Raw genomic sequence first — 72089 nt, forward strand, 5'->3', positions numbered from 1 at the left:
CAAACTTCCTTTCTTGAAATGTACCGTACTCCATCACACTTAACCTATGCTTTCCACACCTCCTGAAGGAGATAATCATATACCTATTGGCTTTGGCATGAAATCAAAGAAATAAGTTTGCAAAGCTGGTCTTTCCTTTGTGCATTAACTTTAATTTCTCCTTTCCACACATACACTGTACCAACATCAGGTAGATCCATTTACTTCCACCCCCTCATCCCACTGCTCCACCTAAAGTGACATATTAATTATAGCTCATTTGAAATTTTCTCTTACAAATGTAGGCTCAGACTTCAACACCTAGATGAATTATATATACACTATGCAGCCTGTTTGTTCTAGGTTTCTTAAAAGGAGAAAATGAATGCAGTGTATTAATCATCAAACTGATGTCCCTGATTGAAAAATAAATTATTTAAATGAGTAACACTCTGGATTTTTTAATATGCTACTCCACAGAAGTTTCTCTCAACATTGCAAGTTGAAAGGCATGAAAAAATATTGCAATACATGACTGAGATGATACAAGGACCAATAAAAGCTGTGTGTAGGCCTCACGATCAGAGTCAATTCAAACTGTCAGGTCTTTGTATCAGTTGGTTCTGCCATTATAGAGTTTACTGGATGGTAATCCCAATTAACTGTTAAGAAGATCTAAATACACAGATTTGCTATTAGAACTGAATAGATTTTATATAGACACACACCCTCCACACACACAAAGTTATTTCACCTCCAATGAAGAAAAATTTTAATTCTTAATTTCTAGTGTATAAATCACCATTCAAAAGGCAAGAGGAGTATTCACAACACATTTTTGTCTAGTTATATCTATCATGTTATAACTTCCCAGAGGGCATGTTCCTGTTTATCATTTTATTTTAAACCATATTACTGGCCGGCACCGCGGCTCACTAGGCTAATCCTCTGCCTAGCGGCGCCGGCATACTGGGTTCTAGTCCTGGTAGGGGCACCGGATTCTGTCCCGGTTGCCCCTCTTCCAGGCCAGCTCTCTGCTGTGGCCATGGAGTGCAGTGGAGGATGGCCCAAGTGCTTGGGCCCTGCACCCCATGGGAGACCAGGAGAAGTACCTGGCTCCTGCCATCGGATCAGCGCGGTGCACCGGCCGCAGAGTGCCAGCCTTGGTGGCCATTGGAGGGTGAACCAACAGCAAAAGGAAGACCTTTCTCTCTGTCTCTCTCTCTCACTGTCCACTCTGCCTGTCAAAAAAAAAAAAAATATTACTAACGTAACATGAATACAAGTAAAATTTACCCAGATAAAACTACCGATAAGATGAAGTACAAGGAAAAAGGAATAGATCTCAAGAAGAGGAAAACCACCTTGAATAGAAAGTAAGTATCTGAGAAGTCACTGAAGCCACCACCTGGAGTGTACACAAATCAATGAAAAATATTAAATACCCAGGGAGAACAATTTATAAAACTCAGCAGGGCAAGAAAGACTGTGATGATTAGTGTTACGTTAGAGAAGGCTAATTGCTTTTCTTTTTTAAAAAATACTGAAAATGAGTAATAAAGCAAATTCAAGAAAGTTGCATTATTTAATAATTGTACTAAGTGGATAAACATGTTTACAGCACACTCCTCCACACAGTCACTCGAAGACCTAGGCTGAAGTCGGCCTTGCCATATTCAACCCATCATCATCACGGAGACTGCCTTCCTCCCAGCTGGTAGTCAAGGGAGAAAACATTGAGAAGCATTTGCCGAGCTTTTTAATGGCAAGAACTGAATATGATGCACCTCTCTTCCATTCACATTGTAATGGTTAGGCCTTGTCACCTGACCCCAACAAAATGTGTGAGAGGCTGGGGGAAACGCAGTTGGGTGAGAATGAAGAACAGGAGATCAGGCATTTTCTTTTTGAACAGCCTGAAGTCTCTGCTTCTATCTGACCTCTGGTCACAAGAGTCATATCCATCTATTTTCCCATACATGGAACATATTCAATAATAATCCAAAAAGAGACAACCCCATTATTGCATTTGAGTTGAAGTCCATAGATCACTGAGTTATTGTATTTCTCTCTATTCAAACTCAAGATGATTCTTGTAGTCCCATCACCTGTGAACTAAGAAGACAAGTTCTTTGTCTCCCTTCTATATAAAATTACAATAATGGAGGAGAAACTTAGTAATTCCAATAAAGACTCCAACTGTAAAAGTAGGAAAATTGTAGAAACATAGCAATTACCAGTGCATACGAATGATGAAACTCTACTGGAAGACTTACTGAAACTCCAAATCATGACAGTTGGGTAAATTCCAAAACCCTTGATTCAACTCTGCACAAGAAGCTACCACGTGCAGCATATACTACCCATGACTACACTCTCTAGGACATTTCTCTTCCCTGTTTGTTGTCTTCCGTGGCCTTATGTGAAGTGAACACTGAAAATTGTACCCCCTTTCAGGGATTGAAATTCTCACTGTGTTCTGCTAATGTAAGTTTGAAGGACTTGTCTAGTAATCACACAGGGTTGTTTTATAATCACACAGTTAGTTCTAAGACTAGAACTGTTTTATAGGCAACGCCTTGAACTAGTAGTTATCCACAAATTTATTTTACCCTATTTAATATTGAGGTCTCTTGCATTAATTTGTCCAATTTCTTAAATGTTTATCATCTCGTTTTGCTTTCCAGTGCTCAGGCCTTTCTCAGAACCCGATGGCATCTACCTTGGGTCATGTAAAGCAACAGACTTAAGTGGGAAGATAATCCATTTCCTGTTCCAGTATAAATTTATCAAGATATAATTCACATATCATAAGATTCACCCAATTAACATGTACAAATTTAATAGTTTTCAATATATTTAGTATATTTTTGCAAACATCAGTATGGTCAATTTTTTTATTATTTAATAAATGTGAATTTACAAAGTGCAACTTTTATATTGTTGTGGCTTCCCCCCCCACCTCCCTCCCTCCCGCGGCCCTCCCCTCTCCCACTCCTTCTCCCATCCCTCCCTTCATTGAGTTTCATTTGCAATTACCTTCATATACAGAAGATCAACTTAGTATATACTAAGCAAGGATTTCAACAGGCTGCCCTCACACAACCGCACAAGGAATAGGGTATTGTTCGACTAGTAGTGTTGTTTTTAAGTTTCATAGTAAAACACATTAAGGACAGAGATCCTACGTGGGGAGCCTGTACCCAGTGACTCCTGTTGTAGATTTAACAATTGGCACTCTTATTTATGGCGTCAGCAATCACCCGAGGCTCTTGCCATGAGCTGTCTAGGCTATGGAAGCCCCTTGAGTTCACCGACTCTGAACTTGTTTACTCAAGGCTGTATCACAGTGGAGGTTCCTTCCTCCCTTCGGAGAAAGGCGCCTCCCTCCTTGATGGGCTGTTTCTTCCGCTGGGGTCTTGTTCACAAGGATCTTTCATTTAGATTGTTTTTGCCACCATGTCGTGGATTTCCATGCCTGTGAGACTCTCATGGGCCTTTTAGCCAGATCCGAATGCCCCAAGGGTTGATTCTGAGGCCAGAGTGCTGTTTTGGGTGTTTGCCATTCTATGAGTCTGCTGTATGTCCTGCCTCCCCCGCAGGATCATTCTCTCCCTTTTAATTCTATCCTTCATTATTTGCTTACACTGGTCTTGTTTGTAAAACCTCTTCGACACTTACCCTATCTTTTTTGATCGGTTGTGTACTTATACTTATCACTTTACCAAGTGCGCTGACATTGGTACATGTCTCCTTGATAAGACTGAGTTGAAGTCCCCTGGCACATTTCTAGTTCCACCATTGGAGGTAAGTGTGAGTGAGCCTGTGCCGAGCTATATATCTCCTCCCTCTCTTATTCCTACTCCTATGTTTAACAGAGATCACTTTTCTGTTAATTTTTAAATGGCTAAGATTGAGTGTGTATTGATTATACCCCATTTTAAAATATTTTTATCACATCACAAAGAAATCTCACATCCATTAGTTATGACATAACTACTTCAATCCTCCTGACTCTATAACACCTACTGCTTTCTGTCTCTATAGATTTTCCTAATCTGTACATTTCATAAAAATGAAATCATACAATATGTGGTCTTTAATTATTGATTTCTTTTATTTGAATTTTGTTTTTGAGGCTCATTCTTGTTAAAGCGTGTATTAGCATTCCCTTTGTTGTTACTCAATAGCATTCTATTGCATAGATATGTCACATTTTTTATTCACTCATTAGTTGATAAAATTTGAGTTGTTTCTACCTTTTAACTGTTATGAATAATGCCACTATAAGCATTCATGTAAAATTTTTCATTTATTCTGTATACATACCTAAAAGTAGAAATACTCTTCTTTGCTTATTCATTAGGAATCATCGGACTGTTTCCCATAGTGGTTGCACTAATTTACATTCCCACCAGCAGTGTATGATAATTCTAATTTCTGCACATCCTCACCAACAACTGTTGCTATCTTTTTGATTATAACCATCCTAGTGGATGTGACAGTGGTGCTCACTGTGGGTTTTTATTTTCACTTCTCCAATGACTGAAGACAGCAAGCAATGTTCATGTGCCTATTGCCCATTTGTGTATATCATCTTTAAAGAATACTCCTCATGTAGGATGTTTGTCCTTAGTGTGCTGTACATTGAGATTTAATGCTATAACTAGTACTCAAACAGTATTTTTCACTTTATGTTTCTGTGTGGGAGCAAACTGTTGAAATCTTTACTTAGTGTATGCTAAACTGATCTTCTGTATATAAAGAGAAACGAAAATGAATCTTGATGTGAATGGAAGGGGAGAGGGAGTGGGAAAGGGGAGGGTTGCGGGTGGGAGGGACGTTATGGGGGGGAAGCCATTGTAATCCATAAGCTGTACTTTGGAAATTTATATTCATTAAATAAAAGTTTGAAAGCAAAAAAAAAAAAATTAAAAAGAAAGAAATGTCTATTCAGTCTCTTTTATCATTTTTCAACTTTGTCTTTTTATTGTATTTTGTGGGTTCTTTACATATTCTAGCTACAAATCCCTTATCAGATACATTATTTCTAAATTTTTTTCCTTTCTGTGGCTTATCATTTCACTTCCTTGAAAGTGAATTTTGATGGAGTCAAGTTTGTATATTACTTTTTTCGTTGCTCATGCTTTGTTGACACATTCAAAATTTAAAGTCAAATACAAAATAATGATCATTTACTACTGTGCTTCTAATAGCTTTAACACTTAAGATGCTTGATCAACTTGCAGTTAGTTTTTAGATAGAGTGTGAAGTGAATGCCCAGTTTCATTGTTTTGCATATGGCTATCCAGTTGTCACAGCACCATTTGTTGAAAAACTATTCTTTCCCAATTTGAATTGTCTTGCCAAACTTGTCAAAATGTGTTTATTTCTAGACTCTTAATGCTACTCTTTATATCTATGCATCTGTCTCAATGCCAATACTACACTGTCTTGGTTACTCTTGCTTTATAGAATGTTTCAGAATTAAGAAGTGTGAGACTCCCACCTTTGACATCCCTTTACCAGATGGTTTGTATTTAATTTGAATCTTTAAAATTCAATGTGAATTTTATGATCAGCTTGTCAGTATCTACAAAGAAGTCAACTGGTATTCAGATAGGAATTGTTTTGAAGCTGTAGATTGATTAGGAGCATACTGATAACGATGTTAAATTTTCTAATGCAATAACATGGGTGTTTTTCTATTTCTGTGAGTTTTTCTTTAATTTCTTTAAGCAACATTTTCTAAGCTTAAGAGTAAAATTTTTACACAACCTTTATAAGTTTATTCCTAAACATTTTATTTCTTTCAATGTTACTATAAATTTAATTGTTTTCCTCATTTCATTTTATAAAGTTTATGGAAGTATATAGAAACACAATTGATTTTTCTTAATTGATTTTGTGTCTTTCAAAGTTGTTGAACACATTTCTTTTTCAAAAAAAAAAAAAGATTTATTCATTTATTTGAAGGACAGAATTATAGAGAGGCAGAGGCAGAGAGAAAAAGAGAGAGGGGGAAAGAGGTCTTCCGGTCTTCCAACCGCTGGTTCACTCCCCAAATAGCTGCAATGGCCAGAGCTGGGTTGATCCAAAGCCAGGAGTTTTTCCAAGTCTCCCACAAGGGCTCAGAGGCCCAAGGACTTAGGCCTTCTTCCACTGCTTTCTCAGGCCATAGCAGAGAGCTGGATTGGAAGTGGAGGAGCCAGGACTTGAACTGGCACCCATATGGAATGCCAGCACTTCAGGCAGCAGCTTTACCCACTATGCAACAGCAATGGCCCATCAACACATTTTTTAGTTCTAATAATTTTCTTGTGAATTCCTCAAGATATTCTACATATGAGATTATATAGTCTGTGAATAGGTTCAGTTTTCCTTCTTTCTTTCCAGTTTGGATATCTTTTATTTCTTTACCAACTGTCCTGACTAGCACCTATTGAATAAAAATAATGAGAGTTTGCATCCTTGTCTTCATCATTAAAAATTATCTCAATGAATTTCTCCTAGAAGCCTTTCATCAGTTCAAGGAAGTTTCACTGTATTCCAAATATATTGAGTGCTTCATCTTGAAAAAGTATTGAACTTATCCAATGGTTTTGGTGAACAGTGGGATGCTTATGTGGAATTTTTTTGTTTTCTGCTCTATTGGTTTTCAGATGTTGGCCTAACCTTATATACCTGGGTTAAGTCTCACTTTGTCATGATATAATTCTTTTATACATTTTTGAATTTAATTTACTAATATTTGTTGATGATTTTCCTATCCATATTCATCATATATATTAGTTTACAGATTTCCCCTTGGGATCTTTCTCTAATTTTAGTATCAGCAATATTGGCCTCAAAGAATGGGTTGGGAAGTGTTTCCTCATTTTTTTTTAAAGAATTTATGAAAATTTGGTATTAACTGTCACGAAAACATTTGATAGAATCTGCCAGTGAAGTTATCTGGTCCTGAGACTTTCTTTATGGGCCAATTTTTGATTACTTACTCAACCTCTCTATTTGTTACAGGTCTATTCACACAGTCTTTTTTCTTGAGTCAGATTAGCAGTTTGTGTTTATATTGGAATATACCCATTTGGTCAAAATTGACTAGTTTGTTGGTATAAAATTGTTCATAATAATATTCATTTATAATTCTTTTTATTTCTCTAAAGTCAGTAGTAATGTCCTCTCTTTTCATTTTTCTGATTACTATTTAAGACTGACAGAGAGTGAGCAAAAGAGAAATCTCCCAATTGCAATCCAAATGCCTAGAGCAGGCTGGGCTGGGCCATGCTGAAACTAGGAACCAGAAACTCAAGTGGAGTCTACCATATGGGTGGAAGTACCAAAACACTTTTTCCATCCCCTGCTGCCTCTGTGGGTGTATAATAGTAGGAAGCTGGAATTAAGAGCTGGAACTGGCACTTGAACTGTAGAACCCTGACATGGAATGTAAGTATTTCAAGTGCAGACCTAATCACTCTATTAAATGCCTTCTCCTGTAATATGACCTGAGTTATGTCTTCCACATTGCTTTTTATCTATAATACTGAAATATTTTTCCTCTTCTATTTATCGTTTACTGATTTTTTTTTTTTTTTTTTTTTTTTGACAGGCAGAGTTAGGCAGTGAGAGAGAGAGAGAGAGAGAGAGGTCTTCCTTTTTCCATTGGTTCACCCCCAAGTGGCCGCTATGGCCAGCGCATTGCCCCGATCCAAAGCCAGGAGCCAGGTGCTTCCTCCTGGTCTCCCATGCGGGTGCAGGGCCCAAGGACCTGGGCCATCCTCCACTGCACTTCCGGGCCACAGCAGAGAGCTGGACTGGAAGAGGAGCAACCTGGACAGAATCTGGCGCCCCAACGGGAACTAGAACCTGGGGTGCCGGCGCCGCCGGTGGAGGATTAGCTTAGTGAGCTGTGGCGCTGGCTGCTGATTTCTTTTGCATTCACTGAATATTTTCTTAGATAGCATTTAAATTTCTTTCATGACTTTTTAGTATGTTTTCTGAATTATTTCCTTCATGGTTGTTACAAGACTTACTATATACTCTTAATTTAAAGAAATAGCTTCATATTTATACTCACTAAATTCCAATGAGACATTGATATGTTAAAGTAGTTCTTTTCCATCTTTTGGAGATATTATTGTCATATATATATATTATATCTATAGATATTATAAATCCAATGATATATTGTATTTTTTACAATTTATGTCCTTTCAAGAATTTTAAAAGATAACAATCATACATTTACCTCTTGATATTATCTTTCTTTTTTTTATTGTTGGTTCTCTTTATTTGTTCTTGTATATTAAAGTTACAATCTGCAGTCAATTTTTTGATCAATTCTGTTTTGCTCCCACTTTGTGCTATTTTTGGTAAATATATTACATGTCTACATGTTATAAGCATAATAATACATTACAGAATAGTACTTTATGTAACTTTTTCAGAATCAGTGAAGATAATAAATATATATTTTACTGTTGGATTTTAATTACATAATTTCTTGTGTCAGTACTTATTTTTCTTTTGTTTGAATTTGAATTGTTCTCTGTTGTTACTTTTAGCTTGAAGAGATACCTTAATATTTCTTATGAATCATATCTTCCAGGAACCAATATTCTCAATTTTTATTTATTGGAAATATCTTTATCTTGCCTTCATTTTTATAAGAAAACTTTGCTGGATACAGGATTCTGTGTTAGTAGTGTTAGTATTTTTGCTTTGTTTGTTTGTTTTGCTCTGATAACTTTTTTCCACTGCCTTTTGACCTTCATTATTCCTAATAAGAAGTAATCTGTAGATCTTACTGGAATTTCCTGTGAATGGTGAATATTTTTTTTGTGGCTTCCAAGATATTTTTCTTGCTTTTTCCTTTTAACCCTTCTACTATGACTTGTCCTCTTATAGATATTTTCATGTTTGTATTAACTGAAATTCTTTCAACTTCCTGAATGTTTAAGTTATTATCAATAAATTTTGGAAAATTTCAACCATTATTTTTTTAATGTTTTTCTACTTCTCTCTGTGTGTGTCTCTATCTCTCTGCCTCTCCTTCTCAATCCTTCTCTCAATCTCTCTTTCCTTTGGTGTTGTTTTCTATGAGGTGCGGTATTGTGTATATCCCCAGGATGACACTGACTTTGGCTGGGTTGTCTTTGATTGTCTTTTCTCTATCCACACCCAGATGTTAAGCTCCATTAATTTCTGTTGCTGTGTTGTTTTCAACCATGTCATGAGATACAGTTGCTTCAAAGAACAACCCAATGAACGTCATATTCCTTTTAAGGGATAATTCATAGGACAGTGTTTGAGGGGTTTGTTGTTATTGTTGTTTTTCTGATTCTCTCTTCCCACTTCTCCTTTCCACCATTCCAGAAAATCAGTTGGCTTACACTTCAGTCTACATTACCAATAATTCTATCATTCTCCTTTCACTACATCTGCTACTCTCTCTGAGAATTCCTATAGCCTTGAATTTCTTGACACTCCATTACAAATAAATTCAGTTACTTTTAAGATAAAGTTGGAGATATCTGTTCTATGACCTGCTTCTCATTTCCTATTTCCACATCTGAAAAAAAGTTCTCTGAACCATTTCTAAAGGAAGCCAAGAGGATGGCCTGTCTCTCTCTGAGTGACATTCCTTAGGAGCTAAGCACTTAGTAAGGAAAGTATCAACCCCAGGTCCCTTCAGCTTACCTTTCCCAGTTTAGAAACCCAACCTCCACATTCACTAAAATATGACCAGATCCATGGTGTTCTCAGCAGTGGCACATCCAAGGTGGCTTCTTATACATATAAGATGGCAGCAGACTCTATTACCCATAATCAGCCAGGATGTAATCTCAATGATAAATCTGGAATAGAAGGGCAAATATTGATATCTTTCCCTTATCAGAAAGATAGCTCAACAATGGGAGGGAAAAGAAGCCCTGAATTCTGGTGGATACCAGTCTACAGTAGAGTTCCTGTTGCACTGAGCTGAGAGAAGGAAGGAGGCTGTGTTTTTTTATCACATATCACAAACACTCTCATTCTTTTTTTTTTTTTTCTTGAATGAATGTTTCTTTATTTTCTGGATAGCTATAGGGTCATTTTCACAGACATTTTTATTTTAGCCAATTTAATTAAGAGATGACTGTAGAACTCCTGAAACACTCATACAAAAAGTGGAACTCCTAACTTTCCAATTTTATCTTTTCTATGATTTTGTCAGTTTATTTAGTTGAGAAGTGTTATTAGAAATTTGACAGTCAAAGTTCTTTTCAGCTTTTTTTGGTACACACATAGGTTACAAAAACAGTAGACTTTACATTCATAGGAAGCAATTTGTACTTATAAATAAGTCTATTCTTTCCTGAGATCATTTCATTCTAGTAGTACCTTGCGAAGTGCAACACATGCACATTCTGGTTCTTTCTCACAGCCAGGTTTGGACTAGCAGGGTCAATACATCTACTTTCCCAGTTGCTGTAGACAGTAGTGTTATGAAATGTTTGTTATTATATAATATAGATCTTCAAAATCTTTTCATTCCCCAATCTTTGTTTCCATGCTTTCTGCTGCCAAATATCTGACTTGGTTTGGTCTGTGTTGTTATAACAAAATATCTGAGGCTGGGTACTTTATAAAGTAAAAGGGTTTATTTAGCTCACAGTTATGGAGGTTAAAGAGCATAGCACCTGATCTGCTCAGCTCTGAGGAGCGTCTCATAGTGGACGGCATCACAAATGGTAGAAGTGTGTGTTAAAGCAGTAATGGCACACAATGGAGAAGAATACAGGGGAGGCTCCAGGCTCCCTTTTAGTACCCATTCTTGGAGGAGCTAATCCACTCCATGAGACTAGACTTAATATCTTCTAAGATTAATCCCTTCCTCTAAACTCCAGTTAAGGTTCCATCACTTGCCATCACCCCATTGGGCACCAATCTACTGGGACATGAACTCTTGAAATACACACTCAGACCATATCCAAGGTAGAAAAATGCCCAATATTCTAAGTTTTCTATATGACAGCCATATACTTCAAGGCATTACTTTTTATTGTAATAAGGTAAGAAATAGTTAAAACCATTTCTGAGGCCAGCATTTTGGATAAGTAGGTAAAGCTGCTGCCTGAAACACCAACATCCCATACGAACTCCTGTTCAAGTTCCCACTGCTCCACTTCTGATCCAGCTCCCTGCTAATGGTCTGGGGAAAGCAGCAGAAGATGGCCCGAGGGAGCCAGTGCTGTGACATAGCGGGTGAAGCTGCCACCTGCAGTGCCAGCACCCCATATGGGTGACGGTTCAAGTCCCGGCTGCTCCACTTCCAATCCAGCTCTCTACTATGTCCTGGGAAAGCAGTAGAAGATGCACCCACATGAAAGGCCTGGAAGAAGTTCCTCTCTCCTGGATTCAGATTGGCCCATCTTGGGCTGTTGCGGCCATTTGGAGAGTAAACCAGCAGATGAAAGGCCTCTCCTTCTCTCTCTGCCTCTCTATCTCTCTCTGTCTCTGCCTCTCTGTAACTCTGCCTTTCAAATCCATTGAAAGGTATTTTTTAAGAAGATTTGCAGGTATGTTGAGAGGGTCATTTATACAACATGCTGATATTAAAAGGGAGATTCATTTCCTGAAGTCCTTTTATTTCAAAAATTTATAGGAGATAAAAATTTGGGAGATAGACAGTGGTTTCTCAGTTCTACTTTCATATAGGGCTGTTTAAGTAAACCAGCAGTTATAGTATCATGGATGAAACTTCTATAATCTAAGTGCATTTTTCTGTAAGGTATGTATTACTTATTCTCTATTTTGCAAATTCTCTCAACATTTAACTCCATGGCATGGAATTCAAGGTAAAAAGCAACATCATTTGCCTATACAGAATAAAAAGGTAATATCACAGGGAACTATCTGCAGGTTCTGACATAGAAATCATCCATCCTCTTAATACATCATGAATCGGCCGGCGCCACAGCTCACTAGGCTAATCCTCCGCCTTGCGGTGCCGGCACACCAGGTTCTAGTCCCAGTCGGGGCGCCAGTTTCTGTCCCGGTTGCCCCTCTTCCAGGCCAGCTCTCTGCTGTGGCCAGGGAGTGCAGTGGTGGATGGCCCAAGTGCTTGGGCCCTGCACCCCATGGGAGACCAGGAGAAGCACCTGGCTCCTGCCATTGGATCAGCGTGGTGCGTGGGCCACAGCGCACCGGCCGCGGCGGCCACTGGAGGGTGAACCAATGGCAAAAAAAGGAAGACCTTTCTCTCTGTCTCTCTCTCTCATTGTCCACTCTGCCTGTAAAAAAAAAAAAAATACATCATGAATCATATTTTTGCATGCAGAACATGCCAACATATTTGGTGAATAATATATGATTATATCTCCTTTCTCCAGAGTAAAGTAAAAATAATATGACACAAGGTGAATTAATCTCTGTGGCCTTCAAAAATAGTACTGAAAATAGTAGGGGACAAGTGGTTCAGATTAGTCTGTTATCAGAATTGAATTGAAGCAGAGTGTGCATGTATCAAAGCAATTACCAGTTTGTTTAAACACTCTAGGAAGAACTGTTCCTTTCTTTTCACAGCTTCAGGGAGTAGCTTCCAATGCAGAATTCAGTCTACTAACTCATAATTTCAGAACTTTTGGTCAAGTGCAAATTCCTCCTCAAATTACTCTCAAATCCTTTATAAGTCAATGACTTGTCTTTTTTTCTTTCTTTCTTTCTTTATTTCTTTCTTCCTTTCTTTTTTTTTTTTTTTTTTTTTTTTGTCATAGTTTCGTTTCAACTAGTCCAACTCGCACAAATCACAAGAGTTTTGATTTTGGATAAACTACTAACTTTCTTAACTAGACTTCCTGGTTTTGATCTCACCCACAATTCTCACCTAGACAGCTTTTTTATATCTGTTCCCTTTATTTTTTGCACTTGAAACACAGAGTTGGGCTGTCATTAGATTTAGCCCATTACTTTCCTTCATATCATCAGTTGTTTACTTTATGTGGAAAATATTGTGTCCACTCTGTATAGCATACAAGGTGAAGCTTTTTAGGTGTGCCCAAGCGATAAACCCCAGGGTGATTCTTATACTCAAATATAAAACCATACAATACCAAGTAATGTCCTTACTTTTCCTCCAAGCATTTTCTAGAAACTTGTACTCCTGTTATTAAATTGGATGGTCTATGGTGAAATAAATATGCTTTAAAAACTTTTATCTTTAACACAAAAGCTGTGTGCAAATATCTATAGCCGTGGTACATAATTAAACTACCCACTGTTTAGAGGTCCCTGCAAAATCGACATGCAGTGGAGTTCATTTAAGAGAACAGTCACACAATTTGAACACAACATAAGCAAAATAATAATCAGAGACTAATCTTCTGGGTAATACAAAGTTTACTTAAACAGATTGATAACATCCTCACCAAGAAAATAGCAGGCATCGCTTTCACAGTTTGCTCCCTTCTGCAGGACTTATCCACCAAGGAAGAAAGAACAATTACTGAATTTTATTGTAAATGCCCAGACCCCCCGAGGTGTTCTCAGAGGAAATCATTGGATAATATGGTGTCATTTCTCTCCGTATCACATAATGTTTGTGGTTTGTCAGAAACTATGTACACTACATTAAAATTGAGACACAAAGAGGGTTTTCACTGAGAAAACAAATTTTAAAAAAGATAGCATTTTCTGACTCTTTCATTTGTTTTCCTCTCCCCCCACAGATCAAGTTTCGAATCTTCCACTCAATGTTTATTAATGAGCATGGCCAGTGGTAAGGTCTCAATCGAGAGTGAGTGGTCCCACAAAATCCAATATGATGTCCATAGCTCCAGCCATGGCCTTTCACTTTCACTCTTTGATTTCAGAGCTAACTTAGTCATCCTGCAAAAGTATCAGTCACATAACTGCATTTTAAAGTCTGCTACTGGCATGAATTCACTATATATAAAAGGGGAAGAGGAAATTTAAGACCACACTCAACAGGGCACCACAGTTGTTAAATCCAACTTTCTAGTGATCTGGTAACTTAAATAAGATGGTCTTTTTTGTCATCTGGCTGTCCTAATCTGACCATACACAGATATACACATATACTTTTGAATGTTAGAAATAAAAATTTAAACTGATACTGTCAGGGTAAAGTATCCTGAAATACAAGACATTTAAATTTAAGAAGACACTTAAATACAAAATTTTATTTGGAAACATTCACATTTTTCATCTAGTCTCTATCTACTAAATTCAGAAATAACATTTGATATATATAATCACTTGTAATTTACTCAATAAAGTTATATTTGTTGATACATTTCTTTGATGAATGTAAAATCTTTGAGAACATGTATTCTGTGAAGATCCAATGTTTGTGGTACAAAGTTTAAAGTCAATTAGTTTAAGATCAAACATGACTTCATTTCCATGCATATAAATTTGGAAATAATTTTTTAATAATTATTTCTTTATTTGAAAGAGTTACAGACAGTGGGGGTGGGGGTGGGGGAGAGAGACAGGAGAGACAGGTCTTGCATCTGATGGTTCACTCCCCAGATGCCCACAACAGCAGGCGCTGGGGCTGGCCAAAGCCAGGAGCCAGGAACTTTGGGTCTCCCACATGAGTGGCAGGGGAACAAGCAGTTGGACCATCTTCCACTGCTTTCCCCAATCCATTAGCAGGGAGCTGAATTGGAAATGGAGCAGCTGGGACATGAACCAGCATCCATCTGGGATGTCGGCACTGCAGGCAATAGTTTCACCACTATGCCATAACGCCAGCACCCTGGAAATGACTTTTAGAGAAAACTGATCACAGGAATAGTTTAGTAATTAGCCATTTTTTAAACAATTCCTTATTTAAATGAAGTCTACCTTTTTGTAATGTTGCTTTATAGTATGTCTTAGTGGAAATAAAGAGCCAGATTATGATATCTGTCACATTTCCAGACACAAACAATCTACATGGCGTGGACTGAGAAAGACTGGAAAGCATTCCTGCCAATATTATCTGTTTCTCTCGCCATTTTATTATTACCATTTCTCCTGTACCATTGAGAATTCTAATCACTAGTCATTATTTTTTCGCATCATTAAAAATCTTTTCTAGAAAGCAAACATATCATCTAAGAAGTCATTAATAAGTCATTAACGCCTTACCTTGAATTAAATCAAACAGACCATACAAATAGTTTACTTGAAAACCCTGAAGGAACTTAACACTGAACAGGTAATTTTGATGAGGGTAAGAATTTAAGAAACACAAATGTTTTTATAAAAAGGGCCCTTAAAATCTTGGGTGATTTAATGAGGGGAGAAAAAAAAATTGTGGGGAGTCATAATTCCCAGGCATTAGAAGAGATGTGGAGGGGAGAAAACCTATGGTGTTATTTCCTTCCAAATCTACAAATGGAAAACTTGAGTGTGATTGACAGCTTTTGAAACACAGAACAGTGTATGATTTATACTTCTAGCTTAAATAATGCAGGCTTCTATGACAGCTCTCCTCTCTGTATTACGAATGACATTTCTGAGTGGGGTACAAATTTTGTAGCTCTAGCAAGCAATCTTATTCTGAACCAAAGCGTAGGAACTCAACATACACACATGAACATTTTGCAGTCACATCCAAGCCTAGGTGGAAGACTTGCATACAGTGCCATCAGTCACATTATCCATTAAAATCAGATCATCCATTATGGAATGACTAAAGATGCATCCAAATAATTCTCACACAAGGATTAATGTCAGTTACAGTGTGGGTGTGTTTGATGAAGTGCATGGGGGTGGTGGTGCATGCAGTAGAGGTGATGATTTGATAGAAGGGACCAATTCACACAGGTGCTCTGACAATCCCAGCAAGAATCGTGTCTTGACCCAGCCACACCCTCACTCAACACAGTGTTCAGAATCTCCAAACCTCTAGGACTATTGCATATAATCACATATATTGCTCTGATAGCCAGTAACCGAGACTTCAAAATAAGCATCTTTTTGAAAATCGCATGATTGGAAATTCTCTGAAGAAAATTAACAATAAAAGAATACAGTAGTTAAATATATTTTTCATGCTTTGGGGCTATGTGTTTAACATTTTTCTAACTGTTCATTCATTTATTTAAAACACACTTGAGTTATTATCTCCTAGAGTTGAAATTAGATATTTAATTGACTAGAGGGAATGAAAGTCGCTCACTTTTTTAAAAGGCAACTATTTTAAAATATTTCTATAAAACGTTTCATATGATCACCATCAGCCCAAATTCTTGGCAAACATTCTGCTGGGTATATATAGTTGTTTTTATAAATGTCATGCTGTAAGAACTAACTCCTTCAGAAACGTGTTTATCTTAATTAGGAAAGTCAACAGACTTCTAATGGGAAGAAATGGGCACTTTTCTCTGTGGTACGGAAGGCATCAAAGACCCAGTTCTTCTGCCAAACCAATCTTCCTTCCTGCCTGCCTTTTAAACCCAGGTGATTGCAGACAGTTGAGCAGGCATTATCCCCATGGCCTCCCTGCCCTGGCTCGAGCCTTTGGTACATCTTATCTCTTGCTGTCTCACTGTCCTGTCCTCTCTCTCTCTCTCTCTCTCTCTCTGTGTGTGTGTGTGTGTGTGTGTGTGTCTGTGTGACTCTTTCTGTGTATCTTTGCCTCAGGAAACCTAGGGATATTCATGGCACTGAGGCAAATAATGTGGAATTAAAAACTAAATTCTTGAGGCCTTATCCTAGCAACAAGACCATCACCATCTGTTCAGAGGACAAGCCTGCCATTATCCACTGCATTCTTTATACAAGCCCCATCACCTGTGAGGGGAGAGACACTGCCCCTTTCCTGGGTTCTTTTTTTGTCACAAGAGTAAGTGGTCTGTTTCCCTCAGATCCTGTAAAATTAAAGAAAGTAAATATGACTAAAAACACTTCAGCAAATTTAAAGAGATATATCAGAGGGCCCAAAATAGCCATTCCAAAATAATCTGATAATTGGCATCTGTGCATAATAAACCTGACAAAAATATATTGTCAATGTCTCTGAATAGCCATTACATTATTAAAATTAGAAAAGAGCAAATGGAGTGCTAGTATCTGTAGTTTAAGTGGTAAAATGATTATCATAGACTTTCATTTATTTTTAGCTTCAAAAATGTTATTCATTTCACCTTTCAAAACCACATCAAAATTAATATTTTTAAAAGTGGCATTAAAGTATTATTTTAGTGACTTCAGGGTGAGAATCAATCCATTTAGACATCCAGTTTAATCCAGAATGAGAATTTTTCCTTGGAAAAATGTTTCAAACAGCGAAGGCAGTAACTAGGCTACATTTTGTGCAGTAAAATTTGTATTATTAGGAATAAACAAGGTCTGTTTCCTCTCCTAAAACAGGTCAGTACAAAGGAAGCAAATATCTATAGACAGAGCATTTGAAAACTCTATTTCACACAATCTTCAATTATTTTCTTCCTAGAAAGAAATACACATAAGGATGTCTGAGCCCATAAACTAAAAAAGAATATATTTCTGAATGTCTACTGTGTACCAACTAAAATATAAAGTGCTATTGAGTACTGTCAAAAATCTGGAATATTTTATGAGAAGCATATCAACAAATAGAAAGTGGCCCTCAAAGAGATGGCATTGTGGCTCAGCAAGTTAAGCTGTTGGCTGCTGCTTATGCCAGCAACAACCCATATTGGAGCATCCCGTTCCAGTCCTGGCTTCTCTGCTTTTCATCCAACTCCCTGTTCATGAGCCTGGGAAAGCAGCAGAACATGGCCCAAGTGCTTGGATTCCTGCCAGCTACATCGGACCCAGATGGAATTCTGGGCTTCTGGCTTAAGGAGGGCCCAGCCCCCAGCAGTTCCAGGCATTTAAGGAGTGAACTAGCAGATGGAAGATCTCTCACTCTTTCTCTCTCTCTCTCTCCCTTTCAAATAATTAAATGTTTTTTTTTAAAAGAAATAACCCCCCAGCCCTAGAAAGTAATAGCTGTATAACCATAATCAACATTTAGTTAGTGTTATTACAGTCACCCCAGAATATCCATTGTTCTATGGATTCAGCCAACCACAGATTGAAATTACTGTACGAGAAAAATTGCCTTACTTAATGTATAATTTTTCTTCGTCATTATTCTCTAGACAATACAAAATAACTATTTACAAAGCATTTACATTGCATTAATTATTATAAGTAATCTGTAGATGATTTAAAGTACACAAGAGGATACAGATAGGTTACATGCAAACACTGAGCATTTGGACCTGAGCATTTGCAGACTTTAGTACCAATGGAGGGATCCTGGAACCAGTACCCCAAGGATGCAGACAGATGATTGTGTTTTTAATTTCTTTTGTCTTACATTATCTCATTTGATTCTCATAGAAGACCCACAGGTAGACTGAACAGTCATCACTGGAACCCAGTTCAAGATGAAGGAATTCACATTCAGAGTGGTGTGTTAGTGTGCCATGACTCTAACCTGAGAATTTATAAACATCTTAGTCAAAAGATGAAACAACTTTTAAAGAGCCATTGTTTTATGCATACCATCAAATAGCAAACACATATGAATGTGAAAATTGAAGAGAAAGCAACAAAGCCTTTTGGTTTTTTTTTTTTTTTTTTTTTTTTTTTTGGGACAGATTACAGACATACTTGTTAGGCGGTGTTCAAAAATCTCAATTGTTTCTGACACAGGCTCCATTTTCATACATTCTCTAAGGTATCTGTAAAATAGGAACCCAAGTTACTCATGTGACTATTATTTATCTTTTTTTTTTTTTTGATTGCACCTTGTATTCCTACTGTCTGTATATTGGGCGTTAGCAATTTCCTGCAGAGTCCCCACATGGCTTTTGTTAAAGTTGTCTTAGTTGCAGCCACAGTTGGAAGTTCTTGCTAGTGAGGGAGGCATTCTGAGGAGCAGCTGAATCCTCTTCATCCCATTCAGGATTTTACTTGATCTCAAGATATGATTATGGATAATGGATAGAATATGAGAGAACCTCAAAAAGTTCATGGAAATAGAATAAAAGATAAGCTTATTTAGCACAAAAGACATGGAGTGGATTGAAATTATGTTTTTGCAAAAGTTGAAAAAACAAAAAAAAAAGGAAGAAAGAAGGGAGATGATGGAGGGAGAGTAGGAGGGAGGGAAGCATGATTATTTTCTTAGACTTGCACATATTAAATATATGAAATCTGTTCTCTTTATATTAATAAAATTTTAAAAACGAGATCCATACAAAGAGTCTTAAAAACAACATTCAAAAATTGAAAAACTTTGCACCAAAGAACCTTATCTTTTAATTCCATTTGCAATAAACTTGCTGAAATATCTTCATATACTTGAATAATTGAATCCAGTCCAAGGAGAGTAAGAAGAGAAATTATCGAATGGGCCACCAAATGAAGAAAATTGCATTTGAATTACTCAGGTATTAAACGTAACATTGGCTATTTATGTATCTTTTAAGTAAAAAGATTTCTTTTAGCTAAGGTCACCAACCATTAAAGTTTGCTCAGATTTAAGGGGGGTATCCAGAATTCAAGACTTCGAGAGCTAAAATTAGGAAAGTACCAGTCAAACCAAGGTGAGATGGTCACTTAGTTGTGAGGTGAGATAGGTTGCAATTTAATTTGGAATCACAACACTCAGGATTTAACATTTTGGGGAAAGAGGATTGAAAAGGATGTGGGTTTCCATTTGTAGACTCAAGAGCTCCAAATGCACCTATGTGACATAATGTTGAGATTTAAAACTTCTTAATTTATACAGGCAACTCTTAATTATCTTGTCAGTATGAAACTACTGCCAGCATTATGTTGTTGGCTTACCTTGTGCCACCATAAAAAGCTGGCTTTGCCTCTCCCATCTCCTACTGAATTATCCATTTACCCTTTCATACCTATGTTCCTCTTTGTTAAGCATGAGTACCTGATAATTTGTTAATAATGTGAAATGACAGCAAAATAATCCTCAGCCCACCACTGTTTTTAATAGTATGAGAATGTTGACCTACTACTCAGGGAAAGAAATGAAACTCAATGGATTGAGGTTGTCAGACCCCATCCCATTAGTCTGAAAATTGAATTTTAAAAAGAGAGAGGAAGGAAAATATCAAGAATTCTCCATTCCTTCCCATGGTAACTAAATAATGAAATAAAATTTTGCTTTTAGAAGAATTTCAACTAGTACATACAGAAAAATGATAGAAAAATAACCTTTTTTGCAATTCTGAAAGAAATGATGGATACAGGCATGATCATCAGTAAATGTAGAATCAATAGGGTTTTTTATACTATTTGTTGAACACTTTACTTAGTATAGAGTTAATCTTATGTGCATAAAGTTAATTGAAAATCCATCTTAATGGCTGGCACCATGGCTCAATAGGCTAATCCTCCGCCTGTGGCACCGGGGCACCCAGGGTTCTAGTCCCGGTCAGGGCGCCAGATTCTGTCCTGGTTGCTCCTCTTCCAGGCCAGCTCTCTGCTGTGGCCCGGGAGTGCAGTGGAGGATGGCCCAAGTGCTTGGGCCCTGCACCTACATGGGAGACCAGGAGAAGCACCTGGCTCCTGTCTTTGGATCAGTGTGGTGCGGCAGCCGCCGTGGCCATTGGAGGGTGAACCAACAGTAAAGGAAGACCTTTGTCTCTGTCTCTCTCTCTCTCACTGTCCACTCTGCCTGTCAAATAAATAAATAAATAAATAAAGTGATTACTCATTTCTAAAAAAAATCCATCTTAATAAAAAATAAGAATGGGAATAAGAGAAGGAGGAGGAAGAGTGGGAGGGCTGGTGGGAGGGTGGGTAAGGTGGGAAGAATCACTATGTTCCTAAATTTGTATGTATTAAATATATGAAGTTTGTATACCTTAAATAAAAGGTTTCTGGATAAAAGAAAAAAAAAACTGTCCCTAGCTTTATTAAAGAAAAAAAAGTCATTGGAACATTAAGAGGTTGACACCACTGTTCAAGCTCAGAACCATACAAAATCAAGTCATTATGTGTCACAAAAGGCAAACACCAAATCATCTGATATTCCATCCTGGAAAAAAAAATGAGCACCTAAAATGAATCCAGCGGATGCCTCTAGCTGCTTGCATCTGAACCCTTTGCCTACCTCTGATCGCACCTCTAGGGACTTTATAACACACTGCAAACAAGCATGAGCTTCCAGGAAAAACTTCAACCAACTGGAACTGAGAACACATGGATAAACTTGGGAAGTGTTCTCTGAGCTTCTCAAAGGTCTCTGCTATGTACAGCGGACACATCAATAAAGCATCTTCAGATGGACTTTCCCTGTTTCACTCTCCCTCACTCCTGTCACATAGAGCCACCACCCAATAAACCACCGGTACCAGCACTGGAACCTCTGTTAGGAGTCCCACTTTCGGAAAAGCTCTAAGTTTTTAATGAGATCTAGTTTAAATCATGCATTTCCAGGAAATACACAGGAATTAGAGAACCTAGCTAACTAGCAGCTTAAGAAATGAGCAACTTTCCCAGGACAAATGGCTGTTATTTCCAATAAATTGGTTGCATGAGAAGGAAAGAAGGAATAGAAGGGGAAAGAAAGCCTGGGAGAGAGGGAGTGAGGGAGGAAGCCTTCCGTAGAATACAGATAAGACCAAAATATAACATCCAAGTGGCAATATGTGCATCTTGTTTGAATCCCAATTGAGTTAAACAATAATAAAAAAATATCTTGGAAATAAGTGGAGGGATTTGAATATAAACAGTGATATTTTTAAAAATTTGAATAATGTTGCTAGGTGTGATAACAGCAAAATGGAAGTAGTTATGTAAAAATTATTTTGTGTAAAATTTTTAAAAGCCATATCAGGTGAGCCACATGTCAAAGAATTCTTGAATGAAATAATAATATCTTATCTGGAATTATTTTAAAATATTCCAACAAAATAAAAAACTAGTTAACTGAGGAATAGATGAAATCAGATTTTTAGAATCTTGATCACTGTTGAAGGTGGTGAAGGGTATAGGGAAATCATTATTATTACTATTCTCTCTATATTTATGTTTGAAATTTTCTATAATAAAAAAGTTAAAAAAGAAAATTTTCATGGCTTGAAAAATCCTACATTCAAATTCATAAAACAACATCAATTTAATTTGTTCCTAATTTAGTTGACTTAATCATTTAATAAGATAATTTAAGTTTAATTCTATTTGTAAGAGGAGGGACTAGAAGTAGTGTAGGTGCCACAGTGGTGCTATCACTACAAACTACTAAATTATCAAAAAGCTTCTCAACTTTATGTTACCAGAAGAAAAATCTTAGGTAAGTTATTTTATCACTTGTTGGCACACTCTGGAGTACTCTCCAGTTTCTGTGAATTCAAGAAATAAAAACAAAATCTATTTAAATATCAGTCTATACCAAATCTAATTAGGAAGCTGTGGAGAGGAACATTAACATCAACTTTAATTTGTATTTATATTTTGAAAATGTTCTGAAATGCACTGCTTCTGAGGCCAGCGCTGTGGCGTAGCAGGTTAAGCTGCTGCCTGCAGGGCCGGCATCCCATAAAGGTACCGGTTCGAGACCCGGCTGCTCCACTTCTGATCCAGCTCTCTGCTATGGCCTGGGAAAGCAATAGAAGATGGCCCAAGTCCTTGGGCCCCACACCCAGGTGGAAGAAATGTAGGAAGCTCCTGGCTCCTGGCTTCAGATCGATGCAGCTCCAGCCATTGCGATCAACTAGGGAGTGAACCAGTGGATGGAAGACCCCTCTCTCTCTCTCTCTCTCTCTCTCTCTTTCTGCCTCTCCTTCTATCTCTGTGTAACTCTGACTTTCTTTTTTTTTCTTTTTCTTTTTCTTTTTTTTTTTTTTTTGACAGTCAGAGTGGACAGTGAGAGAGAGAGACAGAGAGAAAGGTCTTCCTTTTGCCCTTGGTTCACCCTCCAATGGCCGCCGCAGCCAGCGCACTGCAGCCGGCGCACCACGCTGATCCGATGGCAGGAGCCAGGTGCTTCTCCTGGTCTCCCATGGGGTGCAGGGCCCAAGCACTTGGGCCATCCTCCACTGCCTTCCCTGGCCACAGCAGAGAGCTGACCTGGAAGAGGGGCAACTGGGACAGAATCCGGCGCCCCAACCGGGACTAGAACCCAGTGTGCTGGCGCCACAAGGCGGAGGATTAGCCTAGTGAGCCGCGGCGCCAGCCCTGACTTTCAAATAAATAAATTAATCTTAGTTAAAAATAAATAAATCTTTTTTTAAAAAAAATAAATGCATTGTTTCTGCTGATTCTTACGTGGTCATCAACAGTAAAAAGTCCTATGCTATACACCAAGTGACTGAGTGAACACGAGTCACTTGAAATAAGGTGCTTTCTCTTCTCTTTTCTTCTCTTATATAAAGGCCTGGTTGACCATGCTTGGAAATGTCACCACCGTCAGGGAGCTACTTGAGTGAGGGCACTTTTAAAAATATATTAATTTTTGTATCCCTAGCACCTAAAAGAGCGTTTGACACATTATAAGCACTTGATAAATATTAATGCTTAAATTCTTTTAAATCCTTTATTGAAGTAATAATTGGGTCATCTGTCTACTTCTCTCATCATCACTGCCATTCCATTAGTCTAAACTAGCACTGCTGTCTTCTCTCAAATTTCTAACTGATTTTCTCCCATCCACAGTCAGCAATACCAACTACATTGCAGGCATAATTCTCCATAAATGTAAATATGATTACATGACAATACACACATACATACACATGCACATACACATATAAAGCCATTCGATCACATTACATGGCTCTAGGCTGTTAATACAATTATATAAATATGTCATTATCCATCTACTGAGTTACTATTCAATCAATGTATGTCTTCCCTAACAGATCTCAAGCCCCAGAAACTGAGTTTACATTGGTCCTTATCTCTATTTCCAGGGCCTTATATATTGCTCAAAACATAATATGTGATCTATAATTTTGTCAAAACAATTCATCCAGTAGCTGAATTGTAACTTGCCTTGAGTTACTTAGCATGTCATTTTCATTATTCAAACTAGCCAAGTAAAACAACCTGGTGAAGAAAAATTTGAGTTAAATTATTAGAATTGTTTCTGCTTGCTAACAAACCACTATACTACCTATAAGATGGTAGCAATACTAAACAGCAAAGCAACAACTCTATCTCCTTGCTAGAGTGAGCCTGCTTATCAACTCAAGGAAAGACTCTATAATCTTTCCATTACCTATAGTGGATATATAAGGATTGAAAATACATTTGGCAGACTTCAAGAGCACATGCCTTCTAAATGGGCAGCAGTGACAAAATGTAAGTAGTGAAAGAATCCATTCCTTTACAGATTTCTTAAAAGGATCCCTTGATTTTTAGCTTATTAACACAATCCATACACACTGAACACTCAAACTTATTATAGATAAATTTCTGGATATATTATTTGAAAACAAAAGAAGCTTGAAGGGTATTCATACCCTGCTTCCTTTGCGTGTTGAAACCCAGGGCATCCAGACGGGTCCTTTTCATTGCACCATTCTATGCTACTCCTGGAAGGAATGCATTTTTACCTCTTGGTACTACACTGTCCTGTGTTGACATTATCCATTTGCTTGTATGCTTCTCTCATTGGATTCAATAGAATGGAACATGGTAAGTGTACTGTTTATTGAATGCTGTGACCCCATGTACAAATAACTCAATTTATGCTGAAGATTTTTGGAATAACATCTATGGTGTCAAGTAGAGGTTGGCACCAAAGCATGTGAGGCAAAGGTGGCAGGACCCAGGCCACACGGTGCATGAGGCTGATTTTGTTTTTGAAGTGCCTCTCCATCAGTTCATCAGCTCTGAACTCCACATAGTACCTTCTGAGCACATCACTCACTCTTGTTTTCTGGATTAAGATGTGATATAGGTTTATTTGTTATATGCTGAAGTAATAAAGGATACAAAGCATTTGCTTAACTTTTCATTTTATTTGAAAAGTTTTTTTTTATAGGACGTGTCCTCAAGTGACAGTAGTTTGAAGTATCGTGAAGAAATAAATTCTTGGAAAAGTTTCCACTGTCAACAAGAAGATGCCGCTAATTCCTGGCATAACTCCTTAGACTCACACATGTTAAGTGATTTCATTAATTGGCTAGTAGGAGACATTTATTGAGTGCTTCCTATAATCTGCACGGGACAAGGCACAAGAAACACAAGGATGTGTGCAGCCGTGAAGCAACTCGCCGTGAGTTCCCAGTGCAGCAAGCAACACAACCCCTGAGCTCCGGAGCGTGGCCACGTCTTCTGCATGCAGAGGGGAGATTTGTAGAATCTCAGCGTTTAGAGAAAATGTGACTCTCCACAATCATCCTGATGAGCATTTTAGTATTCATGGGGCCCTCATGTCTCTCCATAGGTACCATTGTTGTGGAACATATTTCATCTGAAAAGAAATAACCCCCTGAAAGGCACACATTTTAAATCTAAATAATGTCCTTTCTTTTTTTGCTATTTTAATTTTTGGAACTTAATATAGAGTCTACCGTTACCAGAACAACCACAGCCACCAAAAATCATCCTAAAGTAACTATAGAATCCCGAAAGGATAATGAGTTCTTACAGAGTTCCCCTAGTTATGGAGAGGAAATCATTAGTAACTTAAGACAGAAATAAAGAAATCATCTAATTAATGTATTCAGAGATGAATCTTAATGTCCAATTATTCTCTTGATTTGACACAACCTAGTAACAACATAACATAGTCAGCAACATTGTATTAATGTTGGAAGAATTAAGGGAAGGTAGCCAAGTAGGGGGAGGGAGAGACATTTTTTATCCTTTCTTCTTTCTTTTTCTGACTTAAAATAAGCGAATCTCTTGCTTAAGTTGATCATAGTTTTTGAGCATAAATACACATCTGAAAATTGCATTGTGGTAAAATTAAAGCTTATAAATATCATTTAAACAAAAGTTTGCTCAATTAATTAAACATTAACAAATAATTTTCCTATTTTTCAATGTAGTCTCTTAGTCCATCTCTATTAACTGATTTAACCAATGTCTATTTAAACATGTATAATGTTCATGTTTTATAACTGGTCCAACATTAAATGACAGTCACAGAAAGCAAAACGTTAAGATGTCAGTATTACAATGCTCCATACTTGTGCTTCACTTTTTGAAAGAATAAAAATCAAGGAAGATACATCTTAGTATTTCAGAATTTTTGAAAAATCAAGGAAGATACATCTCAATATTTAAGTATTTTTAATTAAACAAATCCCAGGAGCGGTTTAGAAAAAGAAGTATCACAGTGAAAATCTGCACTCATTTCTAACCGCCAGCCTCCTACTCTCAAAAAAATATGAAAAGTTAAAATTCCTTGGAGCAAGTATTTGGCATCACACTTAGGACACCACTTGGGAGACCAGCATCCCATGTCATAGTTACTAGGCTCAAGTCCTGTCTCCAATCCAGTACCAGCTTCCTGTTAATGCAGACCTGGGGAGGCAGTGGTGATGGTTCAAGTACTTGGGTCCCTGCCACACATCTGGGAAGCTGAGATCAAGTTCTGGGGTCTTGGATTCAGCCTGGCCCAGCCTCATCTGTTTCAGGTGTTTGAGGAGTATTCGATGAATGAAAGATCTGTGTCCAGCGGGGGGGATTGGGGGGGGGGGTTGTCTGCTTTTCAAATAAATCAAGAAATAAATAAGTTTTTAATCCCTTTTCCAATTTTTAATTCTTCCTAAAGAAAAGGCCGTATCTTGTAAATATCAGTTATTTTTATAATGTAATAGTCTATTTAAAAGCTGAATATATTTTAAGTCATTTAACTACATCTCACTTTCCTTCATTAAAATATTATAAAATCATGGGGCTGCCAATGTGGTGCAATGGGTCAAGCTACCATTTGCAACACTGGCTTCCAATATTAGAGTAGCAGTTCAAGTCCTGGCTGCTCTGCTTCCAATCCAACTTCCTACTAATTCACCTGGGGAAGCAGCAGAAGATAGCCAAATGCTTGGGCCCCTGCTACCCTTGTAGGAGACCAAGATGAAGTTCTTAGCTCCTGGTTTCGGCTTGGCTCTGGGCTGGTTACTGCAGCCACTTGGAGAATGAACCAGCAGAAGGAAGATTTCTCTCTCTTTCTCTGTCTCTCTCTGTCTCTCTCTCTCTCCCCTCTTCCTCCTCCTAATTTTCCTCCTCCTCCTCTCTATTGTTTTGTCTTTATGATAACTAAAAGTAAATCTTCTAAAAATATTATAGGGTTTGGCATTTTGGTCCAGGAGGTTAAGCCACTACCTGCAACACTGACATCCCAAATCAGCACCAGTTCAAATCTTAGCTGCTCCACTTCTGATCCAGCTCCCTACTAATGCATCTTGGAAAGCAGTAGAAGATGACCCAAGTACTTGGGTCCCTGCTACTCACAAAGGAAGCCTGAATGGAGTTCCAGACTCCTGACTTCAGCTTATCCCATCCCTGGCTTTTGGAGCCATTAGGGGAAGGAATCAGCAGATGGAAGATCTCTCTCTCTTTCTCTCTCTCTCTCTCTCTCCACCTTTCAAATAAATATTTTAAAAATATATAATCCCAAGTGAATATTTTAAGTAAATAAATTTTCAGAATAGGATTACCAATTCAGTTTTAGATTTTTCACAAATGAATTATGTTCTCTGCTTATTTTTATATTTATCAAAGTTTGATTGTTTGGGAGATGCTCTTGAATTGCTTTATTAGATACACCCTTCTTACAAATTCACTTCTTTTTTAAGACTTCTAAATGATTCTTTCTTTCCATTGCTAAAGTTTTAAGCAAATGTCTGCCTGCTTTGTCCCTTATAAATCAGGTCACTGCTGTGGCTCTTTATAATATACAATTCTACTCAGACCATGCAAAGTCATAAGTGTGGTTTAAATGACTAATATGTAAGCAAATGTTAAAATATGTGTTTATAAAGAAACAATAATGAGTTTTCCATATATGAAAGAATCCATTCTAAGAACTAGATTACATTCCAAAAATTATAATCTCATCCCTTCATGTGCACAAGACAGGGAATTTGACCTCAAGGACCCACAATCTAACTGAAGAGATTCAATGTATACAGTCGATCTATTCATGGCACTGTCAATAAGAATGGTTGGGCAACAAAAAAAATGTGTGAATTCAAGGAAAAAAAATGATTACAATAAGCGGTCAGAGAAATTCTTGCTTGTTTTCTTTTTAGGAAAAAGGGATTTCGATTAGGCCTCAAAATATATGTCAAGAACTGGATACATGTTTTTAAAAAACACATAGTAATGTGGGCAAAGGTGTGCTGATGGAGATCAGAAGCCTATTAAAGGAGAGGAAGGGGAGTGGCTGGAGTGAATGATTCAACATGGAGGACAGGCAACAGGTTAAAAAGCTGTGTGTGTGTTAACATTATAGACACCTTGGAAAGCCAAATGAAAGAATTTAGCCATATTTCAGCAGAGTTAGTGATGATTTTTCATAAGAGAAATAACATAAGAAATAATCCTTTAAAATGATTAGTATGGAATAGTATGGATTAGTTTCTTTTATTCATTCATGCTCTCATTTATTCAACAAACAATGGTTCTGGTCCTAGAATATTCAAGAATTGTTCTAAAAATCTATACAAGGACAAGTGGTTCCCATTCTCCAAGTGCTTTTTTCCCTAGGAATGGAAGTAAGATAGTAAGTGCCTTATGACATCTTCCTGAATATTGTAGATGTAGAACAGAAAGACCTACAAAAATTCTCATGCTTTGGGAAAAAAATCCCTGTAGAGAGACGGGTGTGAGTTAACTGTGTGAACCTGGAAAGAAGCAATGAGGACTTAGGCACATGGTAATAAATTATGGAAAGGCACAGAAGCACAGGAGAGGGGAACAATCTCTATAAGGCCAACGACATGTCCCTTTGGCCTGCCTGTGATATCTGCTGCAATTGTGATCCACAGTGCTGTGTAAACCCAGGACTAGCCTCCCTCTCAACTCTTTCCCATTTCAGGGACTTCTCTGAAGTTCTGGAAGCCCATTTTGTCCCTATAAATGCAATCTGAAAGTGTGGGGATGTCACACCCAAAAGCACCCTTCAGTTAGTGGGGCGTACAGGAGATGGCAGATGAGTCACTCAATCTCAGCCCTTCTGACAATTCTGGAACTATTAGAGACTTCTCAGAAGTTTCAGGAAATAACTCTCTAGTGCCAATTATAGGGATTTCAATAACATGACCTAACAAAAACACACTATCTGTCTGTCTTTCTGCTCCTATATGCATTCACCCAAATATGGCCCATGTCAAGTCCTCCTTTCTGGCTCTGCTTTTAGTACAATGCAAATTAAGACGAAAAGTAATTCATTTAAGGGGCCTATAGAGAAATGTGTGGTAGTGATGAGAGGTCGGTGGGTATGGGGAAAGGTAGCTGTTGTTCAAACTAGAGAGAGCTTTGTGTATTATGCTACAAAGTTTGAATTTTATCCAAAAATGTTACAGGGAACCATTGGATGCTTTGAAACAGAAAGCTAGCATGAGGAAGATTTTTATTTTAAAAAATTCCCATGGTAGCAGTGTAAGGAGGGTGAATTGCTGCAGCCTAGAGTGGGAATAGAGAGGCTGATTTAGAGACTATACAGTGATCCAAGCAAAGAATTAAGTTTAATTAAGGTATAAATATGAGAGGTGAAAACCACTAGGTGCTTGGTTGGCAATGTGGAGTGAGAGAAAGAGGAGTTTCTGACCAGGGACAACATCTGAGCAACAGAAGTACTGTTGCCCTGATAATAGATTACAGGACAGACAGGCTGAGGGGAACATGTACTCATTGTTCAGCACATTGATTCTGAGGACCCAGATAAAATTCACATGAAGATATGAAAGGTTTTTTTCTAATTTCTTGGTAGCAGTTTAAATTGCAGTTATAAAAATATGTTGAACTGCTATGTCTGGCCCTTCTGGTAGATTATTCCAAATATTCCACTGCTTTACTTAACTTTCATGGCAATTCTAAAATTTCAGAACTATTTTAACAAGTTTGCATTTGAGAAAGTAAATTCAGCCAGCAGGCGCTGTAGTGCAATGGGTTGAAGCCCTGGCCTATAGTGCCAGCATGCTATGTGGGCTGCTCCACTTCCGATCCAGCTCCCTGCTAATGTGCCTGGGAAAGCAGCAGAAGATGGCCCACACCCTTAGGCCCCTGCACCCACATGAGAGACCTGGAAGGAGCTCAGCTCCTGGATCGGCTCAGCTCCAGCTGTTGCGGCCAATTAGGAGTACACTAGTGGACTCAAGACCTCTCTCTCTCTCTCTCTCTCTCTCTCTCTGTAACTCTGTCTTTTAAATAAATATAAGAAATCAGAAAAAATTAAAAGAAAAAGTAGATTTGTGTCACTGGATTTCTTATAGAGCCAGGGAACATCTGGCTCACAGCCCATATAAGACCCATGGAATCATTTGGTCTAGCACTGCCAAGGTAGATATCAGGCAGTAAATATAATTCAGTAAATCTATAGCAAGCTAATTTTTTTTTTTTGACAGGCAGAGTGGACAGTGAGAGAGAGAGACAGAGAGAAAGGTCTTCCTTTGCCGTTGGTTCACCCTCCAATGGCCGCCGCGGCTGGCGCGCTGTGGCCGGCGCACCGCGCTGATCCGATGGCAGGAGCCAGGTGCTTCTCCTGGTCTCCCATGGGGTGCAGGACCCAAGCACTTGGGCCATCCTCCACTGCACTCCCTGGCCACAGCAGAGAGCTGGCCTGGAAGAGGGGCAACCGGGACAGAATCCGGCGCCCCGACCGGGACTAGAACCCGGTGTGCCGGCGCCGCAAGGCGGAGGATTAGCCTAGTGAGCCGCGGCGCCGGCCCAGCAAGCTAATTTTGTATATAAATTTTTAAGATTTATTTTTATTTATTTGAAAGGCACAGTTAGAGACAGAGGGAGAAAGAGAAAGGAGAGCGGAAGAGTCAGAGTGAGAGCAACCTTCCATCTGCTGGTTTACTCCCCAAATGGCTACAACAGCCAGGGCTGGGCCAAAATGAAGCCAGAGGCAGGAGCCTTCTCTATGTCTCCCACATGAGCACAGAGGCCCAAGGACTTGGGCCATCTTCCACTGCTCTCTAAGACATATTAGCAGGAAGCTGGATGGGAAGTAGAGCAGCCGGGACTTGAACTGCCATTTGGGATGCCAGCAAGGCAGGCAGCGGCTTTACCCACCACACCTGAGTGCAGGTACCAAATCTATAACAGGCTGATTTTTAAGTTGATGATTTTGAATGGCCTGTGAATGACGTTATAAACATCCAAATGGCCATTAACAGAAAAAGTTTCCCCACCCCTGGAATGTAGGATTATATAGAGAGTGAAAGGTGTTGACAGAGTTTGAATCCAGGTTTGAATGGGCTGATCATTCCTTATCTCATTCTGTCTCTGCCATGCTGTCTGTGATACCATCTTCACCTTAAAAAGACCGACTGTTGTAGAGCTACAGTGTTTAACTCTAGCAGATAATAAGAGAACAGATTCCACAGGGTTCACACCTGAGCCAAAAATAGCTTTCCATTATACTAAACCATTGGTTAATCTATTGCTCTGCCTGCAAAGCACCTCACTCTTCATATCAGTGTCATTTTGTCATGAATGATTCTGCCTAATTCATTGGATATTCGTTTAAGAAGTATAATTTCTTGTGAGCTTATGCAGCATGCCAGCAGTCATAATTCAAAAGCAAAGAAAGAACAAAAGTGCTCATCTTAAGTAATACTCTCAAGATCAACAGGATGGGAGGTGGGGCAATAAGTATAGCACAGCACACAGTGGTAGGTGGTTATTGTCATTGGAACACTTTACAGAACAGATGGGCTCCTAAGAGTGAAAGGGTGAGGTATCCTGTGGTGTGTTCAAGAAAAGGCAGTTCCGGGTAGAGATGGCTTGGAAGAACACACATGCAGTTCTGAGTGGGCGAAGATTCAAAACCATGATTGTGCTGAAAAACTGAGATGTACTTATACTAGGAATCAAGGTTAATAAGCAATAGAGAAAAACAAACAAGTACATGAAATAAAATTGGTTATGTAAACATGTACTCAGAAGAAAAGACAAAGGAGCAAGAGAGAGGAAGAGGGAAGGAAAAAGAGAGACATTTATTAACAAACATAAGCTTCCAAAGATAGAATAGCAAAAATATTCATATTGGAAAAGATCTGAGACAGCATCCCATTCTAGAATCCCTATTCCATCTCATTTTGTAAAATAAGAAATATGTAGAAAAGCTAAGTGACTTTTTTCAAAGTTCAAATTTATTTTTTTCAAAGTTTAAATTTATGAGTGAGCTAGATATTTATCAAACATTTATCTGTCTAGCATTGTAATAAGACTCAGGAATTTAAAATAAATGTGATAGTTGATGCTTCCTTCAAACAACTAAAATATATAATCCCATTTTAAGGATATTCCATTTTCTTTCTTTTTAAAAAAACATTTATTTATTTATTTATGTACTTGAAAGTGGAGTTGACAGGGAAGGAGTGGGGGAGATAGAGAGAGAGATTTTCCATCCACTGGTTTACTCCCTAAATGGTCACAATGACCAGGGCTGGGCCAGGCCGAAGCCAGGAGCCAGGAGCTTCTTCCAGATTTCCCACATGGGCGTAGGGTCCCTAGCACTTGGGCCATCCGCAACTGCTTCCCCAGGTGCATTATCAGGGAGCTGGATCGGAAGTGGAGCAGCCTGGGCTCAAACCAGTGCCAATATGGGATGCTGACACTGCAGGCTGTGTCTTAACCCACTGTGCCACAATGCCAGACCTTTTATTTTTATTTATTTTTAAAATATTTATTTATTTATTTGATGGAAGAATTACAGAGAGATAGGAGAGGCTGAGAGAGAGATCAGGATGGTCCTTTAAGATTCATGAAACAATGGATTCACTGGAGAGATGTAATGAGATCTATATAATTTGCAATATTCTCATTACGGATTTTTTTATTTCCATTAAGTTTTTCATAAATCTTGTATAGTTAATCCATGGCCTACATTTCCTGACTATAAACCAAAAGAGTAAATATTTATGGAATCTTTGAAGTTCTGTGTGATGTAAACTCTCTTAAATGAAAATATCTCATTTTACAATCATTTTAAATAAAAGGCAAGATATCATTGATTGAAAAGTGCTTAAGTTCTCCATTCAACTGGTGGTTCTTAAACTTGAGGTAATACCAGAATCATGTGGATTAAAACATAGTTGGGGCTGGCGCCGCGACTCAATAGGCTAATCTTCCACCTGCGGCGCCAGAACCCTGGGTTCTAGTCCCGGTCGGGGTGCCAGATTCTGTCCCCGTTGCCCCTCTTCCAGTCCAGCTCTCTGCTATGGCCAGGGAGTGCAGTGGAGGATGGCCCAAGTGCTTGGCCCTGCACCCGCATGGGAGACCAGGAGAAGCTCCTGGCTCCTGGCTTCGGATCAGCGTGGTGCGCTGGCCGCAGCACGCCAGCCATGGCGGCCATTGGAGGGTGAACCAACGGAAAAAGAAGACCTTTCTCTCTGTCTCTCTCTCACTGTCCACTCTGCCTGTCAGAAAGAAAGAAAGAAAGAAAGAAAGAAAGAAAGAAAGAAAGAAAGAAAGAAAGAGAGAGAAAACACATAGCTGGGTGAATCAATTTATCTGGTTGAGTAGGTCTGGGACGAACTCAGAAAATCTGCATTTCTCCCATGTTCCTAGTGATACTAATGCTACTTGTTGTGAGAACCCTAGCATTAATTAGCCCATGAACTACATGCAGAAATTCTGTCTCACCCATTTCTGTTCACGTCAACCATATAGTAGAATCTCAACAAATACTTAAAGGAATGTAGGAATGACAAACTGATTACATAAATGATGTGGCTAAAAATTTTAGTTCATTTGGATTATTAAATGCCCAGTTCAAGAGTACTCTTGTTACTCTCACTTATAAACAATAATAAGTCAAGAAAATATTAAGTAATTGCTGTCCCATTTGCTGAAAATGGAAAAAGCTGAACTCTGTGTTGTCATGGATACAGTATTCTATTTTCAGTAGTGGGAGCATCCTACTCATTAATGACTGTTACAGTAACCAATGGGAAAATAACACTTCACTCATCACATTTCATTAAATTTAACACCTCATGTTAAGCTTAATGGGACAGTAAGAACAAAGTTCTGCTTGCCAATTGTTTACAGAATTCCACCATTTCCCTATAGTTAGTGACTTCCACAGCATCAATCATTTTTGACCAGTTCCTAAAATAAAAAGAAGATAGAAAAAATAAAAGCTTTCTATTTGGTTTAATAATAATGACCTCTGGGCTGGACATTTCCTGACATTTAACCAATAGTTGAATTAAAAGATTCTACTGACTTTGATTCAGGATTTCTGCTTCTACCATAGGTTATTAACTCACAAGAAATACCCTTACTCTCCAATAGTACAAATGTAGTGGAAGAGAAAGCATAATAATATGAATCCCAGGCAGCAGAGCCTTCAAATCCTTGCATTTTACAGTGGTAAATGTAAAATATGGGTGGAACATAGACAAAATTATCTAACTTGAATAAGATTCTTCACAGTTTGATGTTGATGCCAATCACAATGAAATAATCACCTCCATCATTGAAATCTGGAGTCATGTTACTTTATTTCCAAGTAAAACTGAACTACAAGAGTAAAGAGCTTAATAGCGCAGAAGGATGGAAGAGATTATAAACAAACAGTTTAGGCTCCAGGAGGAAAAAAAAAATTAAATGCATTTAATGATGCACCCATATGAGTGAAAGATCAAGGAAATATTGGAAAATATATCATCATTTCAAAGTTGAGGGAACTACATGGGTAAGGAGAAATGGATAGATAACTCAGTGGGACTGAATAAATCTGAGATAGGATATAAAAGACTGGAAACAGATGTTTATATTAAACTGCCAATGGAGTGATGAAACCATACAGATTGTGGTACCAATTTAGCTGGAAAAAGCTATGGCGAGCAGACAGAGATTTGAGTCGGAGCTCTATTTTCCACCAGTCAACTAAAAGAGGTGGCTGCTGCCGCTACTGCTAATGATGAATACCATATGCTAGCAAGAGACATAGCCAGTGTGCTCTGCTGTGTGTGTTGGTTTGGGAAGATATGTGTAAGTTTCTTTATCTGATATAAAATTAGCACAACTTCAAATAACTGCATGCAGAATGCCCAAAGAGGACACCATATTGTTTCTCATTGAAAAAGTCAAGCGCGAGTCATTAAGAAAAAATTTCATCTCACTTCAATAACACAGTTAAAGTTATTTTACCCAGATTTAGCCATGGTCTTGCTCTAGCTGTCTATTTTACTTTTATAGTGGACAGGAAGCCAACAAGAGAATGACATGTAATCATGTAGCCAATGTAGTATTTTTTAAAAATGTGTTGCTTAGAGTCCCCTTTACATGAACACATACAGTCCTCTGTACCTTGTACCCTAAATAGCTTAGTCTCTCTGTAATGCCTTGTATTCTAGATATAAATTTAACCTCATACTTGCAAATGTCAATTCCCCAGCTTAAGATCTATCTTCAAAAGATAGATTTGACCATTTCTTGTTTTTTGTTTTCTTTAAGGGGATGTTGGTGTCCAAGTGCAAGGATAAAATAAACAAATGATCAAGGTAGAAGAAAGTAAATGGGTAACTGAGAGGAATGATGAGTAAGCCACTTTGTTCTTTCTCAGACCTGCTGTGACTGCCTTAATCTTAAGGCTAACACCTAGTTAATTTAATTAATTTGGCAGGAAAAAAATGAAAAAAAAAAACCACCTCTGGTTATTTTCTTTCTTACATACAGGAAAACAAGATGACCACTTATTTGATTTTTTTTCTTCCTCTCATTATGTCAATATCATGTAGACATGGTTGAAATGGGCTTTTCTTTTTTTTCTTGAAACTTATTAAAATATGGAGAGGACAAAGGGAGAGCCACAGAATAACTTTAAAAATATTTTGGTAGTCCTCATTAAAAAGAGTTTAAGTACCTTGGATTTTATTTTATTACATGGTAATAAAAATCGGCCAGAGGAGAGATGTTCAATCTGGAACTCAAAAGCCAAAATACAAGCACAGCTAACTTGCAGCTACTGAGCCTTTGACCGAGCAGACTCGCAGCTGAGGAAGCCTGCTGTCCCAGAAAAACCATCTGCACTATTTAAGCTACTACTTCGTTTCTTTTTTTTTTTTTTTAATGATCTCTGCTTTACCAGCTGAAGTTCCTTTAACATCCATTAGTATGGAAAAAAGAAGGGAGAGAAAACTTCGGACAGAATGTGAATCTCTTTACAAATATTATCAAATGAACTCTAATACCACATGCTTACTGATCTAGTTCTGTTCTGAAAAGCTACACAAATGAAAAACAGAAAGAAAAAAGCCAAACACAAATACATATCAGAAAGCAGAGGGAAGGAGGGGATGGTGGAGGAAAAATAACTGCCGGCGGAGACAAATGAGGCGCTTTTACAAGTTACTGTCACTTCGTTCTTTTCTATGGGGCCAGGACATATTTTCACTCCTGCAACTGCCTTTTGGATCTCTGATATCAAGGACAAATTTGACAGCCTTCCAAACTTGTCTGTTAGAGAAGATTCAAACCACCTGATTCTGTTCTTGCGCCTGCTGTAAGCTTGTGGGAGGTCCAAGCGTGCAGCTCCTGATTGAGACTGCAAGATGGATTCTAGCACGCCATGGTGGGGGGGAGGGGGGGTCACCCGTCCTCCATGTCACAAGTCCCTGTCTAAACTCATAGCGAAGCTTCGCACTGGAGCTGAGAAAAGCAACTGCTGTCTCTGGAAACCTTCGGCAAATGCTCCTTGACCTCACGAGAGACCTTGGTTTTGCTTGAGCAAAGCAGAGGGATGCTAAGCTCTGCTCCATTCCCACTCTGTCCTGCTTATGTTCCAAGAATCAACAATGAATGAGAGTGTGGAAAGAAATTAGAATTGTAGAAGTGCCAAAGGTATCCCTTGGAGCAGTGTGCGTATTGTGTTGTCATGTAAAAGAGCCCTTGAAAGATAAAGGAACTAAGTCCAATTATATTACTGGTTCCATGTTCATCTGAATCACTGTCTAACTTCAAGCTTCCAAAGATATCATACTGCCTGCAATAATTAATTCACCTCTTACATCCAAAAACACGTTGGAAAGTTAATTCCCAATGCTAAAATGAAATTGGCAGCAGAACACATTACAATTTTGCAGGTTACCTGGCAATCATTTTGAAATGTTATCTTGGGTAAAATGTACTCTTGTATCTTCCCCACAGATCAGTCTGTTTAATTCCTGGACTTTATTTCTCATTACATGAAAGACAACATACCCATTTTTGATGTTTTTATAAAAGAAGACAAGTGATCTTTCATAAACATTTATACGGATGCGAAAGTATATTTCAACTACAGGAAAAATGCTGCTTTTTAACTGCAAATAAGCAAGAACAAGCATTATGCTTATATGAAAATCAGCAGAAATTAAAGCTTACAAATAAGTCGCAGATAATTTAGGAGTTCCTGGATTTGTGTTTCAGAACCTAAGAAGGCCAATTAGATACCATCAAAATTCAAATCTATAACTTGCAAATTTGTCAACAACTGAAACAAACAAACAAAAACTTGGCATATTGTGATTTAGCAGGTTAAGCCACTGCTTGGGACACCCACGTCCCAAGTCAGAGTGCCTGGGAGAGACATCTTTCTCTAGGCTTCTTTCTCATCCATGTTCCAGCTAAAGCACAACCTGGGAGGCAGCTGATGATGGCTCAAACACCTGGGTCCCTGCCCAAGTATTTGGGAGACCCCCAGGAAGTTCTGGCTGCTGGTTTCAGCCTGACTCAGTCCGAGTTGCTGTGGACATTTGGGGAGTGAACCAGAGTGTAGAAGATTACTTTCTCTGTCACTCTGCCTTTCAAATAAATAAAACTCTAAAAAAGAATTACTAGGTGTAAGCAAGTAGCAGCATTTCTCATCTCTTTAAGTTTGCTGGCTTTCTGTTTTTGCTTTCACTAATTATCTAGGCTTCACAAAGCACAAACTCAAAGGGAGCTCAAATTCTTTTTCATGGACTGTGATGTGGGCTACTGCAGTCCCAAGAAAAGACTATTTATATGAATATTGCAGTAGAAAAAAAAAAAAAAGCCGGACACAGCTGGCTACTCTTTCCTTTGGCAAAGAACAGCAATGGCCTTACCATCCTTCTGTTTATGGCAACACAAACTACTTTATTTGAAAAGTCACTCATTTCTATGATTGCAGTGGACATGTTTTCATCAACAGAGCAGTTCAGGAGGAAAAAATTATTTTATTAGCTAATTTTCCTTTCATGAATTAGGGATTTTTCTCTGCACAGAGAGAAATTTCAAACCCCTCCAGAAATGGAAGCATGCCCATGGATTGCCTACCACGGATCAAGTTTCCAGTGCGCTAATAACCTGCTCCAGTGAAAACATATTTTTAATTTGCTTTTAGGGTTATTTATTTTTTTATTATTACGCTAAGGGTTTATAATTTAATGTCAAACATAATTTTGCACGAATTATGTGACTGTACTATGATGCAGTAGATAAGCTCAGTGTGCCTGGTTGGCATAGTCTCAAACGATGTTTTTGAGAAAATGGATCACCATTTGGCAGGTTGCCATTCCATAAACTGCTCAGTAGAACTTTAAAAGGAAAAAGTTGCAAAGAATTTTCATGTTTTGTAAAAAATATTCCTAGTAATATTAAAAGCAGAAAAAAATAATTATTCTCCTATTGCTTTCTCCTAGATGTTCCATAAATTGTATGAAGCTAATTAAGAAATTAAAACATTTCCAATTCAAAATTGCAAAGTCATATTTATTGTAAATTGTCAACGAGCCAACTGGAGTAACATTTTTAGATGAGAATATTTGTTTAAAAATACAGTAGTCATCATAGAATCTCCAAGCTTTATGATCCATTTGGTAAACATTTAGGAGCATCTAGAAAGTGCCAAGCATTACGCTTGGAATGGAAGACACAAAAATAAAAATAGGATTGCTACTGCTCTCAAGGAGCAAACTGTCTAGTGGAAGAGACAGACAGAGACATATCCTGGCAGTGTAATGCGGTAAGTGCTATAATGCAGTTATACAGAGGGTTCTCTGGAACAAAGATAAGGTGCATTTGGCCAAGATTTTGGCATGAGGTGAAAGGTCAGGAAATGTCTCAAAGAAAATGCTGAAGAGCAGTTTTAGTGTTCCAGATCTGAAGACAAGGAATCAAGAGATTCGGCTTGGCAGATAAATGATCATTTACTTGGATAGCCATCTACAAGTTTAGATAAATATTACTTTTATGTTTATTAAGCCATTTTCACATGCTTTACCTAATCTGATCTTTATATCAACCCTGTGAGTTTAAGCATGCAGAATTTTAATAATTCACTCTATAGGTGAGGACAGCAATGTCCAAAGCAGTGCTGTGACCAGCCTAGGGCCACGTAGGTAACAAATGTATGGTAATAAAGCTAGGAGTAAGTCACAGAACTCCTGATTTCAAGCCCAGCAGTGTTCTACTCTACTCCATGCCTGCCATTGTCCTGCTCACTTTTCACTGCATGACTAACAAACCAACTTTATTACAGGTCTGGGCATCAAAATACATGATGAAAGAATAAAGAAAATTTCATTTGGGGCTTTTCCTATTAAAACAAAAACTTCATCTTCTTAATAAATAATTAGTCCATATGTATTTTAAGTGTCATATGTTCATCAATCATTAATTCAAAATCAAATCAAACAGAAGATGCAATAAAAACTCTCCTTATCAGGTACTTTTCTCTGAAGGGAGGAGAGAACTTCCACTTTGATTCTGGCCTTGTCTAAATAAGGTCGGAGTTTGTGAACCTGAAAGAGGCTTCCATAGCCTTGGCAGCTCATGACAAGAGCCTTGGTGATTTCTGATGTCATAAATAAGAGTGTCAATTGTTAAATCAACAACAGGAGTCACGGTGCACTTACTCCCCATGTAGGATCTCTGTCCTTAATGTGGTGTACTATGCTAATTAATGGTATTGTTTGTTGTTTATATGGAAGAGTCTTATTTTGAGCTTTAGCTGGTTTGAATAAACCTCTAATCCTGCAGGAAAGTATTAAATATGACAAATATTTGCTTTGAAAACATTAGACATTTAGAATTTTCTCTATAGAAACACAAGACTAGTTATTAGTAACAAAGACTTTTATAACTAGGCAGCTGTTTAGGTAATCTGCTGCAGCTCTTAGTAGTATTTTCTAGCTACTTGTATCCTTACCTTATAACTTCGAGACTCTTTCATTAGTCAGGTTAGGGTAAAATTACAGCATAACTCATACAGGTTTAGAAATTCTTCATCCAATGACCTCTGTGGATTTGGCAGTTTCCAACAAATTTCAGGACACCTCTACCTTGTTACTATGTTAACAAGAACATCCAACATCCAGGTCCCAAATTATGGAAAAAGAGAGCTGAAACAGTTCCAGAATGATTTTTAACTGGATGAAACTCATACTTCTTCCCCTTTCAGTCCACATGCCAGAGCAGTCTATTGCACCGCCAAGCTTGCATAGTAGTAGGAAATGCGGGAGAGAATTAGAATTTTCTCTGAACAGAAAACCTCTCCACTAAAAAGGCCATGATTCTAGTGGTACTCATACTTTGGACATTCTGGTAAATTAGCAAATTCCCTGGCTCACACACACCACAACATAAATTATGCATCTATATCCAAATAATAGCTAATGTTATGTACTAAAGAAGGTGATATTTTTCGGTGATAAGAGATGATATCCTTACTTGAAGTCAATTAGGGAGAAAAGAAACTAACTTTCCTGATTTCGTTACATATCCCTTCACTAAATATTTATAGAAATTCTATAATCTGGGAAAGGAAGCTAGCGAAATTCTGAAAGTTTCCTCATGTAATAACACTGCAAGCACAATCCAGGGTTTGGACCTGTTTGTTCTTATTCTAAAATCTATGCTCTTGCTACTTCTTCATGATGGCTTACCAAGTGTAAATAGATCAGAAAAGTGATCAATATCCCTCCCACATCCAATCAACCCAGAATACTCCACCAGTACAAGGTACCTCCACCCAAGATGCATGGGTCTCCTGAGGGCAACCAGTTCAGAACACATCTCAAAGGTAACAAATCAGCCTGCTAATTCAAGAAAGCTAAGTGAAGAATGGGTATTAACTTTCAACTCTCGTTAGAAATGAGAACACGAGTGGCCAATGAGATCTGTGAATGCATCTATATGGGGGAACCAAGACGACAGAATAGATGATGCAAATCACTCTGGGCAAAATTAATAATTAAGGAGGAGAGACGATACATCCCTGAGACAGGGCTGTGGGAAATTCACAGCAGAAAACCCAAGAGAATATCAGAGACCAGCCAGGTCCATGCTGAGAGAAGTGTGAAAGGGAAACAGTGAAGGCTCATATCTAGGAGATCGGTGCTGGCTCACGGCGGTCCAGATGGGACAGGAACCTGTGAGTCCACGGAGCTTTGCATAGTGGCGGGAGGGAGAGCTTGGCAGACTGCTTTTGAAGTTCCACACAGGAAAAAGAAGGAGGGGGTAAATATGAGGAATAGGTGGCAAAAAAAAAAAAAAAAACTTAAATGAAAGATCTCTGTGAGTGAGATCCCAGTGGAAAGAACAGGTCTTCAAAGAAGGAGGTATCTTTCTCTGAAGGGAGGAGAGAACCTCCACTTTGACTATGACCTTGTCTAAACAAGATAAGAGTCGGAGAACTCAAAAGGCTTCCATAGCCTTGGAAACTCATGACTGGAGCATAGGGAGATTACTGATGCCATAGACAGGAGTGTCAATTTGTAAAGTCAACAACAGGAGTCACTGTGCACTTACTGCTCATGTAGGATCTCTGTCCTTAATGTGTTGTGCATTGAGATTTAATGCTATAACGAGTACTCAAACAATATATTTCACTTTGTGTTTCTATGGGGGTGTAAACTGTTGAAATCTTTACTTAATGTATACTAAACTAATCTTCTGTAAAAAAAGAAAAAAAAAAAGAAAAAGAAAAAGAAAAAAGAAAAAAGAAATTATCAATTCCCAACTTGACTCTCACTGGGATTAAACATGACAATAGGTCTGATCTGATTTCATCATCATTTAAAAAATCATCTATTATTTTTCACTTTATGTTTCTGTGTGGGAGCAAACTGTTGAAATGTTTACTTAATGTATACTAAACTGATCTTCTGTATATTAAGAGAATCGAAAATGAATCTTGATGTGAATGGAGGGGGGGAGGGAGTGGGAGAGGGGAGGGTTGCAGGTGGGAGGGACGGTATGGGGGGGAAGCCATTGTAATCCATAAGCCGTACTTTGGAAATTTATATTCATTAAATAAAAGTTAAAAAAATATATATACAGACTGGCTGACTGGGTTAAAAAAGAAAACCCATCTATTTGCTTCATATAAGAATCATATCTCATCAACAAAAATGCATGCAAATTGAAAGTGAAAGGATGGCTTATCTTTTTAGATAAGCCATGCTAACAAAAAAAAATCTGGTATAGCCATCCTAATATCAGACAAAATAGACTTTAACACAAAAACCATTAAAGGAACCAAAGAAGGCTACTATGTAACGATTAAATGATCAATTCAACAGAAAAATGTGATTATTTTATACATATATGAACCTAATTACAGGGCCTCTGGCTCTTTAAAATAAATGTTAATGGATTTAAGAGGAAATATAGACTCAAATACAATATAATGCGGTACTTCAATACCCCTCTTCAGTAATGGACAAATCAATCAGACAGAAAATCAACAAGGAAACAACAGGGTTAATTGACACTATAGACCAAATGAACCTGACATACATCTGTAGAGCTTTCCACCCTACAGCCACAGATTACACATTCTTCTCACCAGAGCATGGAATTTTATCTAGTATTGACCACATGCTACACCACAAGCAAGTCTCAGAAAATTCAAACAAATTGAAATCATACCATGCATATTCTCTGTCCACAATGGAGTGAAGTTGGTAATCAACAACTCAGGAGTTCCAGAACATATGCAAACACATGAAGACTGAACAACATGCTTCTGAATAGAGAGTGGGCCATTGAAGATACCCTAGTCCACTGTTGGTGGGAATGTAAACTGGTAAAGCCACTATGGAACACAGTGTGGAGATACTTCAAGGGTCTTAATATAGACTTAACATACAGCCCAGCCATTCTGCTCCTTGGAATCTACCCAAGGGAAATGAAATCAGCATATGAAAGAGCTATCTTTACCTCCATGTTTATTACAGCTCGATTCACAATAACAAAGACATGGAATCAACCCAAATGCCCTTCATCTGAAGACTGGATAAAAAGGGGGTTGGCGCTGTGGCATAGTAGGTTAAAGCCCTGGCCTGAAGTGCCAGCATCCCGTATTGGCACTGATTCTAGTCCTGGCTGCTCTTCTTCCAATCCAGTTCTCTACTATGGCCTGGGATAGCAGTAGAAGATGGCCCAAGTCCTTGGGGCCCTGCAACCACGTGGAAGACCTAAAGGAAACTCCTGGCTCCTGGCTTCAGATTGGTGCAGCTCTGGCCATTGTGGCCATCTAGGGAGTGAACCAGCAGATGGAAGATCTCTCTCTGTCTCTACCTCTCCCTGTAACTCTGTCTTTCAAATAAATAAAATCTATCTTTTTTTAAAAAAATACTGAATAAAAAATTATGGGATATATACACTATGGAATACTATACAGAAGTTAAAAATGTTCAGGCATTTGCAACAAAATTGATGGATGAAACCAAAAAACAGCATACTTAACAAAATAAGCCAGTCTCAAAGAGACAAATTCTGTATGTTCTCCCTGATCTGTGAGAACTAATAAACACCTAAAAGCCAACATGTAGAAATGAAATTGACACTGTGAGAAACAATGATTCTGAACAGTTTTTCTCTTGACTATTGAGGAATGGCCTTTTATTCTATATTTTTGGTTATCTTTTCTTTTCTTTTACTCTAGAGTATTTTCCTTATCTTTCTCTCTTTCATAAGAATCATTGAACACTATGCTTAATAGAGTAAATCATATATGTACAAAGTTAATTGAAAATAGATCTTAGTAAAGAATAAGATTGAGAATAAGAAAGGGAAGAGGAAGGGGAAGGGGGAAAGAGGGCACAGTGTGAAGAAATGCCAAGACCCTAAAGCTATAATTTTGAAAAGCATGCAGGGCATAAATGCAAAGCACCATTATCCTACATATTCTCCAAAGGACTCACTTCTAAGGATACAGCTAAACAAAATGCCATAGGACCCCAAAATCCTTGAAGCTGGCTGATCAAAAATAGCAGCTTAAGTGTTATAAAGACCAAATAGATAGGATCAAGTGAACAAGTGATCATATTAATAAGACTAAATGTCCAGAAATAATAACAAACAGAATTAAAATGGAGAGAAGGCCCCAACATGGGAAGCAGTCCACACAGCAGACTCATAGAAGGATAATTTATTTAGGTAGCATTCCGACCTCAGTCAGCCTAAAAAGACAGGGAGAGCATATCAGGCATGAAAAGCCAAGACACTCTGGCAAAGGACCCTCTATTGCAAGACTCCAGAGGAAAGAAGAGGCCATCGAAGAAGGATGGACTTTTCTCTGAAGGGGAGGAGAGAACCTCCACTTTGCTTATGGCTCTGTCAACCTAGTGGATCCAAAAGGCTTCCATAGCTGAGACAGATCATGTCAAGAGCCTTGGGGTGGGGTACTGACGTCATACATAAGAGTGGTATTTGTTAAATAAATAAGAGTCACTGTGCATTAACTTTCCATTCAGGACTTCTGTCCCCAAAGAGTTGTGCCATGAAACTTAATAGTAAAACTTGTTCTCTCTCAAGAATCACTTCCTTTTAGAATATTAAAAGGAAGATATTAGTATGTCTCATAAGTTACAATTATATCTAAGAGCTCACAAAAGAAGTAACATCTTTAGGTTTTTCTTAAAGACAATTAAGTTTCTAAAATGAAAGAAGGGGGAGGAAGGGAGGGAAAAGGGGGAAGGGGGCAGGGAAATCACCTTTGAGAAGCAGTAACGTAGATCAGCCCTTGTATAGACAGTTGAGGAACACTTCTCTTAGGTTTCTTACACAGAGGGAAGAATTACTGTGTACTTAATGTTGTATTTATGAGTCACATACAAATTAAAAATAGATACTAAAAGTGCATCTGTAATAGACAATATAGTGCATGATTATGAACAAGACTGGGCATCAGAATGGCCTACTTTGATTACTGATCACATCACTTAAAAGCGTGTGATATTGTGCAATTCATTTAACTTTTGCACATCTCAATTTCTTTTTTATAAAATGGGATACTATTTAACTTCTGAGATTATTATGAGGGTTACATTAGATGAATTAATATTTGAAGTGTTTGCAACAAACACATTACCTTTCTCTAAAAGAGAAAAAGTCTTAACAAGTCTCAAAAATAATACTTAGCATTATGAATAATACCAAAGCTACTATGTACAGTTTCATGGGCCTTTTTTGGGTATTTCTTGGTCTTGAAATGGAAAGATACATTATTATAGGAAATAATGTGTCACATGAAACCTACATGGCACCAAAAATACACCCCAAATAATGAAACTAATATGGAGTAATGCAAACCTACTGCATACAATACAGTAGGTTATTGACATAAATTCAAGAGGACTAAAATAATTTATCTCATTGTATACAATCTTCACTGAGAAATTTTCCCATTACATCACCACAGTTCCTTGTAGATCATTAAGATGGACAAAATAATTCATGCCCGCAAAATGTGCCTAAAAAATACAACTTCAATATATTAACCTGATTTAAATCATCTCTGCAATTTCAATAGTTTCATTTTACATAACAATCAGCACATTAATAACAGTTCTATTCTCACAGTGTAAATAGCCAGGTACCCCGATTTATATTTTCTGCTTACTCTACCCAGTCTTTTTGATATCATGTCAATATGAGAGCAAATTTACACAATTGCAGCGAAAATTGGTTGCATAACCTCAAGTAACATCTCAGACATTTGTAGCTGTTGTAAGTATAGACCTCTTGGTTTCAGCAATTTCTCTATGACTTTTTAACTCTAGAAATGAAAAAAATTATAATGCTAATTTATTTTAGACACTAAACAGAAAGCAATAGAAACTGAAATATTTTATTAATCGTAGGCAGACAAAGCCTGGCCAATGATGTCATGGCAAGTTTCACAGTGTGCTAGGGTTGGGGGTCACCTCCAAATACACTAAAGGTAGGGGCCAGCACTGTGGCATAGCAGATTAAAGCCCTGGCCTGAAGTGTCGGCATTCTACATAGGCGCCAGTTTGATTCCAGGCTGCTCCACTTCCAATCCATCTCTCTGCTATGGCCTGGGACAGCAGTAGAAAATGGGCCAAGTCCTTGGGCCCCTGCACTCGCATGGGAGACCTGAAGGAAGCTCCTGGTTCCTGGCTTCAGATCGGCACAGCTCCGGCCATTGCGGCCAACAGTTGAGGATTGAACCAGTGGATGGAAGACCTAACTCTGTCTCTCCCTCTCTGTCTCTCCTTCTCTCTCTGTGTAACTTTGACTTTCAATTAAATAAATAAATCTTTTTTAGAAAAAAAATACACTGAAGGGACCATACTTGAGTGGCATCCTCAAGATATGTGGCATCCTCTACTACATGTAACCAAGAATGATTTAACACGTGAGCTGAAATAAAATAGATAAGTCATGAATAATCCAGATAGCAAAATCAGGACTATGAAAAAGAGGCTTCATCAGTAAGCATTAAACTTCACTTTGAGATGAATTTATAGAGTCTAGCACTTGTTTCTAGTAACTGTGAACATTATCCAGAGTGCCTGAAATAAGACTAGTGTCCATAGAATTTGTCTTTTTAAAAACAACTCTGAACATAAGAAAATTTTATATTGGGAACATTTAAATAGATGTGTCATAAACACAAGTAAATAAGAAATCTAAAGAGAAACAGTGTGCCACAGGATCAGAAGACAAAGAGCTTTAGATTCCAGTTACAGCTCTAGTCGTTACACTGAATCAGTTTACTCCTCTGAATCTCAGTTATATCATCTAGTAAATAAGAAATATTCCATCATCCCCTAAGTCATTATATGCAAGATAATCCTGAAAGCACCCAGTGCTCCAATACTCTTCCATCTTATGCTTAGACCAGTTTACAGTTCTACTGTATAAAATGCTTCCCCAAATACAGTAGATTCTAATCACCAAAATATAGTATATGCTGACTGCACACAGCTTTTCTAAAGAGCATAATTATATAATATGAATTAATGGATATTTATGGAATATTAAACAATTGTAACCTTCTTAATTCATGTCAATTCATGATCAATTCAGTCAACCCCTTCAAATAGAAGTATCTCAATTCCTTTCCTTAATGTAAATTTGTGTTCAAGAAAAAAAAAAAAAGTAGGACTTCATGTGAGCTATGGGGAGCCAGCATAACACAAGACAACAAGTCTAATTGTAACAGCTATTTTTTGAATCCTTGCTAAATGTCAGGTAGTGTGTTAAGAAATTTGTAGGCATTATCACATGTAATCCTCTAAGCAATCCTAGGTATTAGATGCTACTCATATTTTGCACAGAAAATTGGCTATATACTTTTTTCTAAAGTCTTTTATTTGAGCCTATTTCTGTCCAACTCCCAAGCCACCTATACTCCAAAATATGCCTTACACAATACCTTCCTGGTGGAACCATCTGCTGAGTCCTCTAGTAGAGCTGAGACAGCCAGGATTCTGTCATTTCTTTATGTACGAATTTTATTATTTAATTAAAAAGGACTAATTTACTGAAAGATACTGAAAGGAAGATGAATAAAACTGATAACAGCTCTTTTGCAGATTTAGTATAATTATTCTAAACATAGATTTACCCAAGAATGAAGTCTCAAATTATTGTCATAATCTTTTGTACCTCCTTGAATGGAGGTAGATTTAAATACTCCTTTAAGAATTCTGACAGCTGCTGTCCGTCCAGCCCATCTCGTTCTTGGCAGTGGGCTCTTTGGCCGCTGGTCCCTTGCTGCAACCTGAGTACCTGAGTCCACGCTGTTCTCAGGACCTCAGGAGCAAGCGCAGGGGCACGGGAGTGAAGTCGGAGGCTGGCTGCAAGATTACACCTGGGCCAGCCCTGCTGGGATTCCTCCTCCATCACATGTATTTAAGGAAGAGGCTGACAGTGAAACAGGGAGCCATGAAGGGTGTTATTGCTTGCCCTGATGGACAGCTACACGTACCTGGTCATGGATGATGATGCCAAGGAGGACACCATTGCAGACCTCAGTGCAGCCCTAGAAGGTTCTAGACACAGAAAGCACAGGGTGAAGCTGACCACAGTGCTCACCACCCACCATTCCTGGGACCACCCTGGTGGGAAATAGAAGCTGGTCAAGCAAGAGCTGGGACTGCCGGTGTACAGGGGCAATGATCTGATCCAGCCCTGACACACAAGCTCACACACTTGTCCATGTTGCAGGTGGCATCTCTCAACATCAAATGCCTGGGGCAGAGAGGTGGCGTAGCGGGTAAAGCCACTGCCTGCTGAGCACCACTTTGAGTCTGGGCTGCTCTACTTCTAATCCAGTTCCCTCCTAATGAAAGCAGTGAAAGAGGATCCAAGGGCTAGGCGAGCAGGAAGAATCTCCTGGCTCCTGGCTTTGGCCTGGCCCAGCCTTTGTCATTGCAGCCATCTGGGGAATGAACCAGTAGATGGAAGATCTCTTTCTGTCTGCCTCTCCCTCTCTTTCTGTAATTCTTTCAAAATAATAAACACATCTTTTAAAAACAACATCAAATGCCTGTTGACTCCACACACACCTCAGGACACACCTGTTAATTGGTGAGTTGGCCTTGTGATTCAGAGCCCTGTTCCCTCTTGGTGGCGGGCTTCAGGAAGTTCTACCAGGACATGCAAACGAGATGTACAGAGCTCTAAGCTAGGCTCTGGACCGGCTTCCTCCCAACACGCAACACTTCTGTGGCCACAAATACACCACCAGTAACCTCAAGTTTGCACGCCATGTGGAGCCCAGCAATACTGCCATTCGAGAGAAATTGGCCTGGGCCAAGGAGAAGTATGTAGCAGGGAGCCCACAGTGCCATTCACCATCACCAAGGAGTTCACATACATCCCATTCATGAAAGTGAGGAAGAAGACAGTGCAGCAGCACGCAGGCAAACCAGACCCTGTGACCACCATGGGAGCCATCCCCAGGGAGAAGGAGCAGTTCAAGGACCCTGCCCCTGCTGAAAGGGATGGCAGGAGTTAGTGGGGTTTTAGGTAATCAACTTCCCTGCTAATCACACAGGAAACTTAGTCTCAGTTTGATTTTAAATTAATTTCAGAGCCCTTTGCATTATTACATACTCTAATGCATATTCATAAAACATTAAAAAGTATTTATTCTATTTTTTTAAAAGAAATTCTGACAGATGTTTTTGCCCTGTTTTATTCTGCCAGCAGAAAAGCACATATCTGCATCCACCTCCAACATACAGCTTTTGGAGTAAAAGTTTCTGCCTTCTATATTTCTTTTTCACAGTACGCCCCTTTTCCCTTTTCCATATTACAGCCTACAAATCTAGCTAAGAGTATTTGAGCCAGTAAGAGATTCATAAATGATTTTCTATCACAGTTTCCTTTCACAAATATAAAGATCATTTCATTAACCATATAGTCAGAAAATAATGTCCTTTAAAATGTTTAGAATTCTAGAAATTTTCACAAATTCTATGCAAACTTTCAATGAGCTCAACTAGGACTTCATCATTCACAGGAAACACAGTTGTGCCTCTTGTGGCTCCTAATGGTAATGGTCAGCTTCTGCACCATTGCTTTGACAATCTGCTGCTGATTCTTGTGGTCTTCCTCTCAGTCTCCAAACACTTACAAACAGCTGGCAGTCTTGATGGAGAATTACTTTCTCACTTATTGGTCCTCGAGCTTCTTAACAACGTACGTTATTGTCATAATGATGTGGCCATGCCCTCCGGCTTCAATTTGATACATCCACCCATCATAGTCAACAGTTAGAGCCTTTTACTGTGGTCTTGGAATATTTCTTAGAGGCCTAGTCTTCTCTGAAAAGAAATACTTTATTTTCAGAAATGCGTGCTCTCCTAGCAACAGATACTTGTAAATAATGACAATAGGGAAAACTAGTACCAGCAGCCAATACAATGGTAGACATATTGTTTTGTTATGAGTATTCTCTTGAATCTATACCTTGAGAATTGCCCCCAGTTAGTGGCATTTTGATGGTTAGGGAGCTATAAAATAAAATTGCATTAAAGAACATAATATGAGTAAATATGGATAAGATTAGTAAATGCAAAAACTAAAGAAGAGAAAGCCTGAGAAAACTGGACAAAAAATGACAGAGAAAAAGCTCCAGTTTCTATAAACCAAAACCAAGAAGGAAGGAATGAAGAAAATGATCATATATGGTGTAAGATTGTAGTTTATTATAGCACTCAGTCGAATTGATTTACGGCATTATAATAGTAGGATGAAATGTGACTGGACTAAAAGCCAAAATCATTTTGCAAGTTTAAAAACATTAGGTATAACTTGTGGGCTGTGGGACATTTTTTGGCTAAGTGAAGGGGTCTAACCTTATCAGACATTGAAATAGCCAAGGTTGTAAACCACACATTTCCAAAAAATAAAGCAAAATATCATTGTGACTTTTGAAATTTTTCATTAGATTATTACTGCTTTTAAAAATCAGTGGTGGCTTCTTGATTTCTTTTTGTTTCCTATGACTAGAAGCAAAAGCATATAGCATTGGTTGATATTGCTATCACACCATTGCCAGTAAGGAAACATGATGACATTAATGACCAACCATTCTACTCTTTATGAAACACTGAGTTTAGAAAGAGATGGTGACACTTTCTACAAAATAGCAGGTTTTTCTCTTGACACCTGATTTACAGATACTTTTCATCTCAAGTCTGTGTGTGAATTTCACAGGGCCCTAGCCAGCTATGCCAATGCCAGTTGAATAACTAAACTAGGCTTGTCAAGTTGAGAGCTTGTTCCCTGTATTATGACTGTAAATAAAGTCAATTCTGTTTCTATGGACAAACCTTTGATCATTAGTATTGCAAATCACATTTTCTATTATTGTATGGTCAAAAAATGAAGTTAGAGCATATTTGCACCATTACTAGAACAGAAATGATTAAAAAAAGTTTACACCAATGAGACGGAGAAATGATTTATTTACTGCTTATTTTATCTGAAATTAACAAACACAAATCACTATCTTTAGGTGCCTTTTAATTAATACTGGGGTATCATTGAGTTTCTTGTCATCATTCAACAGCTTTTATTGCTGTAGCAAAATACATTATTGAATCTCGTTTTTAAAAGTGGAGGTGATACTAAGAAATGGCAATGTATTAAAAACAAAAACAGAAATAGGCTTTTTTCCTATTGGTTGGAAAGCACACATCACATATTGGAACGCTCAAGTTTTAGTCCCAGCTTTGCTCCTAGTTCCAGCTTCTTGCTATTGCAAGCCCTTGAAGGCAGCAGATGACGATGGCTCAAGTGATGGGGTCCCTGCCACATACACAGGAGACATGGATGGACTTTCCAGCCCCCAGTTTCCACTTGGTCCAGCCTCAGGTGGCCATTGTCCATCTCTCTCTTTCTGAGTGTGTATGTGTGTGTTGCATCTCAAATTTTTTTTTTAATTTTTTTAAAAAGATGTGGCTGGCACTGTACCACAGTGGGTTTAGCCGCAGCCTGCAGTGCAGGCATCCCTTATGGGCACCAGTTTGAGGCCCAGCTGCTCCACTTCCAATCCAGCTTCTAGCTAATGCACATGGGAAAGCAGCAGAGGATGGTTCAAGGGGTTGGTCCTTTGCATCCCCTTGGGAGACCTGGAAAAAGTTTCTGACTCCTGGCATTGGCCTAGCCCAGCTGCAGCCATTTCAGCCATGTGGGGAGTGAACCAGAGATGGAAGATCTCTCTCTGTGCCCGCCCCCACCCCACTTCTCACTCTCTGTAACTCTGCCTTTTGGGTAGATAAATAAATCTTTTTAAAAATCAAAATGAAAGAAATAGGGACAGTAAGTGGGAAGGGACTCCATGATCATAGACTAATTCTGAATCCTCTAAGAAAAACTGCAAATACATAGATGAATGGTAAAAATGCAACACAATTCAGGAAAGAGAACAATGTATCAGGAACATTATGAACAGAAGACTTCTGATTGTTTTCGACAGCCTTTAAACAATGAGATGACAACTATATTACTTAAGCAAAATTGTTCTAGCACAAGAACACAAAATTTGCTTTTCCTAAGAAGTCTCTGATGAGAAAGACAAACACTTCGGTTGGATACAGCTTTAGTAGCCTCTAATCAAAGTATTGAACTGTGCTGAAATTACTTACCCTTTAAAATTAGAAAAGTAATGACTGTACAAAAATATTTTTTACAAATTATGTAAACTATTTATTTGCCTTCTGTTTATTCCTTTAGAAAATGGCCTCTGCTTTCACAGTTCTACCAAAGGACACCTATCAAACAGCCGCTTCTCTTGTCTTAGATCTTCAACCTACTGGCAGCATTTAAAACAAAAAAGCATGGGCTTTGGAGTTCAATAGAACTGAATATAAATTGTAGCTCAGCTACTTGCAGGCTGCATAATCATGGATATGTCACCTGATCCCTCTGAATATCAGCTTCTTTTGTGAAATTAAGAGTGTAATTCTAGGGCCTGGTTCTATGGTGTCAACGGTAAAACTGCTGCCTACAGTGCCAGCACCTCATATGGGCACCTGTTTGAGTCCTGGCTGATCCACTTCTGGTGCAGCTCCCTGATAATGCACCTGGTAAAGCAGTGAAAGATGGTCCAAGTCCTTGGGCCCCTCCTCCTATGTGGGAGTTCCAGAAGAAGCTTCCAACACCGGCCATTGTAGCCGCTTGGGGAGTGAACCAGCAGATGGAAGAACTCTTTCTGTCTCTGTGTCTCTGCTTCTGCCTCTCTCTGCCTTTCAAATAAATAGATAAATCTTTATAACAAACTAACAAACAAAAAGTATACAGGTGACTGATTATCTGTGGAGGGAGAAAGGGAGAATTGAGAGTTATTCATAGGTTTATATTACAAAAGTCCAAGAAAATGTACGAATGATTTCTTCTATTTTTTTTTTTTAAAGAGTGTATCTCTCTAACAATGCCTGAGAAGATTCAGCAGCATTGTATTCACCCAGATTTGCTTACAGAGGTGATATTCTGTGTGTGTTCTTTCTGTTTCCTCTTCTTCCTCTTCCCCCCTTCTACAGTGCTGCAGTCTGTGTGCCTCCTCCTTGCTTATCTCATAACCTTTCTCTGGAACCTCCCAGACTCCTCCACTATTGTTCTGTCACTCAAACAAATTCCCAGGATAAGTCCTGATGCTTGTTCTTTCATGTTTACATTCTATTTCTGAATGACCACCTCTACAATAGCCACACCTCACATTAGTCATCAGCTGGGTGCCCAGAAGCTCAAACACTGCATCCTCTATGCCACTGTTTATAGTCTCCCAGTATGCTTGCCCTTTTATCATTCCCCCGTCTTAACAATACCACATTTAAAAAGTCACACAAGTGCAAAAATAATGTACCTTGCTCAACTCCCCCTACATCCTACAACACAACTCCGACATCCTAACTAACCTGATCACTCCCAGTAGATCCAGTGGCCTACTACAAGTACTCAAAACCCCTTAGTTTGACATTCAAAACTCTCCATTGCCAAGTATTTACTTGCTGCTAAGACCACATCATCTGCAACTCTCCGACAGTCATCTTATGCTTCAATCAAATTCCCCACATCACAATTGTTACCTCCCTTCCATTACTTCAAGACCTCCTGAATGTCCACCTCCCAGTTCTGAACTTTTCAACTCCTAGATATTCCACCAGACTCAATGCTGATGTCCCATCTCCATGAAAACTTTCTAGGGTTCCACAGCTAAAAGCTGTATTTCCCTCTTCTAACAATGCAAGACAATTTAGCAGTTTCTCCCTTAGAGTATTTATTGCTATCAAATAAGCTTATTTTTTGTAACCTGCTAAATTACACATCCTTCCTAACCTTCTCCATGTTTCCACTTCCTTTTATAACCCAGAGAGAATTTAAAGTTGACTTCAAAATCCAGGTAATCAAATATATTAAATAAATAAGCCATCCTAAATGTACACAAAACTGATTCAATAAACTTTCAAGGAGATAGCTGAACATGTCCAGCTAAGAAAGGGTTTCCTACACAGTCAATGTTTTGAGAGGTACAATTCCAGGATCTCGGCTGGGTTCTGAATGGTGAAGATTGCTGGAAATCTGACCACTGGAGAAGTGGAGAGTTACTGAATAACCAAAGGCTTCTTGCCAAAGATGTATAATTAGCAGCAGAATCAGCTGACATTCCTAAACTATATGTTGTTCCTTTAAGCTCTTTTTTCCTCTCTTTTGTTTTCCTCTGCCCTGCTTGTGGCTGATAGAGCTGGGTGATCAATAATCTTCCTTTCACCAACTCTGATCATCATCATCATTACTGCCTGGATACTATTATTCACTTTAATACATTAATCCTTTGGTTGAAATTCTTAAACCACAAATCTTTATTAAAGGGCTATCTTGGCATCAACACGCTGATAGCAGCTTGTCTGATGTTTTGAAAAAATAAATCTGAATTAAGCTTCTCTTTTCTCCAACAGATCTGAACTAAAGAAAGAGAATGATACAGAGAAAAAACATTTTGGCTCATTGATACATCAAAAATATGGAAAAAAAGTTGAATCCTGTTATATAAATTAGAGAACAGGGAAGTTTCACCTTGCGGTTACAATTAGATGTCATGATGTCACTTAAAGACAAAGTGCTGAGAAATATTGTGGCATTTTATTGAATTTTACTCTCTTTATTATCACAATGAGAAATAGAACCCACGCTGTACTGGTTTGCAGACCAAACCTTTGTACGATAGCTGTAACCTTTGGTGGAGCACAGTGATTTTTGTTCCTTTTCAGAAAGACATTAAAGTGACAGTGTGGCAGGCCATTTTTTCCACCACACACACTAAAACTAGTGTGCGTGCAGAAGGACCCTGCCAAAGCACGTTGCATTCATACAAAGATCCATACAGATCTTAATCATAAAATAATCCATTCTGTACTCTGTTTTTATGACATTTATATGAATCTGGCCACAGCCTCATCAAGCAGTTCACAGAGGAAAATTGTTCTATTTATGTGGTCGAGACAGGGTGGACTTGATTTTCAAGCAAAGGGAGGAAAAAAAGAAATACTCAATATTTTGTAGTCACAAATCTGGAACTCAAAAGAACTATTTTACACCATTTTGTAACTATATTTGCACAGAGGATCACAGAGATGAGATTCTCTTCCTCTGTCCCCTGTCAGTAGTAAAGTCATATATTGACATTTCTGAAACAGAGAGACGGAGTGAAGACACCTGGAAATAGTTTTCTCCTTCTCTTCTATGTAATCGCAAGAGGCAAAGAAATGGATGTGTGGGTAAAAGCGGAAAGAAACTTTCCAATGTGCATCTGCTTTAATTTATTCTTGCCCCTGCATTTTAAGAACTAACAATTTTTCAATTAATTTCCCCAACTTTTACTCTTTCAGCTCCCTTAAGTATCTCTCATTTACACACAGATGACTTCTGAAAATTTTTTTCAGATTCGTCTGCCCTTTCTTTTAGGCTTAGGATGATGACCAAAAAATGAATAAAGTGCTTGTTTAGTGTGATCATTTTCTAGACAGTATTGAGACACATAAAGACAATAGTTTTATGTACTATAATACCTATAGCCAATATTCTAGATAGACTACAGAAGTAAGTAACTTGAGTAAAATACAAGGGAATTTCAGAGGATTCACAGAAAATTAGAATTAAAAAATAAGGTTATTTTTGCTCTCAGATTTTGATAGACTTGCATAGTTTTTTTCATAATACGCATTTTCCATGCACTTTCTGAAGATTCCTTGTATGCATAGATTTCAAAAGTTTTTACACCAGAATAGTTAACTTCTAATTTCATTTTTCTAAAACTTTTAAAAGTACCATCATATCTCACTACTGTGCTGACTTAATAACATTTCATCCATTCATACCACCTTTCACTCATTTATAGCAGTTCTGGCTTCAGAACCTATGTTCCTCTCACAAATTTAGTTTTATGCCAATACTATAGATTTTGTGGATGCTGTACTCATTGCTTCAATCAGAAACTAGACTCTGTTTATATAAATCCTGCATTTATGACAGAGATAGGAATTCATGTTTTCTGGTTTCCTTAAAGATGCAATTTCTTGTTTGTAAGTAGAATAATTGCAGAATCATCCAGAATCATGTATAACAATTAAACGCCACATGACCCCAAATATCTGAATTGTGGATATCTGTGTGCACATTTCATCAGAAAAGAAGCCTTTTTCCCCTTCCCTTTCAAATAATAAAGAACACTCCTCCCTTCTTTTAGAACAAAGAAGGAAAAAAGAGGAAGTGCCAGTAAGTGTAAGACTGTTGTAAGAAACTGAATTAATGTGAATAATTATGTAATGATTGCTCCTAATTAAATAAGGATAACGTTCAGAGTGTTCTTTTTTTTTTTTCTCTTCAGAAACCACTGGTATTTGGGTAATATGCTATATAGTGCTTTCTTTCTGTAGCCACCGCTCCCCTAAATAAATGACAGCATAAATAGACACATAAACTCCATATGAATCATTAGTGTGTGAGATACTGTTACCCTGAGGCTGCTGTAACTCACATATATTCCCTTCCTTCTATTTCAAATCTTTAAAATATTTTCTTTTCAAATACTTATAAAAGCACGTATGGTTGAAATAAAAATAAAGCACATACAGATGATATTTTTAAACACAGCATTCTCATTCCAGAAAGAAAGTAGTCAGGCATGTTCTGTTTCTCTGAATCCAATATATGTTCAGAGGGAAGTAAGTTCTTAAAAGTATGAGGACCAAGAAGAGATTGTAGGACTAAGTTAAGGTGTCAGAACTTTCATTTAGAAAATAACTGACATCTTTCAGGCAGTCCACACTCCTGAAGTAAAAGTTTATGGCAGAATGCGCATTCCATGATTTAAAATGTACATATGTAAAAGTATGTGTTTAACCTGCAATCACTATATGAAAATGAGAGCTTGTAGACAAATATCAACCATCTGAAAACATTTCACATTTTTTCTGAAACCCTTTATATTTAAAAAAAAAAAGAAGTACACAATAGTTAGGCAGCAAAATATCTATTTATCAATGTCATTTGATATCTTAGCAAACCCTAAGTTATTGGCAACAATCTGCAAGGTAAAGACCTCCATAAATCCTACAAACCCAACATCTGAAAACCTGTTTTCTGAAGATGGGGAACCTCCTGCTAAGCCTGTACTGCCCCTCCCATCTCAAGTCTTCCAAACTTTTAGGGTGCCAGATTTCTTGCTAGAGTTAAGATAACTTATGACAGCAAAATTGGAAAGTGCAGTATATAACAGGGAGGTTGAACACCTCTCTCTCTCTCTCTCTGTCTCTCTCTCTCTCTCTCTCCCCTTGTTTTGCAGAACATAAAGGAAATTCTACAGGACTCTTTGAGAACAGCAAGAAAGTTGATTACTGCTTTTCATAACCTGCTTGTGATTTAAGGGTGTGACAGCCCTTCCATATGAAGGATTGTATGTCCAATGTGGCTTGATCACCATGTGACACTCATCATAATGAAGACAAAGGAGTGTTAAATAGGTATCATGTTAAAGGAAGGGCCCCATGTCTGCATTTACAAGTTAAGTCCATGTATTGAACACCTCTTCTTTTTTTTTTTTTATTTGACAGAGTTATAGACAGTGAGAGAGAGAGAGAGAGAGAAAGGTCTTCCTTCTGTTGGTTCACTCCCCAAATGCCCACTACCACTGGCACTGTGCTGATCCAAAGCCAGGAACCAGGTGCTTCCTCCTGGTCTCGCATGCGGGTGCAGGGGCCCAAGCACTTGGGCCATCCTCCACTGCCCTCTCAGGCCACAGCAGAGAGCTAGACCAGAAGAGGAGCAACCAGGACTAGAAACCGGCCCATATGGGATGCTGGTGCCTCAGGCAGAGGATTAACCAAGTGAGCCATGGTGCCTGCTCCAAACACCTCTTCTTAAAAATGTAGCAGAACTTTCCTGAAACAAGAGAGTAAATGCATACTGGAGTACATCATACTGTACATTTGTATGTGACCACAACCATACGTCACTTGGCCAAAAAGGTTCTACAAATAAACAAAAAGACTGCATGTAGAAAATCAATTCTGCCAACTATTTCCACAGAATGAGCAGGAAATAAAAGACTTGAGGACACTCTTCCTTCAGACCATCCCAGTTCTCGTATTCTAAAGAGCTTCCAGCAGTGACCGTGATGCCAGTATTTGGAGATAGCAAATCCATTTTTTCTCCAATATGACCCCAAAAACAATCCAACTATTTATTTATATTAAAGCAAAAAAACTCATCTGTTTCAGTATTGGAGGAAAATCTTGTTGTTTTGGACTCCATAAGATAATAGAATCAACATGCTCCAATGGGGTAGCTTCTTAAGGAAAAGTTTTTTGTTGGTTTGCTTGTTTTTTAGAAAATTTGTTTTATTTATTGAAAGGCAGAATTACAAACCGAGAGAGGGAGGGAGAGAGAGAGAGAGAGAGGTCTTTCATCTGCTGGTTCACTCCCCAGATGGTTGCAATGGCCAGAGCTGAGCAGATCTGAAGCCTGGAGCCATGAGCCAGGAGCTTCTTCTGAGTCTCCCACCCGGGTACAGGGGCCCAAGTACTTGGATCATTTTCTGCTGCTTTTCCCAGGCCATTAGTGGAGAGCCGGATAGGAAATGCAGCAGCCAGGACACAATCCAATGCCCATATGGAATGCCATTGCTGCAGGTGGAGGTTTAACCTACAACACTATAGCGCCAACCAGGAAAGTTTTTTTTATATATTTATTTTTATTTATTGGAAAGGCACAGTTACAGAGAGAGAAAGAGAAGGAGAAACGGAGAGAAAAAGATATCATCCATCCACTGGTTCACTTCCCAAATGGCCATAGAGGCTAAGTCTGGGCCAGACCAAAGCCAAGAACCAAGAGCCTCTTCTGGGTCTCCTACATGGGTGCAGGAGGGGCCCAAGAACTTTAGACATCTTCTGCTGCTTTTCCCAGGCACATTAACAAGGAGCATGATTGGATACAGAGCAGCCAGGATTTGTACCAATGCCATTATGGGATGCCAGCATTGCAGGCAGCAGCTTTAAGTACTATGCCACAGCCTCAAGGAAAGATTCTTAAGGTAATTTAATGTAATACAATTTTCTCTTCATATCCTGTCTTTAGAAAGTTGTCCAGCTTATATGAGTCTCTATATATCTGTATTTTTTTTACACAAACATTTAACTTTGCCAAGAGAACTGATCCCTGGTATCCATTAAAAAAATAAACAATTGGCAAAACAAAAAGACTTTAATGAGTATCTATGTCATGCCAAGCTAGATGCTATGGGCAATAAAAGAAGGCATACTACATGATATCGATGCTTAGGTAATAAAAAGATCATGCAGAGACCAGACCAAGATTTCTAAGTATGTAGCAATCGTGAATTTTTGTGTTCCATGAATTAAATTCTAGAAGGGTTGAAGGGAAAATATTATGTGTGATATGGAATAACTTAAGCAAACTTTATGTAGGTGGCATTTGAGTAAAGAGGAGATATGGATTAGACAGATTGAAGGAAGTCCAAGATTAAATGACCAATCAGGTCAAAATAAATGATCCTGAATTAGAACAACTATCTAGCATCCAAATAATATTTTTTAAAAAGTAACATATTCAAACAGAAAAAAAAAATTGACTGTCCTAAAGCAGGTGTTGTGGTATAGCTGGTTAAGCCACCACTTGAGATGCCCATATTCCATGTTAGAGTGCCTGGAATTGAGTCCTGTCTCCTCTTCTGATCCAGCTTTCTGCATATGCACCCTGGGGGGCAGCAGACGATAGCTGAAGTACCTGGGTTACTGCCACCTACATGGGAGATCCAGGTGGAGTTCCTGGTTTTTACCTGGTACATCCCTCACTGCAGTAGGCACTGGGAAATAAAACAGCAGATGGAAGATCTCTCTCTCTCTCTCTTTATTACTCTGCCTTTCAAATAAGTAATTATTTAATTGATTATCAATTATATTTTTGATTCAAACAGGAAAAATTTAAAAAATGACATTAGACAGTTTTCTATTTTTCAGAGATACATCTGGTTTGACACATTGTATGTATCTCCAATTGCCTTTGATTTTTTTTTTCACAAGTGAACTGGGGACTAATCCAGCCTACACATAAGGAAGGGATGTTTGGTGATAGTGCAAAGACAGCAGCAGTTCACCATGGAAGTCTTGAAACAGTTCAAGGTCATGTATTTGCATATACTATGAAAATCTCAAAAAAAAAAAAAAAAGCCAAAGATCCCAAAAGCAACTACTAGTTCACATTGGGTGCAGACTCAAAGATGTCCACAACATACATAAAGACAAGGACAAAGGGAGGCAGTTTTCCACTTTGAAAAACTTTTATAACCAACAAAAATTATGATCAAGCCAATGATCTATACAATAGGTATGGTCAGGGACAATTTGCAGTGTCTTTTTTCATCTTGTTAAAAATGTATATTTATCATTTTTATACAAAAATGCAGTCAATTTAATGTTGTTACAGCTAGAGTTCAGCCTGTGGTTTATTAACTGAGGACATATGTAACCTCAAGATAGCAAGCTGATTCACTAATAACTACAGCCATTCCCCCAAAAAACAGCAGAAGAAACTAGCAAGCATCAACTGAAGGAGCTCTGACTGTTGTGAAATAATAATAACTGGGAAGAGATAGGCCATTAGTGACAGTGCTACAAGTAGAAATGAAGGTATCTTGTTTGGATCAGTTACCATGATACCCAAAAAAGCAAAGAGACAGGCCTGCAAACAAAAGACTCTATAAACAGCAGCAAATCAGGGAAAGTCTACAGAAGCAAATAGTCACGCAAGGATTGATTGCAGGAGCCTACATCTCTCTTTCTGGGATTAATGCCCATAAAGATAGCAACACCATCATCAATGTCATCTTCCAAACAAAGGACCATAGTATAGAGAGAACAATATTAATTATTGTCAAAATCACTTGTGCACTCAGCAATTTCAATAGGAACAATCAGTTTAAGTGGCGGTGGCAACTTCTCGACATAAAACACACTCGCTGCAATCCAAACTGGATTTAAAGAGAGGTGAGCAACTGCTTTAGTTGTTTAATCTGGTTATATTTGAGCTAAAGTAGTTCACATTTTTAGAATGAACAAATCAAAGGCATAATTGTTTTTGTCATCTGCACAGCAATTTTACTCCTGAATGCATTGTTTTAGGCAGGAATTAATAAAAATTGCATGCGCTTCAGGTGCTGGGTAGATCACCCTTTTCCACACGGCCCAGCCTGAAGCTGTGAATGCTCCTTTTCTTATTATCAGTTAATAATTCTCTCTCATTGAGGCAAATTAGGAACTTGACTGTGTTAGAGAGTCCAGAACACTGCTAGAGGCAAAAGGGGGCTAAATGGCAGAAATTCCTCTCTGAGCAAGATGCATGAAGCACGACATTGTGTCCACCACAAAAGCCGCTCTGTATTTTTGATCCTTTCTAATTTAATTAGCCCAAGAGGTAGCGCATTAATTTGCCAAGAATTCTTCTGATGCGAAAGCTGCCCTTATTGCAGTGAAGGGAAAAAATAACCTGCGTGCTACAGTGGCATGCCAGTAATGAAAGGGGGTTATTTTTGTGTTACAAATGGCATTGCAGGGTTACAAGAGACCTTTAAACCTTTTTATCTCTGGTTAGGTCATATGTAACACAGTGCAACACAAAGCGCTAATTAACCAATTCTGGTCCAGAAATCTTTTAGAACACTTAAGAGAGCTACACAGTTAGAACCCAGGTCAAACACATCGCTTTGTTTTGCATTTGGAAATGGAAACATCTTCTGGTGTAGGTACTAAAAAATAGAGCAAAGAAATCATCAGTCGGCAGCTCAGTTACTCCACAGTCTCAGCCACACGGGATATTTATTCTGGTCTTTGTTTTCTTTCTGTTTAATGATATTCTTTATGTGGGCAAGCTGGAGCCTTGAAGTCCCTTAGAAGGTCTCTTGGCTCTTTATGCTGTATTTATTTGGTAAATTGTCTCCATGTTCATCTTCTTCATCAAATACTTGGAGTCAGTTTTGAAAAACTTTGATCAGATCCACCACCACCAAGCTTCTTCAACCCATGTGCTTCTGATATGCACTCATGCACTCAAATGGGTCATTTACTCATTAAAGAACCAGAAACATGCATCCCACCATGATAAGTCTTCCCCAATACTTTGAACTGTTAATTAAGCCTATGTAATCATGTCTCCTGTTTGCAGAACTATTTCTTTTCCAGAAATTACAGGATCCTGTTGGGGACTTTCAACACCCTTGTCGCTTTTCTTCACCACTTTCAACCCTGCTGCCTGGACGTGGCTAGATACAAACACTTAGTCCCAGAAGTGAACTCAAGGAAACCGAAGGATTATTACATTCTACATTTAATTCTCCCGTCCCTTTAATGAAAACCAGTGAAGGCAATGGCTTTAAAGTAAGGCACAGATATTCCCCTCCCTGCCTGCTTCTGGCTAGAAATCAGTGAATTAAGGAATGGTGGCATTTAGAGTATTTTCAGCTATGCATTGTGGATACCCAGAGGCATCACAAGTAGCCTGTTTATGGCATAGTGTAAGATTTAGTAGCCAAACTGAGAAGAGGAAATTAGCATTGTCAAGACTAGGGCAGGATGGATCCAGGCGGGAGGGAGTGGCCAGGGATGAGAGAGTAGGGAGTGGAGAAGAGACAAGAGCATATGGAGAGAAGACAAGGGTCTTTTTAAAAAGCAGCTCCCTGAACAAGGGAGGGGGGAAAAGTGAGAAAAAGAAAAAAAAAAAACAGTAATTGGCTATTAATAGCGAGGAATGGATATGGGTTGGAGGGAGAATTGAATTAGGAAAATTGCTCAGCCCAACAACATTTCCTCGAAGGCCACAATATGAAATAATCTAGTTTCTTAGAAGAGAGATTGTCCTTTCAAAATGGTTGTGTTTTTGTAAAGGTGTCATACCTCCAGATATTTTTGTCCCAACAAAGAAATACTTGTCAGATTTATACTGCATGATTTTTAAAACCCTTACTTTAACTAATTTTTCTTCTGAAATAAAAAATTTTTGCTATATATTTGTATACATACATATATGTGTATATGTTGCAGAATCTATCTAAATATCAACAGCTATTTAAGTTGTGAAATGAAATGTTAAATGTTTGAGGAGGTGGGTATATTTATCCTGTTGTACACATGTATTGAAACACCACACAGTATCCAACAATCTTGAAATTTTATTCATTTTCATTTTATGTGAAAAGCAGAGAGACAGGAAGGAAGACAGAGACAGTCCGAAAGAAATCCTCCATCTGCTGGTTCACTCTCCAAAATGTCCACAGCAGCTGTGTTTAGGCCAGGCCAAAGCAAAAAGCCCAAAACTCAGACTGAGTCTCCCACATGGATGGCAGGTACCCAAGTACTTGAGCCATCACCTGCCGTGTTCCACGGTATTCATTGTCAGAACGATGGAAAGAAAAATGGAGTCAGAATTTGAACCCAGGTATTCCAAGACAGTAAGTGAGCCTCCCACTGCTGTCAATCACTGCTCCAAATACCCTCCTACAGATTTCATGTGTCTGTTAATTTTTTTCTTAATTTAAAAAGCAGCCAAATGACATTTTCTTCTTCAGATTACAAAGCTCATATGTATTATTAATATCATCACATCTGAACAAGATAACTCAGCTGACAATGTGCTTTTTATAGATATATGTTAAACTGTTTTGAATTTTTCTAGGTTGTCCGAAAAATTTGAAAGGGTAAAAAGATTTTTTAATACACAGTAAATACTTCTGAAATAGTGAATTAAAATGAAAAACAGATGACACATTTATTCAGCTTTCAGCTTCTGTGACATCAAACAGCACATTTTCTTCAAATGGTTTCATCAGTGGACCGGTAACCTCTTAAATTGATTGACTCAAACATGTCACATATGTGATGATTGGAGGTCTATAAAATAGTACCTACTTTTTTTCATCTGTTGATGTGTTACATATCTTTCATAATATATTAAAAAGTAACATTAATTCCTATGATTTGTCTGCAGATAATTTTGTATTGCAAAAAAGAATATACAAAGAGTGAAACATTTCATTTCCACTAAAGAGATATATTAGAATTTAGAGATAGTTTTATTTATTAAGTGTACATTTTTAAAAATATTGATAAAGGCAATATAAATGCTGATCACATAATAAAACAAAACTTTTTACAAGGGTGATATATAGGCATACAAATATATTCAAAGCAATAGATGAAACACAAGTGATAGACATACCAAGTTTGAGAGGTGAAAATGGTAAAATGTTTATTTTGAGGCAACATTTAATAAATAGTAAGACACTACTTTCCATGAAGTGATAAAATCAGTGTTTATTCTCCAAATTCCAGATACCTTTATGATTTCAGAATATGCACAGCAGAATTACTTGTCAGATTTATAAATTTACATCCATTTGCTTTCAAAATAGACCTTTGTACCCTCAGATCTCAATTCATGCTTCCTAAAATTCCATGTTGCGTACACCAGAATACTGTGTTCTGAGAATGCATCTATTTCTCCATATATAAAATCTATTGACTCTTCTGTGCCCATGATATTTAAATGACAGCACTCTCTGTTGGGGAATTTTGAACTAACTGTGTAAAATCCTCCCTGTGGAAAAACAAAGAGTAAAGGACCAAAAGCAAGAGATATACAATATATATCAAGGATGAAAAATGGCATTTAGTCATCTGTTACTTGACCATGGATTTCGGGTCTGGGATGAATGCCTAGAGGTGGTGCAGTGGGCAGAATTACAGTCTGTCGCTCCCCCTCTTCAAGGAGGAACGACACAGGAACCTGCCTAGGCTTCATATCTGAGTCACGGCACCATTATGTCGCTCCCCCTCTTCATGGAGGAAAGACACAGGACCCTGCGCTGTTCTTTTGTCTGCTCGGCCCTCCCCGGGTTTGCTGCTGGTTCTTCCCGGGTTGGCTGCCGTCCCTTCCACCTCCGTGGAAGGGCGGTTCCCCCTGCCACATTCCCCACTTCCGCAGAGGAGTGGTACACCGCCGGCTGGCTCTCTCGGGGGCTGCACAGGTGTTCCTCAGGTAGATGTTCCCCTTAGATGTTCCTGGTGCATGCTGTCTCGCTCCTCCCTTATAGTCCTCTTCCACCAATCCCAACTCGGCTGCCCACACGCCGAGTACGCTGCTCTCCTCCAATCAGGAGCAGGTCCTGCTGTTTATTGGTTGAACTGGAGGCAGCTGTGTAGAAGCTGTTTCCCTTCTCAGCGCCATATTGTGGGCGAGCAGATGCATAGAATAAGTCTTAATTCCAGTAACTTAGTCTAGTCTGAGTTGCTCCCAGTTGCTCCCCACACAGTCCCTGAAGAGGACACACTCAAGCTTGGAAACTAAATTCAGTACAAAGATAGGGGCAGAGAAAATGTGCAAAGATGGAAGGCCCCTGAGCAAGTGGTAGCAGAGAGCTGGTGCACCTGAGGCCTGAAGGGTCAAGGGCGGATGGGGCACCTGCTTCCAGAGACTGGTGAGCACAAAGGGCCTCTCACAGCCACTCACCAGAGACAGAGCTGGGAGACAGACACCTTGACTCCACTCTCCACCCACTCCTGCTCCACCTCTTGTCAATCTTTGATGGAGACCAACCAAAAGTGAGAGCACAGCCCTGAGCATCAGTTTGCAGAACACAAAGGCGACTGGAGGAACAATCATGAGACACCCACACGTGCTTTCTAACACTGCTGAATATCATACAAAAAGTCAAGGATCTTTTTTTTTTTTTTTTAAGATTCAGTTATTTAAAAGGCAGAACAAAAGAAAGAGAGAGTCAGAAAGAGGTCCTCCATCTGCTGATTAACTCCCCAAATGTCCACAAAAGCCGAGGCTGGGCTAGGCTGAAGCCAGGACCCAGGAATCCCATCCGATCTCCCATGTGGGCCTTTTTCCACTGCCTTCCCAGGCTACTTAACAGGGAGCTTGGATCAGAAATGGAGCAGCTGGGGCTCAAACTGGCACTGTGATATGGGATGTCTGTGCCGCAAGCAGCAGCTTAGCCTACTGCACGCAGCTCTGGCCCCGTAATGTCAATGACCTTATTGAGAAAAAAACAGTGTCTTTTTCAGAAAGAACATTTGACAGCATTCAGATTTTTATCTGTATTTTTAAGATTACTTTTGGTCCTACTTATTTTAAATTTTTACTGATTGATTTGAGAGACAGATAGACGTCCATTCACTGGTTTGTGTCTCCAAACACCCATAGCAGCCAAGGCTGGGCCAGGTCTAAGCCAAGAGCCTGGAACTCAACCCTGTGCTCTCACATGGATGACAGGGACCTAAGTACTTGAGGCATCATCTAGTGTCTTTGAGGGTGCCTATTAGCAGGAAGCTGAAATCAGCAGTGAAGTTGAGACCCATACCCAGGCCTGAACAGTATCGCAACCATTATGGCAAATACCCAACCCATACTCTGGTATTTTAAAAAATGTGTATGTGTATATGTATATACATGTATTGAATTATTTCCAAAATAAAAACAGAAGTCAAATTATAAAATGAAAAAATATTAACATATATGAATTATAAATAAGCTATAAGAATATGTAAAAAATAACTTCACAACTCTGCAAGTAGTCTCACTTTCTCCATAATTAGGAAAAATAATCTATCCAGTTAAGATATCATAGCATATAAGAACAGTCAGAGCATGATGAGAAAAAGAGAAAGTACAACAGGAAAAGATAGACGACCAAGAGTAAAGAGAAACTGAAGCATGGTCCTTTTTGTTTGTTTCTGTTTTCTTCCCCCTGGAAATTTCTTGATTCCTAGAAACAGGAATCCAAGGATCTCCTAAATCTAACTTTTTCTCTGGGCCACTAATGAGACAGAGACTTGTTCTTAAAACCGCTATTTTCCAGCCTGCTTTCTTGACAGCCTAGATATCATCTAGCAGTACCATTCCCTAGTCAGAGGGGGATGAGAGATACTTAAAAGCTGTTTCCAAATCCAGCGAAGCTGTTTCAGATCTAGATTCCTCGTCCCCTTCCATTGCTCAGCCCCCCTCCTCTCCCCTGTGGGTGGATGAGGCTGCTTTGGAGGCCTGAGAGATTCAGTCGTGGTTTGCCTAGAGTCAGTCTTCCTGAGTCAGCCTCAAGGACCATCCCGGGGAAGAGCCTCCTCCCCTACCTCCCTGATGCGCTCTCGCATGCTTCCTGCCTGTGCAGGCGGTACTTAACAGCACAGCAGCGAGTCCCTCAACCGCTTACTCTCTGACTTGTCGTATTGAATATCTCCTCAAGCTCCTTTCTTCCTTTTTTCATGCTTTTCCCTTTCCTTCTTTTCAATGTGGACAAACATTTCCAAGCACCAATATGCTGGTCATTGTATAAGGATGAGGATACAACACAGCAAATCGATATCTCGATCTTGAACAGCACACAGTGCAATGAAAGAAAAATATATCACAATACACTTTCCCATATTCCTGGAATACAATATGACATGTATGGTACATACACATGCCATACACATAAATACATAGACACATATGTAATATACAAGTAAATAAGTAAATATAAATATTTGAGGATGTTTCAAAGAAAATGGAATAAAAATGTTTGTTTTGGTGCCAAAATGCCTTTAAATCCATGCATAATTTTTTCCAATATGAATCTCCATGGACTTTCTGAAGATCTCTTACATACAGAAATTTAAAAATTTCTGTACCAAAATAAACTTAGCTTTTCATTCCATTTTCCATGAACATTTTGAAGGCTTCTTGTATATAGGCTGACCCTGAGATACTTCCTTGTTGAGAATGATCCCCCTGCATTTACCACACTCTGTCCTAGCATCTTTCCTCTGTCGCCTGGTCTTTTATTTCAACAGGTTTTTAAGCATTGAACATATGCAAGGATGCTAAGGCCCACGCAGAATGGTAAAGGCATGAGCTCATTCCTGCGTGAGGGTTAACAGTGGTAGGAGTTGGTAATGAGCATGAGGAGAAACAGAAGGAAGGAAATAAAGAAATGAAGTATGGAGATGAAATTATAAAGATGTGCAAGAAACCACGTACCGAGATTTCTTTCAAAGTTCTCTTCTTGCCCGTTTTTCTTTAACTGAAAATTCACTCATTAGAAATGGACCTTAAATTTGTTCTTTGGAACTAAATTTTATAAAAATAAATAATCCATAAGAAAACCTGAACCTGCTTTAGGATAGAGCATATATTTTTTCTAAAGCTATTAAAATCAAAGGCAAACTATCAGGTACAGGCCCAAGCCAGGTCAATTAAGCTGGAACCTCTGAGGGTGGGCCCAGGCATCAGTATGGTTTAAAGTTCCCCAGCCGATAGGAAGGTGCAACCACAGTTATGTGTAATAAACATTCGGACAATAATTATTGTTGCACACTTATCATCTCTTAATGAAAGGAAATTATTCTAAACAATTTTTATTTTTAATAATATCATTGCCAAAAATTTACTATAATATTAAAATTCAAGGCCAGAATTTAGTTTTTTATAATATACATTTATTAAAATGTAGATTTTTGAATGCTTAATAATGAAATGAGCCTCCTAGAAAAATAACAAGGTCTTGGTGAGCAGATGGAGCTTAGGCCAGAAAGATGATGGAAAATTTTTATTCCATTTACTTTCTTCCACCCACATCCTCTTTTTTTCTCTTCCATCCTATGTCTGGGGTATATTGTACAAATTTAGATAGTTATCAATCTGAAATACAAGTAAGTTTGAGTAGTGCTGATTAGAGGAACTCAAAAGTCTTTCTCATTTAAATATTTAATACTTTCATAAATAAGTCTATTTTACAAGTAAAGTACAAGCTGAGTCTAGCTGTGTGATGGACAGCTACTAAAATAAAGAAAGGTTCAGTCTTTGCAGATATGCATGCAAGGTATGGAAACCCAGATTAGCTCTGGCATATAAGCTACCAAAAATTCTCTTGTAAACTGGGAAACATGTTCTCTAAAGGTGCAGAATCTATTTTGTTTCTATCACTTGTCAGAGTCAAGCATAAATAATGTACAAACAAATAAACTGTGCCAATATAAAATGTAATATTTGTTTATGAGACACTTCCAGAATCTGACAGTGGCCCTCTGTTAACAATATTTAGGCCATAACTGTATTGGCCAAATTCTACACCAACAACAACAACAATGAAAACTTCTTAAGCTTTGGTTAATGTTAAATACCTTGAAAACATCCCCTGTATTTGCTTTCTAATCTCAAATAAAATCACTCCAGACGTACCAATTTTGATGATCACAGTAAAATCTAAACAAGAATAATAACCAAGTACCTGTTAGATACCAGGCTAACATTCTCTTAATCTTGGACCACCTAGATTTGAGATTTTGCAAACCACTAAAATATCCCCCAAACCATCAGATAGTAAAACAAAGCTGCCATTAATTGTTAATTTTGCCGAGGACAAACATTGAAAGGGGGAGTGTAACAAAATGAAATCCACTGTTATCATTGTATCTATAAACACCCAAAAAGTAGAAAGCATACAATCTATCAATAAAAATAATTCTATAAAATGAATATATTTTAAAAAAATTTTGAATATCTCATTTCTCTTCAATCCAGTGAAAATGTCACCACAGATCAGTTTAAATCTATTGACTGGTACTCAGAAACCATGGTTCTGAATTAGGTTCTGCCTAATTCCCAAGAAATCTCTCCTCGAATTTCACCAACACCTGACAAAAGCTTCCCTTCCAGCCCATTTAAGTCAACTGCCACATTCATCACAAATCTGAAAGTATTTCTCCACTTAGTTTAGAACACACAGTTCTACCAGAGCTGGTAATAACATTGGCAATAGATGGGCCAGTGTTGTGATGTAGCAGGTAAAGCTTCCACCTGCAATGCTGGCATCCCATATAGAAGCTGGTTTTGTTCCCCAACTGCTACACTCCCAATCTTGCTCCCTGATAATGACCTGAAAAAAGCAGCAGAAGACAGCCCAAATGTTTGCGCCCCTACCACCCAACTGGGAAACCTGGAAGAAACTCCTGGTTCCTGCTTCAGCCTGTCCAGCCCTGGCCATTGCAGCCACATGGAGAGTGACCCAGTGAGTGGTAGATCTCTCTCTCTCTCTCTCTCTCTCTCATGCTGTCACATTGGCAATAGAAGAGTTGCTTTCCTCAGTTACAACCCAAGTAAAGGCATCATTCTGTTTTTCACTTGTTTTACATTGGTTTATTTTCATTTTATTTGAAAAGAAGAAAGACAGAGAGACAAAGATCTCCCATCTCTGGTTGACTGTCCAAATGCCTGCAACAGTTGGGCCTGGGCCAAACCAAAGCCAGGAATACAGAGCTCAGTCAGCATCTTCTCTGCTTCCAGGTGGGTGGTGGGGAAGGAAGCCCTGTCGCCTCCCAAGAGCCACATTAGTAGGAAGCTGGATTCAGGAACAAAGACTCAAAGGTGAGCACTCTGAAATGGGATGCAGCAGTCCCAAGTAGAAGTAACAACTGGTGTGCCAAATGCCCCCCCCCCACTTTCTGTGTTTTAAATAAAATTTTGGGCAGCAACCCCAAACCCAGAAGTGAATCCCTGTGAATTCCAAAAGGAATTGTGACCCACTAGTCTTGCAAGCTTAGCTTTTCCAACATTGTATGTGACTTGATATATTTAACTAAAACAGCAAGAATCCCTTCTCATACAAGAGCACTGGTTACATGATGGTCAGGGAAATATGAAAAAAAAACTTCTTGTTCATGTTCCGCATTCACAGCATCGTCAGTCCCTGATCAGCATGCCATGCCTGAGACAAATTTAGCGCTGAGTAATAAATGTACACCTGCCAACACCGGGCACTGTGTCCATGACACTACCTGATGATCTTGTCTTCAGTTTCCATATGGACATTCAGACTGTTTATTTTAAAGCAGATGCTTTCTTTCAAAAGTCTGGTAAATAGTCATTTGATTTAATTTAACTTATCAAGAATGTCCTACAAATGAACATGCTTTAGATTTGAACTACAGATTTTAACCTAATTGCAAATGGTCTAACATAATTTCTTTAAACTTTTCTGAACTTATGTGTTCATCACAAGAGAAGCAATACTATCTTTGTTGGTTCTGTCAATAAATATTTCCTTATAAATTGATCTGCTTCTATTATTTTTCACTAATGATCTCATACTCAAGGATGCATTTCAGGGAATGATAATGCAAACACTCGAGTGAGTTTTCCCCCAGTTTTCTAATACCCTGCATTCATAGTGACCTCACATTTTAACTTCTTTAAAATTATATACAAGGAATAAAAGAACAGCAAATGCTACAGGTTATTTTCCCCCCTCCAATGTTAAAAGACACAACCCAAAAATGACAAGGAAACAACTACATTAAAAGGATACTCTAGGGGCTGGCACTGTGGCGTAGTGGGTAAAGCCGCTGCCTTCAGTTGCTGGCATTCCATATGGTCACTGGTTCAAGACCCCGCTGCTCCACTTCTGATCAAGCTCTGTGCTATGGCCTGGGAAAACAGTAAAAGATAGCCCAAGTCCTTGGGCCCCTGCACCTGCATAGGAGCCCCAGAAGAAACTCCTGTTTCCTGGCTTCAGATCAGCACAGCTCCGGCCATTGGGCATCTGGGAAATGAACCAGCAGATGGAAGACTTTCTCTCTCTCTCTCTCTCCCCCTGCCTCTGCCTCTCTGTAGCTCTGTATTTCAAATAAATAAGTAAATCTTTTTAAAAAGTTTTT

At 38.4% G+C, this 72089-nt stretch overlaps 1 pseudogene; it reads left to right on the plus strand.

Moving 5' to 3' along the window:
- Window positions 1-1254: 1254 nt before the first annotated feature.
- LOC127491534 (hydroxyacylglutathione hydrolase, mitochondrial-like) lies at window positions 1255-49336 on the plus strand (annotated as a pseudogene).
- The last annotated feature ends 22753 nt before the right edge of the window (window positions 49337-72089 follow it).

This window comes from Oryctolagus cuniculus, chromosome 3 (genome assembly GCF_964237555.1).
Source record: "Oryctolagus cuniculus chromosome 3, mOryCun1.1, whole genome shotgun sequence".
In the NCBI taxonomy this organism is placed as follows: Eukaryota; Metazoa; Chordata; class Mammalia; order Lagomorpha; family Leporidae; genus Oryctolagus; species Oryctolagus cuniculus.